Raw genomic sequence first — 72,089 nt, 5'->3', positions numbered from 1 at the left:
TCCCGACTCAGGCTCTGGGGCCTGAGAGAGTAGTACGGCTTGTGATAGCCTTCCATGTGACTCATTCGCAGAGAAGTCCTCCAATCTCAGAAACTGCTCCGCCGCATTCAACAATGTTGTCAATTTTTTAAAACTTTTTCTCCACTTATGCAGTGTCGTTGATCACCATAGCCATAAAGAGTACAAAGTCGACCTTTCTAACCTGTAGAATATGCCTATCCACCAACAAAGGCACTACAGCGATTACAATCTTGGGACAAATGCTTTTACACAGTAATTCATACACCCCAACTTCACCACTGTATGGAGGGACTCCACCTCAAAAAACAAAACAACAGAATTTCTCTCTATTAACTACTAATTTCATCTGAAGTGCATCAATCTTCCAACTCGACTTCCCACGAAACGCCAGATATTTTTTCTCTCTGATCCAATATGTAATTAATATACAGTGAATGGAGTGGGTGGAGTTAGGAGTCACCAACACTCTGTATAAAACCAGTTGGTCAGCACAATAGACCAAATTATGTTTTGCAGACTCTATTGCGTAATTCTAATTACATATATTTTTACTTGATTAAAAGTATACTTCGTTAAATATAGCCAATACAATAGCTTCGACATATCAGTATGTGTGTAAACTTTCTAAAGAAATGCTGGTATAAATAATACAATAATACAAATAAAAGTATGTCCACTTATCCATACATTTTTTTCAAAGGTGGTTGCAATGCTGTGAAAAACAGTTGTACTGCACTAGAGTGTAGCATCATCTAAAATAAGGAGGAACGACAACAAGGTTCTAGTTTCAGCATGTTTTACTAGCCTAATCTGTGCATGTTATACGTAGGTACGAATAGCCATAAGGGCCTTCCTACTACATCTTCCCCTCTCCAATGAAGAAGAATTCAACATTCAGAACCACTGAAGCATAACTGAAATATAATTTGGAACCAGTATTATTCTCTTAACATGCTACTTCACATTCTGAAACAGCAAGAAAGCATTCAATTACACAGTCTCTTTTTGCTGGGTATGGTCCTCGACAATATGTATTCTATTTATGTGACATAGTCTTTCAGCCACTCTGGTGGCTTCACATCCTTTTTTGGGCGAGCTTGTGGCTCTGTGAGAATGCTTTTTGGGCGAGCTTGTGGCTCTGTGAGAATGCTTTTTGGGCGAGCTTGTGGCTCTGTGAGAATGCTTTTTGGGCGAGCTTGTGGCTCTGTGAGAATGCTTTTTGGGCGAGCTTGTGACTTTCTGAGAATGCTTTTTGGGCGAGCTTGTGGCTCTGTGAGCATTCTCTTCTTCCCCCTCTTTTTGTGTGTTGTCTGTGGCCTCCTCAGCCTGTGTGGCTGGTAGATCTGGAAGAGCTCTGATGTGTGTTTTGTTCCTCCGTACCTCCTCTGAGCCTGTGTCCACCATATAGGAACATGGGGCATCCGCTTTTCTCAGCACTATTGCTGGTGTCTTTGAGTTTGTATTCCACACACATTGACCTTCTGTAAACTTTGGTCTCTCCGTAGCACGGTGTCTCTGATTAAAGTCTCCAGTTTGTGTTTGCTTCAGCCGTTTGTCCCTCTCAGCCAAGGCCTTCCTGTTAAGTCATTGAGATTTAAACTGAGCCGGCGAGACAGGCAATGGGGAGTGCAGCCTCCTGCCCATCAGGTGCTCGGCAAGTGACGGCCCATGATGCAGTGTAATTCTGTAAGCTAACAGAGCCCTGTATGGATCCTTGTTGTTTTTCAGTAGTCCCTTGACTGTTTTCACAGCTCTCTCTGCCTCACCGTTGCTCTGTGCATGGTAGGGGCTACTGGTCACATATGAAGTCATATTCTGCAAAAGCAGAAAAGGAGCTCACGGAGAACAGCGTTATCTGTAACCAAAAATGTACTGATAACACCATCTGATGTGGTTAAGGGTGTCTTTGCTATTTCAATGTATCTTGAATAGTAATCTACCACTAGCAGATAAGAGTAATTTTTCCAATAGAACATATATATCTGCCCCAACCTTTTGCCATGGCCATCATTGGTTCAGGATGACAATGACAAGGATGACAGTGTCGATATTCCCAAAGTTGAGCTTTTCTTTGCAGGGGGACTCTTATTATATATTTTTAAATGTTGCACCCTGCGATCGTGCTGCCACCATACTATCCTGCTGCTACGAGAACGGCAATGGGACGATGCTTGTCAGCTTTGATCAGCGGTCTTTTCGCTGGTTCCATACATTGTGGCTCCTACTGGCTGCCGCCAACTGCTTCGGGCGCTTGCTTTCCACAGTTCTTAGTGGAGATGTCGAAGAATTCCATGCATTCATTAACCATCACAGTGCGGCCTATGTAGGCCTGTTGTATATTTATGAAATCATTATTTATTAAAGTGATTGTCTCTATAACCTGTTAATTCATATGCCTTGTGACCGTGATACATATGTGTAAAGGCCGAGACAATAAGAAGACGCAGTGGCAGAATAAATTCAACCACACCTTGGTTTTATCACAAAACCGCATAGCAAACTCTGTCTGGTGAGGTCCAGAAAGCAAATTGCATGTGCAGTAACAGTTACATGACCTACACAGCATGGTCCCGAAACACAAATGTTTCTGCAATTTCTTGACCACTAAACAACTATTGATGTAGAACCATATAGAGTTACCACAAGTTGCAAAGAAAACAGGAGCTGCCTTCACTATTCCAGCACCATTTCAACATCATCAAATCATGTCTGCTTAGTCCAATACAGTGGCAACTAAAATACACCAAAAACCATTTAGTCCAGTCAACATATTTTACCTTTATTTAACTAGGCAAGTCAGTTAAGAACAAATTCTTATTTTCAATGATGGCGGGTTAACTGCCTGTTCAGGGGCAGAACGACAGCTTTGTACCTTGTCAGCTCGGGGATTTGAACTTGCAACCTTTCAGTTACTAGTCCAACGCTCTAACCACTAGGCTACACTGCCGCCCCAAATGCTAAATATAATGTGGCTGTCTATGGTTCTGATTTCTGTGTGTGCATGTGTGTGTGCATACATGTTTGCGCAAGTAGAAAAACATGTTGACTCACCCTCCTTGTAGAGAAACGCCAATGTCATCCTCCTTTCTTTCATGCTGACGAATCGTTCTATCACTCTGTCATACAGTACACAGTTTAATTTTTTGTTGTCCTTGCCTACCTGGCTAAAATGATTGCTCACTAGCCCAACTTCCATTCATGGGCAATGTTAGCTAGTTAACATTAGCCTTCTACATCTAGCTACATGTTGAACTTCCATCCTCTCAGGCCAAGGGGCAGATCAATGTATGCATAAACCTTTGGATCAGAATCGCCTTTATAATCATTGGCTAGTACAAAGAATTAAGTAAAATCCCAAATCCCTATCTCCATCCATGGCTAATGTAGGAAAGGGACAATTTTAGATAGCTGGATAGCTAGCCATTGGAGGAAAACAAGGAAAACATTTGATAGGAGTGATGCCAAATCCAAGCTGGCTTCCATTGATACTTTTTTTTGGTGCGCCAGGACCATTCACAGTTGAGCTCGCTCACTTTAGCTCAACACTGATTAGATCATTTTTAATACTTTTTTTAGTCAAGGGAGGCCAGATGCTTGCTGGCTTCTCTTACCTTCAAGGGAAGCCAGCTTGGATTTGGCGTCACTCCTATAAAATCCCATTGAGAGCATACTTCATTGACAGAAAAACTTGAATTGTTGCATCTTGTTGTGTTGTTGAAAAATGTCGCTGGAGAGGATGTCAGACTTTTTACGTGCCCACAGCCTATTGTGTTTTTTTGTTTGTTTATTTGCATTATCTGTAACCTATTTTTGTACTTTTTTTTAACATAATGTTGCCGCTACCGTCTCTTATGACCAAAAAGAAGTTCTAGACATCAGGAATGCGATTACTCACCACAGACTAGCAGAATCCTCTTTTTCCTTTCACGACTCTAACGAGTCCGACGCGAAGAATACACCGCTTCCTCGGAAACAGGACCTGATCCCCATGGTCTTTGTGAAGAGGAGGCGCAGAAAGAAGGGGCGAAGGTCGGACTGCCTTCTGAGAATTCGTAGGTGATCGAATAAACCCCCACTTCGCTCCATTCTGCTAGCAAACGTGCAATCTTTGGACAATAAAATCGAAGAGTTATGCGGAAGATTAAACTACCAACGGGACATTAAAAACTGTAACATCTTATGCTTCACAGAGTCGTGGCTGAATGATGACAACATCAACATACAGCTGGCTGGTTATATGATGTACTGGCAGGACAGCGGCGTCTGGTAAGACAAGGGTCGGCGGCCCATGTATTTTTGTAAACAACAGCTAGTGCATGATATCTAAGTAAGTCTCAAGATATTGCTCGCCTGAGGTAGAGTATCTCATGATAAGCTGTAGACCACACTACCTACCGAGAGAGTTTTCATCTATATTCTTTGTAGCTGTTTACATACCACCACAGTCAGAGGCTGGCACTAAGACAGCTGTATTCCACCATAAGCAAACAAGAAAACGCTCACCCAGAGTCGGCGCTCCTAGTAGCCGGGGACTTTAATGCAGGGAAACTTAAATCCGTTTTACCAAATTTCTATCAGCATGTTAAATGTGCAACCAGAGGGAAAAGAACTCTGGACCACCTATACTCCACACACAGACGCATACAAAGCTCTCCCTCGCCCTCCATTTGGCAAATCTGCCCATAATTCTATCCTCCTTTCTGCTTAGTTCTGGAAAACGGTTAAAGACCTGGAGAATAAACCCTCCTCCTCACAGCTGCCCATGTCCCTTAATGTTGATGATGTGGTTGTTACTGACGAGAAGCACATGACTGAGCTCTTTAATCATCACTTCATTAAGTAATGATTCCTATTCCTATTTCCTGCCTCTTTGCTCGTCCAACATTTCCTCATCTCCCACCCCTTCTAATGTGACTATCCCCAATGCTTCTCCCTCTTTTTCCCCTGCCCCGCTACAAAGTTTCTCCCAGCAGGCAGTCACTGAGTCCGAGGTGCTAAAGGAACCCCTTAAACTTGACCCCAAAGAAACATCTGGGTGGTTCTCAGGGTCTAAACCATCTGGATGGGGGGGGGGGGGGGGGTAAGATCAAGCTGATCCTAACTGTTATAGGCCTATTTCTATTTTGATTCTAAGCAATATTTTGCTGCTATTTCTATTGACTTGGCCAAAGCTTTTGATACGGTAGACCGTTCCATACTTGTGGGCAGGCTAAGGAGTATTGCTGTCTCTGATGGGTCTTTGGCCTGGTTTGCTAACTACCTCCCTCAAAGAGTGCAGTGTATAAAGTCAGAAAATCTGCTGTCTCAGCCACTTCCTGTCACCAAGGGTGTACCCCTAGGCTCAATCCTAGGCCCCACACTCTTCTCAATTTACATCAATAACATAGCTCAGGCAGAAGGAAGCCCTCTCATCCATTTATATGCAGATGATACAGTCTTATACTCAGCTGGCCCCTCCAAGGATTTTGTGTTAAATGCTCCACAACAAAGCTTTCTTAGTGTCCAACAAGCTTTCTCTACCCTTAACCTTGTTCTGAACACCTCCAAAACAAAGGTCATGTGGTTTGAGAAGAATGCCCCTCTTCCCACAGGTGTTATTACTACCTCTGAGGGTTTAGAGCTTGAGGTAGTCACCTCATACAAGTACTTGGGAGTATGGCTAGACAGTGCACTGTCCTTCTCTCAGCACATATCAAAGCTGCAGGCTAAAGTTAAATCTAGACATGGTTTCCTCTATCGTAATTGCTCCTCTTTCACCAAGCTGCCAAACTAACCCTGATTCAGATGACCATCCTACCCATGCTAGATTACGGAGACATAATTTATAGATCGGCAGGCAAGGATGCTCTCGAGCGGCTAGATGTTCTTTGCCATTCGGCCATCAGATTTGCCACCAATGCTCCTCATAGGACACATCACTGCACTCTATAATCTTCTGTAAACTGGTTATCTCTGTATACCCGTCGCAAGACCCAGTGGTTGATGCTTATTTATTAAACCCTCTTAGGCCTCACCCCCCCTATCTGAGATATCTACTGCAGCCCTCATTCTCCACATACAACACTCGTTCTGCCAGTCACATTCTGTTAAAGGTCCCCAAAGCACATATATCCCTGGGTCGCTCCTCTTTTCAGTTCGCTGCAGCTAGCGACTGGCACGAGCTGCAACAAACACTCAAACTGACAGTTTTATCTCAATCTCTTCATTCAAAGACTCATTCATGGACACTCTTACTGACTGTTGGGGCTGCTTCGTATGATGTAATGTTGTCTCTACCTTCTTGTCCTTTGTGCTGTTGACTATGCCCAATAATGTTTGTACCATGTTTTTGTGCTGCTACCATGTTGTGTTGCTACCATGTTGTTGTCATGTGGTGTTGCTTCCATGCTGTGTTGTCATGTTTTGTTGTTATGTTGTTGTCTTAGGTCTCTCTTTATGTAGTGTTGTGTCTCTCTTGTTGTGATGTGTGTTTTGTCCTATATTTATATTGTATTTTTGTTTTTATTTTATCCCAGGCCCCCGCCCACGCAGGAGGCCTTTTACTGTAGTAGTCCGTCATTGTAAATAAGAATTTGTTCATAACTGACTTGCCTAAAAACATACAATACGAACTGGAACAGAGAGACAGGAAATACAGGGATAAATACACTGGGGAAAATCAGCTACACCTGGAGGGGGTGGAGACAATCACAAGGACAGGTGAAACAGATCAGGGCGTGACAGTTACTTCATAGTTTTGATGTCTTCCCTATTATTCCACAATGTAGAAAATAGTACAAATAAAGAAAAACCCTTGAATGAGTTGGTTTGTCCATACTTTTGACTGTCAAAATGAAACAGACGGCTGAGGAATTTATTATGGACTTGACACTGAAATGTCAGTCATGTAATTTCGGTCAAATTGCAGACCCGCTGATGCGAGATAGAATTGTCATGGGGGTGAGAGACAATGTGCTGAGAGACAAGTTAATTGGTGAGAATGAATTGACACTATAAAGAGCAATACAGATGTGTTAAGCTAGACAGGTGACTCAGAGTTGCATACGGTCAATGGACAGTGGTGTTCGTAGTGACACCGTACAAAAAGTGGAGTATGTTAGCAAAGGAAGAGCTACAGCTAAATGGCTAACTGCAAAGGACAGCACCGACAGCAGTCAGCAGCACACTTCAGGGAACCAGCCCTCGTACGGCAGCTGTGGAGGAGAGTACAGACCTTGCCAGTGCCCAGTATATAGAAAAGAGTGTTACAACTGTGGCATGAGTGTTACAACTGTGGAACCACTTCGCACTCAAATGCAGGCAGCGGAGACAACAAAATACAGTACACTGTGTCAATGAGGACCAGGACAACAGCAGTGACAACGAGTACAGTGAGGGGTCTTTAGATGACCTCTTTGTGGGAACAGTCGCACTTGCAGGACCAGACAAGGACTGGACTGCTACCTACACGAGTAATGGACCGACATTGTGTTCAAACTTGACACTGGAGCACAGACTGAATTGTTACAGTTACAGGTAAAACCAGTGGTGAACACAAAACAAAGGAGAAGACTGAAATCTTACAGTGGTGAAGCAATTACCACTTCAGGCACATGCACATTGGTGCTGGAGGTAGATGATGAATCTCACAAGGTTCAGTTTGACATAGTAAAGGGAGAAAAAACATGTCATGTAACTTACTGGTTTTAGTGAAACGGGTTCATACAGTGAATGGTGAAAAGACTAATGTTGAGGATGCATATGCTGATGTTTTTCAGGGAATAGGAAAACTCAAGGTTAGAGCAGCCAAATACTGTAGACCAGTGATCCATGCACCTAGAAAGGTACCATTATCACTAAGAGACCAGCTAAATGCAGAGCTACTGAGGCTAGAGGCCTTAGATATCCTAGACAAAGTAGAAGAGCCTACTGAATGGATCCACTCACTAGTAATAGTTGACATGAAAGATGGCTTGCTCAGACTGTGTATGGGATCCAAAAGAGCTCAACAAGTATGTTTAAAGGAACCCTTTCAGCTGCCTACCAGAGGGGAGATATTTGAGGACATATTAAGAGCTAAATACTTCTCAAAGCGAGACGCCTCCTCAGGGTTTTGGCAGTCCAGTCTCGACAAGGAGAGTACAAGGCTTTGTACTTTCAATACTCCTTTTGGTAGATACTAATTTAAAAGGCTCCTGTTTAGTCTCACTTCAGCAACAGAAGTCTTTCATAGGACAGTCCAACAGATATTTGAGTGTGCCAGGCACAAAAGTGTACATTTTTATTTTATTTTATTTAACTAGGCAAGTCAGTTAAGAACAATTTCTTATTTTACAATTACGGCCTACCGCGGCCAAAACCTCCCCTAACCCGGATGACGCTGGGCAAATTGTGCTCTGGCCTATGGGACTCAGATCACGGCCAGTTGTGATACAGCCCGGGATCAAACCAGGGTCTGTAGTGATGCCTCTAGCACTGAGATGCAATGCCTTAGACCACTGTGCCACTCAGGAGCACTAAACTGATTTTATTTGATAAAATCTTCATTTGGGCTAATCTTCCAAGAGTCATACAGTTTAAACATACAGTTTATATTAATATGGTCACATTTTCACTTATAATACACTGACATATTGACCAGATAAATACTCTAACAGTCTAAAATAGTAGATTGATTCCTTCATCTACCACAGTCCTGTACAACCTTCTAATGTATTATATTTAAATGGTTCTAAAGTACTGTTTTAATTTATATATTGAAAGGTTTCTGGTTTGCTCAGTTAATTATTCAATGTCTTTATTGCTCTGTTCTTTTGTCTATTTCCCGGTAAATATTTAGCTATCCTTTTGATCATGCATGCAGTTAATTATATATATATATATACACACAGTGCCTTGCGAAAGTATTCGGCCCCCTTGAACTTTGCGACCTTTTGCCACATTTCAGGCTTCAAACATAAAGATATAAAACTGTATTTTTTTGTGAAGAATCAACAACAAGTGGGACACAATCATGAAGTGGAACGACATTTATTGGATATTTCAAACTTTTTTAACAAATCAAAAACTGAAAAATTGGGCGTGCAAAATTATTCAGCCCCCTTAAGTTAATACTTTGTCGCGCCACCTTTTGCTGCGATTACAGCTGTAAGTCGCTTGGGGTATGTCTCTATCAGTTTTGCACATCGAGAGACTGACATTTTTTCCCATTCCTCCTTGCAAAACAGCTCGAGCTCACTGAGGTTGGATGGAGAGCATTTGTGAACAGAAGTTTTCAGTTCATTCCACAGATTCTCGATTGGATTCAGGTCTGGACTTTGACTTGGCCATTCTAACACCTGGATATGTTTATTTTTGAACCATTCCATTGTAGATTTTGCTTTATGTTTTGGATCATTGTCTTGTTGGAAGACAAATCTCCATCCCAGTCTCAGATCTTTTGCAGACTCCATCAGGTTTTCTTCCAGAATGGTCCTGTATTTGGCTCCATCCATCTTCCCATCAATTTTAACCATCTTCCCTGTCCCTGCTGAAGAAAAGCAGGCCCAAACCATGATGCTGCCACCACCATGTTTGACAGTTGGGATGGTGTGTTCAGCTGTGTTGCTTTTACGCCAAACATAACGTTTTGCATTGTTGCCAAAAAGTTCAATTTTGGTTTCATCTGACCAGAGCACCTTCTTCCACATGTTTGGTGTGTCTCCCAGGTGGCTTGTGGCAAACTTTAAACAACACTTTTTATGGATATCTTTAGGAAATGGCTTTCTTCTTGCCACTCTTCCATAAAGGCCAGATTTGTGCAATATACGACTGATTGTTGTCCTATGGACAGAGTCTCCCACCTCAGCTGTAGATCTCTGCAGTTCATCCAGAGTGATCATGGGCCTCTTGGCTGCATCTCTGATCAGTCTTCTCCTTATATGAGCTGAAAGTTTAGAGGGACGGCCAGGTCTTGGTAGATTTGCAGTGGTCTGATACTCCTTCCATTTCAATATTATCGCTTGCACAGTGCTCTTTGGGATGTTTAAAGCTTGGGAAATCTTTTTGTATCCAAATCCGGCTTTAAACTTCTTCACAACAGTATCTCGGACCTGCCTGGTGTGTTCCTTGTTCTTCATGATGCTCTCTGCGCTTTTAACGGACCTCTGAGACTATCACAGTGCAGGTGCATTTATACGGAGAATTGATTACACACAGGTGGATTGTAATTTATCATCATTAGTCATTTAGGTCAACATTGGATCATTCAGAGATCCTCACTGAACTTCTGGAGAGAGTTTGCTGCACTGAAAGTAAAGGGGCTGAATAATTTTGCACGCCCAATTTTTCAGTTTTTTATTTGTTAAAAAAGTTTGAAATATCCAATAAATGTCGTTCCACTTCATGATTGTGTCCCACTTGTTGTTGATTCTTCACAAAAAAAATACAGTTTTATATCTTTATGTTTGAAGCCTGAAATGTGGCAAAAGGTCGCAAAGTTCAAGGGGGCCGAATACTTTCGCAAGGCACTGTATATATATATATATATATATATATATATATATATATATTACATAAATTAGTTATTTGAGATGACCATTATAAGCAGTTGCCTGGCTGCACTCCTAGTAGTTTGGTTTCTGCCAATTCCTCAATTTGTACTCCCCCATAATTGAATGCTGTGTTGGCCTTTTCCTGGTGGAACAGACCAACTTAACCTTGGTTTTCAAAACTAGTTTGCTTTTGGCAAACCCACTCCCTGATATTTCCCAGAGTTTGCTGTACCTTTTGAAACAATTGTCTTGCTGTATAACTTGTAGTATCCTCTGCAAATATAGTAGCTTGAGTTACATAAGAAAGGTCGTTAGTATATAGTAAAGAAATGGCCCAAGGTAGCTGCCCTGCGGTGTTCCACAGTTTAAAGCATGAGGGGAAGAAAACAACCCATTGATGATAGGTTTACTGTTTCCTGTCAGTTAGATATGACTGCACCCAATTCAATGCTGCCTCCTTAAACCCATAATACAATCATTTTGTCAATGATTTAATGATCCACTAAATCAAATGCTTCACTAAAATCTGGACAATGGCTTGTTTGGAAGAATGGGTGTTTACATTATCGCTCAGTAAATACATTTTCATTGTAAAAAAATCTGCTAAATGATTGTCAATATGAGCTGGTTTTGTTATTGTTCTCTCATCAACCTCCACACTAGATAGGCGTGATGAGATAGATGTAAGACAATAACTGTATTGCATACCTTTGTAGAGTAATTTTTGTAATCAATAAAAGCATTTTTTATTACGATTTAATTTAATGGCATAACTACGTAGTGTTCTATGATTCTGTTAATCTATTTCTAGTTTAGATTCTTAGGCATGGTTAACTATGTGGGCAAATATGTACCTAATTTGGCAACTCAAACGAGTCAGATGAGAAGTGTACTGTGTAAAGCTACAGAGTGGTGTTGGAACAGAAAGAGTTGGAGCAGCTGAAGGCATTAACCATGCATGCTCCAGTACTGAAGTTCTGTGATGAAAAGTGCAAAACCAAAGACACAGGATATGCCTCTAAAGCAGGTTTAGGTGAAATGTTGTTACAGAAATGTGGCACTAGATGGCACCCAGTCACATATGCCTCTAGAGCTCTGACCAATTCTGAGTGGGATATTGTTATCCACATCAGCACCAACGATGTTAGGATGAAACAGTCAGAGGTCTCCAAACGCAATATAGCTTCAGAGTGTAAATCAGGTAGAAAGATGTGTCGGCATCGAGGAATTGTCTCTGGCCCCCTCCCAGTTAGGGGGAGTGATGAGAGTCTCACAACTCAATCGCTGGTTGAAAACTGTTTTCTTCCCATCCCAAAAGATAGAATTTGTAGATAATTGTCCCTCTTTCTGGGACTCACCCACAAACAGGACCAGGCCTGGCTTGCTGAGTAGTGACGGACTCCATCCTAGCTGGAGGGGTGCTCTCATCTTATCTATGAACATAGACAGGGCTCTAACTCCTCTATCTCCACAATGAGATAGGGTGCAGGCCAGGCAGCAGGCTGTTATCCAGCCTGTCAGCTTAGTGGAGTCGGCCAATAGCACAGTCAATGTAGTCAGCTCAGCTATCCCCATTGAGACCGTGTCTGTGCCTCAATCTAGGTTGGGCAAAACTAAACATGGCGGTGTTCTCCTTAGCAATCTCACTGGAATAAAGACCTCCTCCATTTCTGTCATTATTGAAAGTGATTGTGATATCTCACATCTCAAAATAAGGCTACTTAATGTTAGATCCCTCACTTCCAAGGCAGTTATAGTCAATGAACTAATCACTGATCATAATCTTGATGTGATTGGCCTGACTGAAACATGGCTGAAGCCTGATGAATTTAATGTGTTAAATGAGGCCTCTCCTCCTGGTTACGCTATTGACCATATGCCCCGCACATCCCGCAAAAATTTTAAAAAATTACTGCGTTTTCGTCTTTTGAGCTTCTAGTCATGAAATCTATGCCTCCTGGGCCATATGCAGCATTCCTCACTGAGTTCCCTGACTTTGTAGTCATGGCAGAAAATATTCAAATTTTTGGTGACTAATATTCACATGGAAAAGTCCACAGACCCACTCCACAAGGCTTTCAGAGCCATTATCGACTCAGTGGATTTTGTCCAATATGTCTCCGGAACAACTCACTGGACCTAGTTTTGTCCCGTGGAATAAATATTGTGGATCTTAATGCTTTTCCTCATAATCCTGGACTATCAGACCACCATTTTATTATGTTTGCAATCACAACAAATAATCTACTTAGACCCAAACCAAGGATCATCAAAAGCCGTGCTATAAATTCTCGGACAACCCAAAGATTCCTAGATGCCCTTAAAAGACTCAATCCACCTACCCAAAGACGTCAGAGTACAAAAATCGGTTAACCACCTAACTGAGGAACTAAATGTCGCCTTGCGTAATACCCTAGATGCAGTCGCACCCCTAAAAACAAAAAACATTTGTCATAAGAAACTAGCTCCCTGGTATACATAAAATACCCGATCCCTGAAGCAAGCTCCCAGAAAATTGGGACGGAAATGGCACAACACCAAACTGGAAGTCTTCCGACTAGCTTGGAAAGACAGTGCCGTGCAGTATCGAAGAGCCCTCACTGGTGCTCGATCATCCTATTTACCCAACTTAATTGAGGAAAATAAGAAGAATCACAAATGTATTTTTGATACTGTCGCAAAGCTAACTAAAAAGTAGCATTCCCCGAGAGAGGATGGCTTTCACTTCAGCAGTGATAAATTCATGAACTTCTTTGATGAAAAGATCAAGATCATTAAATCAAATCAAATCAAATCAAATTTTATTTGTCACATACACATGGTTAGCAGATGTTAATGCGAGTGTAGCGAAATGCTTGTGCTTCTAGTTCCGACAATGCAGTAATAACCAACAAGTAATCTAGCTAACAATTCCAAAACTACTACCTTATACACACAAGTGTAAGGGGATAAAGAATATGTACATAAAGATATATGAATGAGTGATGGTACAGAGCGGCATAGGCAAGATACAGTAGATGGTATTGAGTGCAGTATATACATATGAGATGAGTATGTAAACAAAGTGGCATAGTTAAAGTGGCTAGTGATACATGTATTACATAAAGATGCAGTAGATGATATAGAGTACAGTATATACATATACATATGAGATGAATAATGTCGGGTATGTAAACATTATATTAGGTAGCATTGTTTAAAGTGGCTAGTGATATATTTTACATCATTTCCCATCAATTCCCATTATTAAAGTGGCTGTTGAGTTGAGTCAGTGTGTTGGCAGCAGCCACTCAATGTTTTTCAGTCTCTCGGTCCCTGCTTTGATGCACCTGTACTGACCTCGCCTTCTGGATGATAGCGGGGTGAACAGGCAGTGGCTCGGGTGGTTGTTGTCCTTGATGATCTTTATGGCCTTCCTGTGACATCGGGTGGTGTAGGTGTCCTGGAGGGCAGGTAGTTTGCCCCCGGTGATGCGTTGTGCAGACCTCACTACCCTCTGGAGAGCCTTACGGTTGTGGGCGGAGCAGTTGCCGTACCAGGCGGTGATGCATCCCGCCAGGATGCTCTCGATTGTGCATCTGTAGAAGTTTGTGAGTGCTTTTGGTGACAAGCCGAATTTCTTCAGCCTCCTGAGGTTGAAGAGGCGCTGCTGCGCCTTCTTCACGATGCTGTCTGTGTGGGTGGACCTATTCAGTTTGTCTGTGATGTGTACGCCGAGGAACTTAAAACTTACTACCCTCTCCACTTCTGTTCCATCGATGTGGATAGGGGGGTGTTCCCTCTGCTGTTTCCTGAAGTCCACAATCATCTCCTTAGTTTTGTTGACGTTGAGTGTGAGGTTATTTTCCTGACACCACACTCCGAGGGCCCTCACCTCCTCCCTGTAGGCCGTCTCGTCGTTGTTGGTAATCAAGCCTACCACTGTTGTGTCGTCCGCAAACTTGATGATTGAGTTGGAGGCGTGCGTGGCCACGCAGTTGTGGGTGAACAGGGAGTACAGGAGAGGGCTCAGAACGCACCCTTGTGGGGCCCCAGTGTTGAGGATCAGCGGGGTGGAAATGTTGTTGCCTACCCTCACCACCTGGGGGCAGCCCGTCAGGAAGTCCAGTACCCAGTTGCACAGGGCGGGGTCGAGACCCAGGGTCTCGAGCTTGATGACGAGCTTGGAGGGCACTATGGTGTTAAATGCCGAGCTGTAGTCGATGAACAGCATTCTCACATAGGTATTCCTCTTGTCCAGATGGGTTAGGGCAGTGTGCAGTGTGGTTGAGATTGCATCGTCTGTGGACCTATTTGGGCGGTAAGCAAATTGGAGTGGGTCTAGGGTGTCAGGTAGGGTGGAGGTGATATGGTCCTTGACTAGTCTCTCAAAGCACTTCATGATGACGGAAGTGAGTGCTACGGTGCGGTAGTCGTTTAGCTCAGTTACCTTAGCTTTCTTGGGAACAGGAACAATGGTGGCCCTCTTGAAGCATGTGGGAACAACAGACTGGGATAGGGATTGGTTGAATATGTCTGTAAACACACCAGCCAGCTGGTCTGCGCATGCTCTGAGGGCGCGGCTGGGGATGCCGTCTGTTCCTGCAGCCTTGCGAGGGTTGACACGTTTAAATGTTTTCCTCACGTCGGCTGCAGTGAAGGAGAGTCCACATGTTTTAGTTGCGGGCCGTGTCAGTGGCACTGTATTGTCCTCAAAGCGGGCAAAAAAGTTATTTAGTCTGCCTGGGAGCAAGACATCCTGGTCCGTGACGGGGCTGGTTTTCCTTTTGTAATCCGTGATTGACTGTAGACCCTGCCACATACCTCTTGTGTCTGAGCCGTTGAATTGAGATTCTACTTTGTCTCTATACTGACGCTTAGCTTGTTTGATTGCCTTGCGGAGGGAATAGTTACACTGTTTGTATTCGGTCATGTTTCCGGTCACCTTGCCCTGATTTAAAGCAGTGGTTCGGGCTTTCAGTTTCACACGAATGCTGCCATCAATCCACGGTTTCTGGTTTGGGAATGTTTTAATTGTTGCTATGGGAACGACATCTTCAACGCACGTTCTAATGAACTCGCTCACCGAATCAGCGTATTCGTCAATGTTGTTGTCTGACGCAATACGAAACATATCCCAGTCCACGTGATAGAAGCAGTCTTGGAGTGTGGAATCAGATTGGTCGGACCAGCGTTGAACAGACCTCAGCGCGGGAGCTTCTTGTTTTAGTTTCTGTCTGTAGGCAGGGATCAACAAAATGGAGTCGTGGTCAGCTTTTCCGAAAGGAGGGCGTGGCAGGGCCTTATATGCGTTGCGGAAGTTAGAATAGCAGTGATCCAAGGTTTTTCCAGCCCTGGTTGCGCAATCGATATGCTGATAAAATTTAGGGAGTCTTGTTTTCAGATTAGCCTTGTTAAAATCCCCAGCTACAATGAATGCAGCCTCCGGTTAAATCGATTCCGAAGCGAGGCGGCCATCTCTGTCGGCGCCGGAAGTATTCACACATTAGAAAGCAAATTACGGACTCCTCTTTGAATCTGTGTATTCTCCAAAGCTCAGTTGTCCTGAGTCTGCACAACACTGCCAGGACCTAGGATCAAGGGAGAGACTCAAGCCTCTCTTGAAAAAGCCAAACCTTGACCCAGAAACTATAAAAACTATCAGCCTATATCGAATCTCCCATTCCTCTCAATTTTTTTTGAAAAGCAGCAACTCGCTGTCTTTCTGAAGACAAACAGTGTATATGAAACACTTCAGTCTGGTTTTAGACCCCATCATAGCGCTGAGACTGCACTTGTTAAGGTGGTAAATTACCTTTTAATGGCATCAGACCAAGGCTCTGCATCTGTCCTCGTGCTCCTATACCTTAGTGCTGCTTTTGACACCATCAATCACCACATTGTTTTTGAGAGATTGGAAACCCAAATTGGTCTACACGGACAAGTTCTGGCCTGGTTTAGATCTTATCTGTCGGAAAGATATCAGTTTGTCTCTGTGGATGGTTTGTCCCCTGACAAATCAACTGTGCATTTCAGTGTTCCTCAAGGTTCCGTTTCAGGACCACTATTGTTTTCACTCTATATTTTACCTCTTGGTGATGTCATTCGGAAACATAATGTTAACTTTCACTGCTATGCGGACAATACACAGCTGTACATTTCGATGAAACATGGTGAAGCCCCAAAATTGCCCTCCCTGGAAGCCTGTGTTTCAGACATAAGGATGTGGATGGCGGCAAATGTTTAGCTTTTAAACTCGGACAAAACAGAGATGCTAGTTCTAGGTCCCAAGAAACAAAGGGATCTTCTGTTGGATCTGACACTTAATCTTGATGGTTGTACAGTCGTCTCAAATAAAACTGTGAAGGACCTCGGCGTTACTCTGGACCCTGATCTCTCTTTTCACGAACATATCAAGACTATTTCATGGACAGCTTTTTTCCATCTACGTAACATCTGAAACTTTCTGTCCAAAAATGATGCAGAAATCCATGCTTTTGCCACTTCGAGATTGGACTACTGCAATGCTCCGGCTACTTGGATAAAGCACTAAATAAACTGCGGTTAGTGCTAAACACAGCTGCTAGAATTTTGACTAGAACCAAATAATGTGCTAGCCTCTCTACACTGGGTTCCTGTTAAGGCTAGGCCTGATTTCAAGGTTTTACTGATAACCTACAAAGCATTACATGGGCTTGCTCATACCTATCCCTCCGATTTGGTCCTGCCGTGCATACCTACACGTAGGCTATGGTCACAAGACGCAGGTCTCCTTATTGTCCCTAGAATTTCTAAGCAAACAGCTGGAGGCAGGGCTTTCTTCTACAGAGCTCCATTTTTATGGAATGGTCTGCCTATCCATGTTAGAGACGCAGACTCAGTCTCGACCTTTAAGTCTTTATTGAAGACTCATCTCTTCAGTAGGTCCTATTATTGAGTATAGTCTGGCCCGGGGTGTGAAGGTGAACTGAAAGGCAATGTCTCTGCCTGTCCGGGTCCCCTCTCTCCACTGGGATTATCTGCCTTTAACCCTATTACAGGGGCCGAGTCACTGGCTTACTGATGCTCTTCCATGCCGTCCCTCGGAGGAGTGCATCACTTGAGTGGGTTGACGTGATCTACCTGTCCGGGTTGCCACCCCCCTCAGGTTCGTGCCGTGGGGAGTTCTTCGTGGGCTATACTCGACCTTGTGTCAGGGTAGTAAGTTGGTGGTTGAAGATATCCCTCTAGTGGTGTGGGGGCTGTGCTTTGGCAAAATGGATAGGGTTATATCCTGCCTGGTTGGCCCTGTCCGGGGGTATCGTCAGATGGGGCCACAGTGTCTCCTGATCCCTCCAGCCTCCAGTATTTATGCTGCAGTAGTTTATGTGTCGGGGGGCTAGGGTCAGTCTGTTATATCTGGAGTATTTCTCCTGTCTTATTTGATGTCCTGTGTGAACTTAAGTATGCTCCCTCTAATTCGCTCTCTCCCCTCTCCCTCCCCCTCCCCTCCCCTCCCTGAGGACCTGAGCCCTGGAGCCATGCCTCAGGACTACGTGAGAAATTCCATGTGTTAATCTATGGTACAACAGTGCGGGACAAAACTATTGCAAAGAAGGATCTAACATACACACCACCAAGGGTACAGAGACTGTTTTTAAAACTTCAGAAATATGACCTAACTTGCGTACAGGCCAGGGAAAGAATTGTTAGTGGCAGACACATTGTCCAGAGCTTTTGACAGCTCAGGACCAAACCAGATATATGAGCAGGACGAGACCATACATAAACCTTATCAGAAAGAGTTGCTCAGTCTCAGATGAAATGTGGACAGTTATTTCATGTGCTACTGCAGAAGAGGAGTGTTAGCAAATGGTGATTCAAGCCATAACATGCGGGTGGTCTGTACAAGCTATACCATACCCTTATGACCAATACAGGGATGAGCTATCTGTTAGGGATGCACAATATATCGGTGAGCATATCGGAATCAGCCGATATTAGACAAAAATGCCAACATCGACCCGATGTCTAGTTTAATGCCGATGTTGAAAACCAGTGTCAAAGCTGAAGTGCATACCCATATAACGTAGGTAGGAGATGTAATGACGCCACGAAAAATACAGAGCTACATGTACAACACAGCATTCCTCACCTAGCCCACAATGTCTGCGGTGAAGATCTATTTTGAACTTTCAAAGGAAGATAACAAAAAGGCATTATGCAATATTTGTGCTGCTATTATTTCCCGAGGAGGGGAGAAAGTAAAATCTTTCAATTCCACAAACCTAATTACTCATTTGAAAGCGCATCACCCCCAGATGTTCAGTGACTACTTCGAACAAAAGCATAAAAATACTAAGCGCACACTTCCAACAACTAAACAAGTTCAAGTCTAGCAGTCACTTGAAAGAGTAAGAACATTTCAGCGAGACAACTCAAAGGTGAAATCCATTAACGCCAAGATAATAGAATTAACTCCCCTTGACAATCAAGTGTTCTCTGTCATGGATGATGTTGGCTTACACCGACTGGTCGAGCACCTCGAGCCCCGGTACACACAACCAAGTAGGCACTACTTTTCAGATTTTGCCCTACCGAAGTTACAAAGTATTGTTGAATCGCACATCCACGAGCTACTTCAAATCAAATCAAATCAAGTTTATTTGTCATGTGCGCCGAATTCAACAGGTGTAGACCTTACAGTGAAATGCTTACTTACAGGCTCTAGTGGAAAAAATGTATTAGGTGAACAATAGGTAGGTGAAGAAATAAAAACAACAGTAAAAAAGACAGGCTATATACAGTAGCGAGGCTATAAAAGTAGCGAGACTACATACAGACACTGGTTAGTCAGGCTGATTGAGGTAATATGTACATGTAGATATGGTTAAAGTGACTATGCATATATGGTGAACAGAGAGTAGCAGTAGCGTAAAAGAGGGGTTTGCGAGTGGTGGGTGGGACACATTGCAGATAGCCCGGTTAGCAAATGTGCAGGAGCACTGGTTGGTCGGCCAAATTGAAGTAGTATGTACATGAATGTATAGTTAAACTATGCATATATGATTAACAGAGAGTAGCAGCAGCGTGAAAAGAGGGGTTGGGGGGCGGCACACAATGCAAATAGTCCGGGTAGCCATATGATTACCTGTTCAGGAGTCTTATGGCTTGGGGGTAAAAACTGTTGAGAAGCCTTTTTGTCCTAGACTTGGCACTCTGGTACCGCTTGCCCTGAGGTAGTAGAGAGAACAGTCTATGACTTGGGTGGCTGGGGTCATTGACAATTTTTAGGTCCTTCCTCTGACACCGCTTGGTGTAGAGGTCCTGGATGGAAGGCAGCTTAGCCCCAGTGATGTACTGGGCCGTACGCACTACCCTCTTTAGTGCCTTGCGGTCAGAAGCCGAGCAATTGCTGTACCAGGCAGTGATCCAACAAGTCAGGATGCTCTCGATGTTGCAGCTGTAGAACCTTTTGACGATCTCAGGACCCATGCCAAATCTTTTTAGTTTCCTGATGGGGAATAGGCTTGTCGTGCCCTCGTCACGACTGTCTTGGTGTGTTTGGACCATTCTAGTTTGTGGTTGATGTGGACACCAAGAAACTTGAAGCTCTCAACCTGCTCCACTACAGCCCCGTCGATGAGAATGGGGGCGTGCTCGGTCCTCCTTTTTGTGTAGTCCACAATCATCTCCTTTGTCTTGGTTACGTTGAGGGATAGGTTGTTATTCTGGCACCACTCGGCCAGGTCTCTAACTTCCTCCCTCTAGGCTGTCTCGTCGTTGTCGGTGATCAGGCTTACCACTGCTGTGTCGTCTGCAAACTTAATGTTGGTGTCGTATGGTGAACAGGGAGTACAGGAGGGGACTGAGCACGCACCCCTGGGGAGCTCCAGTGTTGAGGATCAGCGTGGCAGATGTGTTGCTACCTACCCTCACTACCTGGGTGCGGCCCGTCAGGAAGTCCAGAGGTGTTTAGTCCCAGGATCCTTAGCTTAGTGATGAGCTTTGAGGGTACTATGGTGTTGAACGCTGAGCTGTAGTCAATGAATAGCATTCTCACATAAGTATTCCCTTTGTCCAGGTGGGAAAGGGCCGTGCGGAGTGCAATAGAGATTGCATCATCTGTGGATCTGTTTGGGCGGAAAGCAAATTGGAGTGGGGCTAGGGTTTCTGGAATAACGGTGTTGATGTGAGCCATTACCAACCTTTCAAAGAACTTCATGGCTACGGACGTGAGTGCTACGGGTCTGTAGTCATTTAGGCAGGTTGCTTTTGTGTTCTTGGGCACAGGGACTATGGTGGTCTGCTTGAAACATGTTGGTATCACAGACTCAATCAGGGACATGTTGAAAATATCAGTGAAGACACCTGCCAGTTGGTCAGCACATGCCCGGAGCACACGTCCTGGTAATCCGTCTGGCCCCGCGGCCTTGTGAATGTTGACCTGTTTTAAGATCTTACTCACGTCGGCTACGGAGTGCGTGATCACACAGTCGTCCGGAACAGCTGATGCTCTCATGCATGCCTCAGTGTTGATTGGCTTGAAGCAAACATAGAAGTGATTTAGCTCGTCTGGTAGGCCCGTGTGTGTTGTCTGGTAGGCCCGTCTGGTAGGCCCGTGCAGCTCGCGGCTGTGCTTCCCTTTGTAGTCTGTAATAGTTTGTAAGCCCTGCCACATAAGACGAGCGTCGGAGCTGGTGAAGTATGATTCAATCTTAGCCCTGTATTGACACTTTGACTGTTTGATGATTCGTCGCAGGGTATATCAGGGTTTCTTGTAAGCTTCCGGGCTAGAGACCCGCACCTTGAAAGTGGCAGCTCTACCCTTTAGCTCAGTGCGAATGCTGCCTGTAATCCATGGCTTCTGGTTGGGGTATGTACGTACAGTCACTGTGGGGACAACGTCCTCGATGCACTTATTGATAAAGCCAGTGATTGATGTGGTGTACTCCTCAACGCCATCGGAAGAATCCCGGAACATGTTCCAGTCTGTGATAGCAAAACAGTCCTGTAGTTTAGCATATGCTTCATCTGACCACATTTTTATAGACCGAGTCACTGGTGCTTCCTGCTTTAATTTTTGCTTGTAAGCAGTAATCAGGAGGATAGAGTTGTGGTAGGATTTACCAAATGGAGGGCGAGGGAGAGCTTTGTACGCGTCTGTGGAGTACAGGTGATCTAGAATTTTTTTCCCTCTGGTTGCACATTTAACATGTTGATAGAGATTTGGTAGAACTGATTTAAGTTTCCTTATACAGCTGACTGAGTGCGGTCTTAGTGCCAGCATCTGTCTGTGGTGGTAAATCAACAGCCACGAAAAGTATAGCTGGAAACTCTCTAGGCAAGTAGTGTGGCCTGCAATTTATCACAATATACTCTACTTCAGGTGAGCAAAATCTAGAGACTTTCGTGCACAAGCTGTTGTTTACAAATATGTACAGACCAACCCCCCTCGTCTTACAGAAGTGTGCAGTTCTATCTTGCCGTTGCAGCAAATATCCCGCTAGATGAATATCCATGTTGTCATTCAGCCACGACTCCTTGAAACATAGGATATTACAGTTTTTGATGTCCCTTTGGTAGGATATTAGTGATTGTACCTCGTCTTGTGCAATGATTGCACGTTGGCGAGTAGAATTGACGGTAACGGCAACTTTCCCACTCGCCTTTTCCGGGTCCTGACCAGGCATCTGGCTCTTTGTCCTCTGTACCTGCGTTGCTTGCTCTTGCAAATAACAGGGATGTCAGCCCTGTCGGGTGTTTGGAGAATGTCTTCTGCATCTTGCTTGTTGAAGAAAAAATCTTAATCTATTCCGAGGTGAGTGATCGCTGTCCTAATATACAGAAGCTATTTTTTGCCGTAAGATACGGTTGCAGAAACATTATACACAAAATAAGTTACAAATAACGCGAAAAAACACATAATAGCACAATTGGTTGGGCGCCCATAAAACTGCTGCCATTTCTTCCGGCGCTATGGGCATTGCTGTTATCAGCTTCACGACTGACATTTGGAAAAGTCTGGCATGGATAAAATGTAAACTTCCGAAGATGCAGACATATTTGCAAGAGCAAAAATAAAGGAGGTTTTAAAATACTGTAGTGACACCTAGGAACCTCATCAGGAGGTTGGCTTTGGTTTGAAGTTAGCTGCTTTGACTATAGCAGACAAATTTGTTTGTGTCAAATTTTGAAATCTATCAAAATAATATTTGGAAAAGCAACTCCGGTCTGCCCCACAACTCCAGTCTGCCCCACAACTCCGGTCTGCCCTACAACTCCGGTCTGCCCCACAACTCCGGTCTGCCCCACAACTCCAGTCTGCCCCACAACTCCAGTCTGCCCCACAACTCCGGTCTGCCCCACAACTCCAGTCTGCCCCACAACTCCAGTTTGCCCCACAACTCCAGTCTGCCCCACAACTCCGGTCTGCCCCACAACTCCGGTCTGCCCCACAACTCCAGTCTGCCCCACAACTCCAGTCTGCCCCACAACTCCAGTCTGCCCCACCACTCCGGTCTGCCCCACAACTCCAGTCTGCCCCACAACTCCAGTTTGCCCCACAACTCCAGTCTTCCCCACAACTCCAGTCTGCCCCACATAATCAGTGTTTTATATGACCCGACAACATATCATCATAACCTCTGGCCATTGATGCTCGTATTCACTTGTCCGGCCTCTTTGTCACGTCTACTCCCGCTCCTCCCCTCCAGTGGTCCACGTCGCAGGATTTACTAACCACCGGTCCTAGCATTCATCATTATGCGCACCTGGCATTCATCATCACGTGCACCTGGCATTCATCATCACGCTCGCACCTGCGCTTCATCATTAGGCACAGCTGGACTCCATCACTTTACTGATTAACTCCCCTATATCTGTCTCCTCCTTAGTTACCTTCCCAAGGCAGTACTGACTGTGTTTCATGTCCATGTCGGTACCCTCATCGCTTCTCTCCCTCCTACAGTGACCACTCTGTATCAGAGCCTGAGCCCATGGAGGTAGGGGTCACAAGCCTCTCTGCGGCTGAATGATGTAGATGTAAACAGCTGGGACTCTATCCCTATTGGGGTCTAGGAGGGCTTCAGCAGTGTCCGGTACGTCCTAACTCTGGATCCACGAGATCAGAAGGACAGGCACGTGATCGTCCACCCCCTGGCGCAGGTGTAAGTATCCCATCCTCATTTTCTGCCAGACCCTTTTTAGTGTCGATCACACTAGCTGGCTGTCCCTCAGGTACTCTTTCTACAGTGCTGGTGGATTCTGAAGCCGCGTGGAACTTTAATGACCAGACTCTCGCCTCCTCTCTTAATATCACCTCATACCCACTCTAATCTCCGTTTCCGGTCCAAGCCCTTGATAATCGACCACTAGGATCCAGAACCATCACACACATCATCACCACTCACACTCACTGTGGAGTCCATTCATCAGGAGAATATTCACTTCCTCATCATGAATGCAGCAGATCAGAGGATCATCCTCGGCCTCCCATGGCTCCAACGCCACAACCCCACCATCTCATGGTCGAAGATGAAAATCACGGATTGGGCACCCGAATGCCGGAGGACCTGCATTCCCGTTCCATCTTGTACCGTATCCCCTGTGGTCTGGGATGTAGATGTGGAGACTTGTATTGGGCTCAGGTGTCTTATTATTTCATTATTGTGTACCTGTTAAAAAATGTGTTTTCTGTGGTCCTTTGCAGAAGCTTGAATTGTTTACCGTGTGCGGTCGTTTCCTGAGTGAGTAGTCGAGACTTAGTTTTTTTCCCAAGTGTACTGTGATCCTACGACTACCATTTCTCAGTAAAGTATTATGTACCACTGATTCCTCATCTGGTCTCTTCTCTGCACCTGGGTCCAACCTACCCACAATTCCTGTTCTGTGAGCTCAAACTAAGTCCTCCCGGCACGCTCCAGCAGAGTAGTTCCTGCCTCAGCATTCCTGGTCTCATCTGTTCATTGACTTTGTTACTGATCTCCCCTCTGATGGTTTCAAAACTATTTAGGTGGTTGTGGACTGATTTTCAAAATCATGCCGGTTTATTCCTCTCTCTAGACGAACACAAACCGGTTTAGCATGTCCGGAAGCACATCTTGACCAAAGCCCGGAAGACAGCAGGGGCGTTTGTGAGTCCAAATGGCATGACCTGGTACTCATAATGTCCACTGGCTGTGTTGAAGGCTGTCTTCCACTCATCCCCCTCATGTATCCAAACCAGGTGGTAGGCATTCCGAAGGTCCAACTTGGAAAACCTGGTAGCCCCCTGGAGAGGTTCAAATGCCGAGGAGAGGTAGAGGGTAACGATTTTTGACAGTGGTATGATGCAGAAGGACAGATGGCCCCAGTGGCCAGAGACTCCTCTATGTACTCCTTCATAACTTTGATCTCTGGTCCAGACTGAGAATACAACCAACCCCGAGGTGGTGTAGTACCTGGGAGAAGATCAATGGCACAATCATAAGGACGGTGCGGGGAAAGGGAAGTAGCACCTGCCTTACTGAACACTTCCAGGAGGTCATGGTATTCAGTAGGCATTCAGAGATATCCACAGTCTTGCTAACATTCTGAGGAGAACGACTTGGGAAGGCTGTGCTGCTTGAAGGCAGTGGGAATGGCAAAAAGGAGTCCAACCCAGGATGGAGCTTGTGGTCCAGTCAATCACAGGATTGTGTTTTTGTAGCCAGGAAAATCCCAACACAACTGGAACATGGGGAGATGCAATGAGGAGGAACCTTATGGTCTCACTGTGGTTACCAGAAACCCGCAACTGAACGGGCACAGTACTATGGGTGACTTCCCATATAGAGGGGCTGTCCAATGCCCTAGCATCCATGGGCACAGAGAGACGCTGAGTGGGAATACCAAGCTTTGAAGCTATCATGGAATCCATAAGACATTCATCAGCCCCAGAGTCAATGAGCACTCAGAGACTTAGATTGGTCTCCCCACAGTACAAGAGCAAAAAGGGGGATTTAGGGAACTCCCAGTCTGACTCACCATAGTACTGGTACCCACTAGAGACAATGGTTTCCTAATAGTGCAGGTAGCTATAATATGTCCTGCCCCGCCACAGTACAGACAACAGTTGTTATTCATCCTCCTTGAGCGCTCCCAAACTGATCGCCTAGTTCTTCCCAACTGCAGAGGCTCAGGAGTATCCAACTCACCCATCGTAGATTAACAAGAGAGCTCGGGTGGCTTCGAATCCTCTCAGAAGAACTGCCTTCAGAAACCTCCGGATTCCATAGGAGGTGAACGCGCCATATCGTGTGCACAAGTGTGCCCGAGACCAGACCTCCTCTCACTCCTATGTTCCCTTAGGCGTCCATCAATTTTAATGGTTAAGGCGATAAGAGAGCTGAGGTCCCCCTGGCAGTTCCCGAGCAGATAGCTCATCCTTTACCTCCTCAGAAAAGTATCGAAAATAGACTCCGTATTCCAGGCACTCTCAGCAGCCAATGTGCGAAAGTCCACAGTTTGCTAGCCGCCTTTCTTCCGGATACCGGAGACTTCTCACCTCTGCCATGAATTCCTCTTCTGCCATGAATTCCATGATCGCAAATGGCCGATTGTTGTTCCCAAACTGCCGTAGCCCAGGAGAGCGCCCTTGCCGACATTAGCGTAATTATATATGCTATCTTTGATCGGTCTGAAGAAAACGAAGATGACTGTAGCTCAAAAAGCTGGTCCAAGTCAAGCTGGGTCTGACATGGCCAGTTTGTACTATCAAGGCACAAGGCGAGGCCCAAATCCAGACACAGGAGGCAGATGGTTGGAGTCTTACTGTCACGTTCTGACCTTTTATTTCCTTTGTTTTGTATTTATTTAGTATGGTCAGGGCGTGAGTTGGGTGGGCAGTCTATGTTTGATTTTCTATGATTTGGGATTTCTATGTTTCGGCCTAGTATGGTTCTCAATCAGAGGCAGGTGTCATTAGTTGTCTCTGATTGAGAATCATACTTAGGTAGCCTGGGTTGCACTGTTTGTTTGTGGGTGATTGTCTATGTTAGTGGCTTGTGTCAGCACAGGTCTCATTTGTAGCTTCACGGTCGTCATTGGTTTATTGTTTTTGTATAGTGTTGCAGTGTTCAGTGTTTGCTTTATTAAAATTCACTATGAACCGTGACACTTACAATGTTTATTAATCCAAAGGGGTAGGCAAGAGAATGGTCATGGACAGGCAAAAAGGTCAAAACCAGATCAGAGTCCAGGAGATACAAAGTGGCAGACAGGCTCATGGTCAAGGCAGGCAGAATGGTCAGCCAGGTGGGTACAAAGTGCAGAACCGGGTGGACTAGAAAAAGGAGAATGCGAAAAGCAGGAGAACGGGAAAAACGCTGGTTGACTTGGAAACATACAAGACGAACTGGCACAGAGAGAAAGGAAACACAGGGATAAATACACTGGGGGAAATAAACGACACCTGGAGGGGGTGGAGACAATAACAGGAACAGGTGAAACCGGTCAGAGCGTGACAAACATAATGTCACAAAGCAAGTTAAGTTTCATCCTGAAATAACTTAATATTTCCGAGTTAGTCAAATATTAGATTAGAAAGTCTTGAAATTGGCTATGGCGCTAACTAGCTAGTAGGCTAGGTGCTTATTAAAGGTAGATAAACTAGTTAAAAATCAAACATTTTCAAAAACCTGACTGTGGCGTGCTATTTAATTTGATCATGCTTTGTAAATCATTCGGTTTTATGCTATTTTAGTCCACACAACATGTCACCCAGTCACATACAGTAGAGACAATAAAATTAGCCATGCTTTTTTGTGTTACCAGATCCGCGATGAGAAGGTTCTAGCTAGTGTATCCTTCTGTCCTTCAACTCTTGTTAGATGTAGTTGTGTGGTTTATCAGGTCCCAGGCTCCAATGATTGTTAAGATGATTTATTTCCAAGTTAATTATTGTATTTTTCTTTTTGCTTTAGCGTCATCTGTACCTGATATAGAGCAGATCTAGTCTCACGTGCGGAAGTAAGCCGTATGGGGAAAGAAACTCATTGGGAGGGAGAGTAGAGCAGACCCAGAAGTTCTGACAGAACAGAACTTTGTGCTGTTGAGTGTTATGCTATGAAATCCTGTGATTTCATTGGGGCAATTCCCTCTCATAGCAAATAGCTGGCAAAACAATCCAAGCAATGTTCTCATGGCCTATGCGCCCACGGAGGCGGAGCTGCTGCTGCTGGCAGTAACTGAGGGGCAGAGTAGTAAGTATGTACAGCTTGTTTTGAACAATATATTTTTTAAACAGGAAAATAAACACATTTAGAGGACTTCCATGAACATTTAAAACTTAGCCTATGAATTATAATATATGTACTTTAATTAAAATATGAGAACTTTTTGTTGTTGTAGACCAATTGCAAATGCCGCTGCTATAAGGCATCTTATTCCCTTTTCTTTTGACAAGCAGGGAATGTTATCTAGGGCAGGGATGGGCAACTGGCAGCCCCCGGTCCCGCTTTTGTAAGGTTGCAGATCAATTACCCCAAAAAATGAATACAAATTTGAATAAATACATTTGGAACTCAGTTGAAGTAGAATACACAGTGTGCAATCTCAAAATGTGGTTGTGCATCAGCAGGTTTTCTCTCCACCCCGTGGCAAAATGAGTAAAATCGTACAATAGTTATACAATTGCAAAATGTTCTCTTCCAACCCATGGCATAATGTGTAGAATTGCAGCAAACTTGCTTTAAAATGGCAAAATGTTCTATGCCCCTTGACAAAATGTGTAGAATTGCACAGAATTAACTCTAAAAATGCACAAGGTGTGGTGCTCCCCCCACAACACAATTTCGACTAGGGCCTCCAACACTCTGTTCGAGTGGAGGAAATGGAAGAGCTCAGCCTTTCAGAACCAGTTCAGCCCACAGCCTCTGCTTCTCAAGGTCTCACATTACCTGACACAGTTCACCCGGACTCACGTGGGTGGTTGTCATGTAACTGCCATGTTATAATGAAGGTATTATCTGCCCCACCTGCCCTGAATGACGGGTCGCCACGGGTATTCCTACTGTTTTAAAAGGCGTCAGAATGAGGTTTCAGAGACAGTTGTTAGTGTAATACTATCATTATAACATGGCAGTCACATGACAACTACGCAGGTTTACACCAATAGGGTGGTGCCCTTTAGATCTAATCCAAGGTTCTGTCTGCTTTGTGGAACAGACAATATTAGCAGAAATGCATCCAGTAGTTATCTTAGTATCTTAGTTACCAGGGAGTATCTTAGTTACCAGAGAGCCACCCACGTGAGTCCAGGTGAACTGTGTCAGGTAATGTGAGACCTTGAGAAGCAGAGGCTGTGCGCTGAACTGGTTCTGAAAGGCTGAGCTCCTCCATTTCCTCCACTCTAACAGACAAGTGAACACTGGACCAGGCTGACAGACACACAAACAGACACAGACATACAAAGACTACTGGGATGCCGCTGTGGAAAAAAAATCGCCCTTCTTCAGCTGCTGGGAAACTAGAGGCTCAGAATGTGTCCAGGTATTCTGCCTCTGCTTCTCCTCTGCTTTTTCTCCTGTCAGTTTGAGAGTCAGTCATGAGCCACTGCGTTGTTGTTGCTTTTAACAGCAGATCAGCCGTGATTCCATGCTGGTTTTCTAATTGATTATCACATTTTTTGCTCTGCTGTTTTTCAGTGTGGGCTTTCATCTCAGCATGGGGCTAACGAGGTTGAGCTGGGGTGACAGGGGGTTTGGGTTGAGGCTTTTGCGTTGTTGCACTGCAATGTTGTTGCTCTCCAAAGGAGCAGAGCGCCTATTTTTCAGAGCCTGTTGACTGTTGTCAAGGGGTTGTGGAAGTGGCCTCGGTGGCACAGCTCTACATTTACCATGTAACACTGGAAACCAAATTCATTTGAGCTCCGTTTAAATACATTTCCCCAGATTTGATAAGATTTTAATGCTGTTATTCCTAGCCCCCCTCCTATCTTCTGTTTTGGTAAACAAAATTGTAATTGCCAGATCATGCGGAATTTGTCATAAAAGTGGCTGTGTCAAGCAAAGTTTATAACCTCACAGAGAAGTTCTGCTATACACACAGACTCCCGCTGATGTACAGTAGTTATCTAATGCTCATTACATAAGGAACAACTTATTTTGCAACCTCCGTCTGCTGTGTGGTTGGTTTGTCTGGAAAGCTTTTGAGACTGACTATATTATCTGGTGGATGTAGCTGCAAACAGGGCTTTCCTCCCTCTCACAGCATTGACTTTAAGGCCGCGTTTCTACAGGCAGCCCAATTCGGTTAGTTTCCCCACTAATTAGTCTTTTGACCAATCACGTCAGATATTTTCACATCAGATCTTTTTCAGAGGTGATCTGGTTGGCCAAAAGACCAATTCATGAAAAAAGGATCCGAATTGGGCTGCCTGTGTGGACGCAGCAAGAAAATGTAAGGTTGGATCCCCTCTAGGTCAGAGCACCAATTACACAACTCTCTGAAGTCCGAGACTTGGGATTTATACTGTAATTATTACAGATTTGCATATTTAAAGCATATTTTTTAGAAGTTAAACCAAAACTTGCATACAGCACTTCCTTCTGCTTAGACATGCCACCCACAGACAAATTTTTCACTTTTATTTACTTTAATGTTTACCAGTCCAGAAACAACCCCTATCCCCTACTTGCTTGGCAATTGTGGACATCTGAAAGGATTTGATTGGTACAGTGTAATAAATATGGTGAAAGTCCTACCAAGCCTATCAGAGGGCAAGGTGGAGCTACTACCATTTTTTGTTTGTCCATCAATGCACCCTTCTATCCTCCCTTCCTTGACTAGGCCTACATTCCTGACCTGAAGCTGTGATATAACCATTGCTTATACCTATCAATTTGTGTTAGTTCAGTGATTACTTGAAGGGAGGAAGGAAGGATGCATTTTCAAAGTATTCAAATAGGGTCTTCTTTTCTGGACTTAACCTGCGACGTTTGGGTTCTTCTTCCACAGCGTCTTTGCTGAGCTGGGGAGTGCAGGAGAGCGAGGGACTAAGATGTCGGGGCCAGAGCAGCGGGGAGAGAGATCGGACCCTGGTGTCGTGAGGGTGTACCTGGGGGCCGTGTCAGAGGACAGGCCACCTCCTAAGTGGCTGGAGCGTGAGCTGCTGAGACAGGAGAACCGTCGCCACTCTGTTACCATGGGAGACCAGATCAAACTGAGGTCACGACTACTCTACAGTGACGATCCCACACACAGCCTCAGCAAGCTCAAGGTATACCACCCTAAAGGACAGTTTCCCAGACTGAGATTAAGCCTAGTTCTGGACTAAAAAGCAAAATACGTTGTTTTCCATTATACAACGGGTGGGTCTAATCCTGAATGCTGATTGGTTAAAAATACATTCAAGCCGGTGTCTATTCCACAAGTCACCACTGGCTAAATCTATGACGTTAAAATGCCTATTTACTCTGTTCCATCTGGCTGCGCAATCCACTGTCTCATCAGCCCAGCCAAGCAATTTATAATCTTGATCTCCACTATAAAAAGCATCTAGACATTATCTCACATTTCTTTTAGACTAACATTTTGTTTTCAACAGTGGGGATTTCTATAAACCTTGCTGTCTGGCTCTCCGACATTTGCAAAATTGTTTCAATATTCAAATTCGATCTCCAGCTGTCCCATAGTTTTTATGACAGAAGTCGGCTTTTTAATTATTCACTTGAATATTTATTCTCGATGTAGGTCTTGAAAACTCATTTTGGAAGATGAATGTGGTTTGATGCTGTGGGATTATTATATAGTCTGTGACTACCAACCCATTACCTTCCTCATACCCTGGGTGGTGTTACTAGGCATTGGTTATCAGCCAGCAGCAGAGGAAGGTTTGTTGGGCACCTGTTACTTAGAGACAGGTATAGACAGACATCAGGGTAGCTAACGAATCAGTGGCCTAATTGTTCACTATTCACGAACGTGTCTCCATGAGGATGTAAAAAGCTCTGGAATGGTGGAAGTGCAAATGTAATTTTCTTTTTTGCTGGATACAAGTGACATAGACAGACAGTCTTGATGAATTAAAAAATGAATTGGGTACCTAAAAAGGTAATGTTACACAAACATTTGAAGATTTGTTTTAGTTGTTTGACCCGTCTATGAATTTGAAAGTGGTTACATTTCACCAGCCCCATCCTCTATCTTTATACTAAACTGGGCTGAAACGCTGACTGACTGACTCATAGAATCTGTATCATGATGAGTTTAACCTTAAGGTGTCAGTAGAGTAGAATTGAAGCAGACACCCAAGGGAGAAATCAATTTGAGGTTATGCCAGAAATGACATTTTGAATGAAGTTGAGAATCGATTTTCTCATTACATGACAGGGCCTCTGGCAGGCAGAGAATTATCAGGACCAGTGAAGGCTGTGTACTAAAGCAAACACAATTACTGGGTCTTGCTAAAGAGATTTCCATTGAAACAAACAACAACCTTCAATCGGACAGGAGAATGGGGAGCAACCCTGAGATTGGTAATTGCAAACTGTCACTACAGTGTTAGGAATAAATTCAGTCCATTCCAGAAATCCAGGAAGTGAATTCATGAATTGACTTTATTGAAAACGGAATTGACCTGAACCTTGGCCCCTACAGTTGTCTGTCTATCACTGTCTCTTCTTAATAGTCTGTCACTGGAATTAAACATTGAACTCTAACTCTATTCGATAAAGTCAGACAATAGTGAAACAGAGGAATATTGTGTGGATTCCATGCTAGCCTCTTCTGTCTTTGGTCATCTAATGAGAATACTGCTCTGCTGAAATAGTTTGGCTAGATAGCAGATTCTCTTTATAGTTTAGCTGTTCATTAAAGGGCCACTCTAAAATAGATGGAGCTACGGATGCAAGAACTGACCATTCATGAGATCAAAATGATAGTTTGAACCACGTTTTGAAGCTCAACAATGCTTGTTTATAAATTCATTACAAACAATAAAGTAAAACCACCTTACATTTTGGGTTCTGATGGTGTCAAACAGTTGAACTAAGCTCAAAAGGTTAAGTTACATTAATCAACAATCAATGGCCATATATCATTAAGTAAAAATAAAAACAAATGGATGTACCAATCCCAGATTGCCCGTTTAAGGACTTCCATGTGATAGCAGGTACATTCTGCCTCAGGTAGAAATATTAATGGAGTCAGTAGTCAAAGTCAGTCAATAGAAGGATTTGGAGAGCAATGGGGTTATGAGAGTGATGCTCCCTCCCAGTCTCATATAAATAATGATTGTCCTGCACTGCTAAACAATAAGAATGCTTTGTGGGTCTTTATAAAACATTTAGATGGTTACATGAAATGAACCCTTATATTTTTGGTTCTACACTGCTCAAAAAAATAAAGGGAACACTAAAATAACACATCCTAGATCTGAATGAATGATGGATTATTATTAACTACTTTTTTCTTTACATAGCTGACAACAAAATCACTCAAAAATTATCAATGGAAATCAAATTTATCAACCCATGGAGGTCTGGATTTGGAGTCACACTCTAAATTAAAGTGGAAAACCACAATCCAACTTTGATGTAATGTCCTTAAAACAAGTCAAAATGAGGCTCAGTAGTGTGTTTGGCCTCCACGTGCCTGTATGACATCCCTACAATGCCTGGGCATGCTCCTGATGAGGTGGCGGATGGTCTCCTGAGGGATCTCCACCCAGACCTGGACTACAGCACCCGCCAACTCCTGGACAGTCTGTGGTGCAACGTGGAATTGGTGGATGGAGCGAGACATGATGTCCCAGATGTGCTCAATTGGATTCAGGTCTGGGGAACGGGCGGGCCAGTTCATAGCATCAATGCCTTCTTCTTGCAGGAACTGGTGACACACTCCAGCCACATGAGGTCTAGCATTGTCTTGCATTAGGAGGAACCCAGGGCCAACCGCACCAGCATATGGTCTCACAAGGGGTCTGAGGATCTCATCTCGGTACCTAATGGCAGTCAGGCTACCTCTGGCGAGCACATGGAGGGCTGTGCTCGCCAAAGAAATACCACCCCACACCATGACTGACCCACCGCCAAACCGGTCATGCTGGAGGATGTTGCAGGCGTCAGAACGTTCTCCACGGCGTCTCCAGACTGTCACGTCTGTCACATGTGCTCAGTGTGAACCTGCTTTCATCTGTGAAGAGCACAGGGCGCCAGTGGCGAATTTGCCAATCTTGGTGTTCTCTGGCAAATGCCAAACGTCCTGCACGGTGTTGGGCTGTAAGCACAACCCCCACCTGTGGACGTCGGGCCCTCATACAGCCCTCATGGAGTCTGTTTCTGACCGTTTGAGCAGACACATGCACGGCCTGCTGGAGGTCATTTTGCAGGGCTCTGGCAGTGCTCCTCCTGCTCCTCCTTGCACAAAGGTGGAGGTAGAGGTCCTGCTGCTGGGTTGTTGCCCTCCTACGGCCTCCTCTACGTCTCCTGATGTACTGGCCTGTCTCCTGGTAGCGCCTCCATGCTCTGGACACTACGCTGACAGACACAGCAAACCTTCTTGCCACAGCTCGCATTGATGTGCCATCCTGGATGAGCTGCACTACCTGAGCCACTTGTGTGGGTTGTAGACTACCACTAGAGTGAAAGCACCGCCAGCATTCAAAAGTGACCAAAACATCAGCCAGGAAGCATAGGAACTGAGAAGTGGTCTGTGGTCACCACCTGCAGAACCACTCCTTTATTGGGGGTGTCTTGCTAATTGCCTATAATTTCCACCTGTTGTCTATTCCATTTGCAAAACAGCGTGTGAAATGTATTGTCAATCAGTGTTGCTTCCTAAGTGGACAGTTTGATTTCACAGAAGTGTGATTGACTTGGAGTTACATTGTGTTGTTTAAGTGTTCCCTTTATTTTTTTGAGCAGTGTATATAGCACCATTTCTTCTAGCAGTGTGATGGCTCCTGTTAGAACTCTGACATAGTCCCGGTGTTTGATGCTGAATCGTGTGGTTACACATGTTTCAAATGCACCCAAAATGCAATGTTTGATTCAATTCTCTATCTCCACTAGTAAGTTAACTGTTGAGACAGTGTGGCAAAAAAGTATTTAGTCAGCCACCAATTCTGCAAGTTCTCCCACTTAAAAAGATGAGAGAGGCCTGTAATTTTCATCATAGGTACACTTCAACTATGACAGACAAAACGAGAAAATCACATTGTAGGATTTTTAATGAATTTATTTGCAAATTATGGTGGAAAATAAGTATTTGGTCAATAACAAAAGTTTATCTCAATACTTTGTTATATACCCAGAGGTCAAACGTTTTCTGTAAGTCTTCACAAGGTTTTCACACACTGTTGCTGGTATTTTGGCCCATTCCTCGATGCAGATCTCCTCCAGAGCAGTGATGTTTTGGGGCTGTTGCTGGGCAACACTGACTTTCAACTCCCTCCAAAGATTTTCTATGGGGTTGAGATCTGGAGACTGGCTAGGCCACTCCAGGACCTTGAAATGCTTCTTACGAAGCCACTCCTTCGTTGCCTGGGTGGTGTGTTTGGGATCATTGTCATGCTGAAAGACCCAGCCACGTTTCATCTTCAATGCCCTTGCTGATGGAAGGAGGTTTTCACTCAAAATCTCATGATACATGGCCCCATTCATTCTTTCCTTTACACGGATGAGTTGTCCTGGTCCCTTTGCAGAAAAACAGCCCCAAAGCATGATGTTTCCACCCCCATGCTTCACAGTAGGTATGGTGTTCTTTGGATGCAACTCAGCATTATTTGTCCTCCAAACACGACGAGCTGAGTTTTTACCAAAAAGTTATATTTTGGTTTCATCTGACCATATGACATTCTCCCAATCTTCTTCTGGATCATTCAAATGCTCTCTAACAAACTTCAGACGGGCCTGGACATGTACTGGCTTAAGCAGGGGGACACGTCTGGCACTGCAGGATTTGAGTCCCTGGCGGCGTAGTGTGTTACTGATCGTAGGCTTTGTTACTTTGGTCCCAGCTCTCTGCAGGTCATTCACTAGGTCCCCCCGTGTGGTTCTGGGATTTTTGCTCACCGTTCCTGTGATCATTTTGACCCCATGGGGTGAGATCTTGCGTGGAGCCCCAGATCGAGGGAGATTATCAGTGGTCTTGTATGTCTTCCATTTCCTAATAATTGCTCCCACAGTTGATTTATTCAAACCAAGCTGCTTACCTATTGCAGATTCAGTCTTCCCAGCCTGGTGCATGTCTACAATTTTGTTTCTGGTGTCCTTTGACAGCTCTTTGGTCTTGGCCATAGTGGAGTTTGGAGTGTGGCTGTTTGAGGTTGTGGACAGGTGTCTTTTATACTGATAACAAGTTCAAACAGGTGCCATTAATACAGGTAACGAGTGGAGGACAGAGAAGCTTCTTAAAGAAGAAGTTACAGGTCTGTTAGAGCCAGAAATCTTGCTTGTTTGTAGGTGACCAAATACTTATTTTCCACCATAATTTGCAAATAAATTCATTAAAAATTCTACAATGTGATTTTCTGGATTTATTTTCCCTCATCTTGTCTGTCATAGTTGCGGTGTACCTATAATGAAAATTACAGGCCTCTCTCATCTTTTTAAGTGGGAGAACTTGCACAATTGGTGGCTGACTAAATACTTGTTTGCCCCACTGTATATAGTACCTCCCCACATTTCCCATCTGCTAACTAGCTAGTCATTTCACATCTGCCACACACACACACACACACACACACACACACACACACACACACACACACACACACACACACACACACACACACACACACACACACACACACACACACACACACACACACACACACATAGGCAGTCCAGGAGTTTGTTAGTGTGTTTATCCCTGATATTTATTAATGACAGATCAGAGGCTCCTTGGATGAAAGGCATGAAAGGCCTGTTGCTAGGAGACCCTGGTTGTCACATCTGAGAGAGGCCATTATTACAGAGAACATGGCATGTCACCATGTCAAGGTGTCACACCGCCCTCCCCCTAGGAACATACAGATGTAGCTCTCCCCCACCCTCCACTTTGTGTGTGCAGTGTAAGATTGAATAGGTAACGATGCTTCTTGGGTGGCAGTTGTTGATGTGTTCAGGTGGTCCCTGGTTCAAGCCCAGGTTGGGACAAGGAGAGGGACAGAAGCAATATTGTTACGTGTATGTGTTAGTGTGTATGAGTGTTTGTGAGTGTATGTTTGAGTGATGCCTGCATCTCAGGGCCACTAAAACGGGGGTCTAACCCCCACTCAACGTTGCCACCTAGTGTGTTGTTAATTAAATGGAAATTGTGTGCCATGTTAGCCAGAGTCCTCTCTCAACCTCGTCCCCTCCGCTCCCCTCCCTTGTATCTCTAGCGCTCTGAGTTCATTAACTGGCTGGTAAGTGGAGTCTTGCATGGGCTGTGAGAATTGAAGGAGCAGTTTGATTTGTCACCTCTCCCACTGTTCTTCAAATTCCAGAAGTAATGGAACAATTATGAAACAATTTTCCAATTCCATTATTATCTTATTGTGCATTAAAACACTGCTTTGATCTGAAGTTTCTGTTCATTCCTGTGTGGAATTACTTTAAAAAAATATCATTTGTGACACTATAATGACAAAAATGCATCTTTTTTTCCCAAATAGATTGAGCAGAGAGTATCCCTTGAAAGCCTGACAAAGCTCAAACTGGCATTTGAGGTACATTTCTACTATGGTTTGAGAATGTGTTGCTGGGATGACCTAGTATGGTCTTTCCTTATGGATATACGTGTTTAATTCCAATCGAACCCTAGCCAATCAGAAGGCAAGATGAAGCTATTACTATAATGCATATCCAATCCTCAAATCTACAGAAGTAGGGGCTTGGGGTCGATTTGGAATTCAGTGATCCAATGCGTTTAATGACACCTTCTCCTCTGCAGGAATTTGAAATGGGTGGCCAAAGATCACTGGATGTGTTGAACTTTGGACTGATAGTGAAGAAGTGTTTGGGCTTACACAACATAGTAAGTGTCAATGGAACTGGAAAAGCACCAAGATGACGCAACTTTTAATTATAAGACAGACAGATTAATAAATGGCTGGATCTTTGTCTCTTTCATTCTCTCAATTAAATTAAATTCAATGGGCTTTATTGGCATGGGAAACATATGTTTACGTTGCCAAAGCAAGTGAAATAGAACTCTCTTCCCCTCTCTCATGCAGTCTCTCTGTCTCTGTATATGTCTCTCTCTCTCTCTCTCTCTCTCTCTCTCTCTCTCTCTCTCTCTCTCTCTCTCTCTCTAAATAAAATAGTTTTCTATTTGTCACACTGTAAATGTTCCATTGTATTTTTAACAACCCTGATAACGATGTCTGGACTCAGCTATGTTGTTGTTGTCTGTCCCATCATTCCTTTGTTCTGTGAACGTCAGAACAATGCCCAGATCCAAGAACTATTCATGAAGATCGATTATTCTGGCCAGGGGAGGATTGAATGGGTGAGATGATAAGATCAATGTCCTTTACCCAGGTCACAAAATATTTATTCCCCTTAGAGTGGAATGGTGACTGCCCAAGGAAAGCAACTGGCAAAATATTAAGTACAATTTCCATGAAACTGTCCTTCAAAATGTTTGGGTTTGATTCCATGTCAAACAAAGATTTTATTTTAGCCTGATCCCAGGAATTTAGTTTGATATCCCATTTCTAGAGTATACTGTACATATACATCACAACTGCTGATGATCACTCTTGAGTTGCACTTCTATCATACACCACAAACGTTTTTAAGAACTATTATCTCGATGTTCCATTTGATATGTCTCATGTTATTTGTCATATGTATTCGCACTGCTTGCCTGCATTATTGCCTATTGCAGCTTGTGGAATAAGTAAAGTACTATATTGATGTGACATTGCCCTATCTCCTGCAGGATGAGTTCTGTACGTACATGCAGTTGGAGTACACAGAGAAGGAGGAGTCAGTGTTGCGCGGCAAACAGGTGGCATTCTCCCTGCCAGCCACGGTCAGGGCCCTAAGCCACGGAGAGCCCGTTCTGCGCGTCCACTCCACCCCCGATGGCACCATCATCACCGTCCGCGAGGATGGGGCTGTCTACTACTGGAGCCCCGAGCTCAACCTGAAGAGGAGCAAGAGCGTGTTTGTGTGTGTGTGTGTGTGTGTGTGTGTGTGTGTGTGTGTGTGTGTGTGTGTGTGTGTGTGTGTGTGTGTGTGTGTGTGTGTGTGTGTATGTGTGTCAGTGAGTAGTTTTGAAGTGTGAGGAAGTAGACTTGGCCTTTTTTTATGTAGGACCACACCCTTCTCAGAGGGTGTGGTCCTAGTTTGGTCCTAATTTGGAAATGTCATAGTTTGGAAATGTGTTTTGAATTTTGCATCAATTAAATTCAATGATTTGCTTTGAATGCAGCATGAAAGACCTGTGAGCAGAAAACCAAAATGGGCAACTGATTTTATCACCATGCCACAGTACAACAAACTTATCATGGGAACAGGGTAAGAGCTGTACTGTCTGTTTCAGAATGTAGTCTTAGCTGAAAAGTAACTACAGCATTACTTTTGCACAAATTCCTTTATTTTACTGTCTTGTGTTAGTGCAGTCTATTGCTACGCACTCTCTTGACAACATCTGTGTTCCCCCGCAAATCATGGTCAATTCCCAGATCGCTGAGTCTCAGTTGAACAGTGTGACCTGTTATACCCATGGTAGCAGTTAGAGGCCACGTCCCAAATGGCATCCTATTCCCTATATGGTGTACTACTTTTGACCATGGGCACTGCTATAAAGAAGTACACTAGGACTAGGGATTAGGGTGCCATTTGGAACGCACTCAGGGACAACGTTCCTGTTGGTGTGTCCTGTGTTACAGAGACAGAGAGATCCAGTTGTATGAGCTGTCCTCTCTAGAGCCGTACTGTCAGATCAGTTCCCTGGAGACAGTCCCTCTGAGACTGGACTACTGGTGAGCCTCTAGTCTCGCACGCACTGGCAGCCTAAACATGTCTCATTAATATCAGATCACACACTGGGAGTCTAACCATGTCTCATTAATATCAGATCAAACACTGGCAGTCTAACCATGTCTCATTAATATCAGATCAAACACTGGCAGTCTAACCATGTCTCATTAATATCAGATCAAACACTGGCAGTCTAACCATGTCTCATTAATATCAGATCAAACACTGGCAGTCTAACCATGTCTCATTAATATCAGATCACACACTGGCAGTCTAACCATGTCTCATTAATACCAGATCACATACTGGCAGTCTAACCATGTCTCATTAATATCAGATCACCCACTGGCAGTCTAACCATGTCTCATTAATATCAGATCACACACTGGTAGTCTAACCATGTCTCATTAATATCAGATCACACACTGGTAGTCTAACCATGTCTCATTAATACCAGATCACATACTGGCAGTCTAACCATATCTCATTAATATCAGATCACCCACTGGCAGTCTAACCATATCTCATTAATATCAGATCACACACTGGTAGTCTAACCATGTCTCATTAATACCAGATCACACACTGGCAGTCTAACCATGTCTCATTAATATCAGATCACCCACTGGCAGTCTAACCATGTCTCATTAACATCAGATCAAACACTGGCAGTCTAACTATGTCTCATTAATATCAGATCAAACACTGGCAGTCTAAACCATGTAATACCAGATCACGCACTGGAAGCCTAAACCATGTCTCATTAATATCAGATCACACACTGGCAGTCTAACCATGTCTCATTAATATCAGATCACACACTGGCAGTCTAACCATGTCTCATTAATATCAGATCACGCACTGGCAGCCTAAACCATTTCTCATGAATATCAGAGCAGACACTGGCAGTCTAAACCATGTAATACCAGATCACGCACTGGCAGCCTAAACCATGTAATACCAGATCAACCAGATCACACACTGGCAGTCTAAACCATGTCATACCAGATCACACACTGTCAGTCTAAACCATGTAATACCAGATCACACACTGGCAGTCTAAACCATGTAATACCAGATCAACCAGATCACACACTGGCAGTCTAAACCATGTCATACCAGATCACACACTGGCAGTCTAAACCATGTAATACCAGATCACACACTGGCAGTCTAAACCATGTAATACCAGATCAACCAGATCACACACTGGCAGTCTAAACCATGTCATACCAGATCACACACTGGCAGTCTAAACCATGTAATACCAGATCACACACTGGCAGTCTAAACCATGTCTCACTAATACCAGATCACACACTGGCAGTCTAAACCATGTCTCACTAATACCAGATCACACACTGGCGGTCTAAACCATGTAATACCAGATCAACCAGATCACACACTGGCAGTCTAAACCATGTCATATCAGATCACACACTGGCGGTCTAAACCATGTCTCACTAATACCAGATCACACACTGGCAGTCTAAACCATGTAATACCAGATCACACACTGGCAGCCTAAACCATGTCTCACTAATACCAGATCAAACACTGGCAGTCTAACCATGTCTCACTAATACCAGATCACACACTGGCAGTCAAAACCATGTAATACCAGATCACACACTGGCAGTCTAAACATGTCTCATTGATATCAGATCACACACTGGTAGTCTAACCATGTCTCACTAATACCAGATCACACACTGGCAGTCTAAACCATGTAATACCAGATCACCCACTGGCAGTCTAAACCATGTAATACCAGATCAAACACTGGCAGTCTAAACCATGTAATACCAGATCACCCACTGGCAGTCTAACCATGTCTCATTAATATCAGATCAAACACTGGCAGTCTAACCATGTCTCATTAATACCAGATCACCCACTGGCAGTCTAACCATGTCTCACTAATACCAGATCACCCACTGGCAGTCTAACCATGTCTCATTAATATCAGATCAAACACTGGCAGTCTAAACCATGTTATACCAGATCACCCACTGGCAGTCTAAACCATGTTATACCAAATCACCCACTGGCAGTCGAAACCATGTAATACCAGATCACCCACTGGCAGTCTAAACCATGTTATACCAAATCACCCACTGGCAGTCTAAACCATGTAATACCAGATCACCCACTGGCAGTCTAAACCATGTCTCACTAATACCAGATCACCCACTGGCAGTCTAAACCATGTTATACCAGATCACCCACTGGCAGTCTAAACCATGTAATACCAGATCACCCACTGGCAGTCTAAACCATGTTATACCAGATCACCCACTGGCAGTCTAAACCATTTTATACCAGATCACCCACTGGCAGTCTAACCATGTCTCACTAATACCAGATCTCCCACTGGTAGTCTAAACCATGTCCCACTAATACCAGATCACTCACTGGCAGTCTAAACCATGTCTCACTAATACCAGATCACCCACTGGTAGTCTCAACCATGTTATACCAGATCACACACTGGCAGCCTAAACCATGTCTCACTAAAGTCTAATCTGATCTGAGACCTGCTTTAGTGTTTTTCCTGTCTTTCTCTCCCCGCAGCTACACCGGACCTGATGAGTGTTCTATTTTGTATGGAGACTCCCAGGTAATGTAAATCCTCTCTCTGCTTGACAACAGATTAAATTACCAGAGAGGAGAAGTTAAATGCCATTCGGCTCATTAATTATAAAGGGTTATTTTTCTCTTTCTGCTTTCTAGGGCTGCGTGAATATCATATTAATTACCTCCGTGGGGGAGACTCTGAGGTAAACATGTTTTTTTGAAATGTTAACTTTATGCATCTATTGAACAATCACAGGAATGCATCATCATCTTAAAGGTAAATTGTTAAGTCAACAAAAAGGTATTAGGAAAAAAGGCCAATGTAACTTAAAATGGCTGTCTACTGTTTCCATGGCAATGTATAGCTTAATAGCCTAATTTGAGGTTTTGGGTGATAACAAATCTAGTATATCAGTTTATTTTTTATTTTTTATGTGATACGAAGAGGGTGGTTTGCACACAAATAGAGACATTTCAAAGTATTCCTTTTTAATTTGTAATTTCTTTGCTGGTAAATAATTATGGGAATGTGATGTTATTGAACAGATTGGTCGCACTCGCACAGAATATGTGACAGCCAAACATCTCTGTGCCAACACTGTAACTGTAACTATAATTTAGTGCTGTTTCATACAGTTCTACATCTTTATTTGCAGAATGTGGAAGAAATTACCAAAAATTGAGAATGTGCCTAACATCGGGATAGACAACGCAATGCTTTCTCAGAATGTGACATACATTCGATGGAAGGTCCACCAGGACTGGGTGACAAAGGTGACGTTTAGTTTTTCTCGATGCACACTGGGATACCTTTTTTGTCTATCTATGGAATAACCGTTTCTGCCTGTTAGATGATTGTGTATGATACAAAAAGAGTGACCCACTCTCCCCATAGACTCAACATGAATACTGGCCCTGATGCACAAATATGCCCACTATAGTACTTTTGCTTGATCATTTTTACACACTTCGAAAAATGTGCTTAACAAGTCACATAATATGTTGCATGGACTCACTCTGTGTGCAATAATATTGTTTAACATGATCTTTGAATGACTACCTCATCTCTGTATGCCACATATCTATATGTATGCCACATATGTTTTTTTCACATATCTGTAAGGTCCCCCAGTCGAGCAGTGAATTTCAAACACAGATCCAACCACAAAGACCAGGGAGGTTTTCCAATGCCTCGCAATGAAGGGCACCTATTGGTAGATGGTTATAAAAAACAGACTTTGAATATCCCTTTGAGCATGGTGAAGTTATTAATTACACATTGGATAGTGTATCAATACACCCAGTCACTACAAAGATACAATCATCCTTCCTAACTCAGTTGCCGGAGAGGAAAGAAACCCTCCAGGGATTTTACCATGAGGCCAGTGATGACTTTAAAACAGTTACAGAATGTCCTGGTTGTGATATGAGAACTGAGCATGGACATTTTAGTTACTTCACAATACTAAACCTAATTGACAGTGTGAAAAGAAACCTGTACAGAATAAAACATATTCAAAAACATGCATCCTGTTTGCAACAAGGCACTAAAGTAATACTGCCAAAAATGTGGCAAAGCAATTCACTTTTTGTCCTGAATACAAAGTGTTGTGTTTGGGGCAAATCCAATACAACACATTACTGAGTACCACACTCCATATTTTCAAGCATGGTGGTGGCTGCATCATGTTATATTTATGCTTGTCATCATTCAACATTTTTTATTAAAAGAAGGAGAATAGAGCTAAGGACAGGCAAAATCCTTGAGGAAAACCTGGTTCAGTCTGCTTTCCAACAGACACTGGGAGATAAATTCCCCTTTCACCAGGACAATAACCTAAAACAAAAGGCAAAATATACACAGGAGTTGCTTACCAAGATGACATTGAATGTTCCTGAGTGGTCTAGTTACAGTTTTGACTTAAATTGGCTTGAAAATCTATTGCAAAACTTGAAAATGACTGTCTGGCAATGATCAACAACCAACTTGACAGAGCTTGAAGAATTTGTAAAAGAATAATGTGCAAATATTGTACAATCCAGGTGTGTAAAACTTTTATTAGAGACTTATCCAGAAAGACCCACAGCTGTAATCACTACCAAAGGTGATTCTAACATGTATTGACTCAGGGGTGTGAATAATTACACTTTACATTTCTGTATTTCATTTTCAATAAATTTGCAAGCATTTCTGAAAACATGTTTTCACTTTGTTATTATGGGGTATTGTGTGTAGATGGAGGAGACAATAATCAATTTAATTAATTTTGAATTCAGGCTGTAACACAACAAATGTAGAATAGATCAAGGGGTATGAAAACTTTCTGAAGGCACTGATGTATATTTTCATAATTTTTACACACAACAATACCTTGAGATTTCTTTTACATTTTAGGTGAAATATTTTCCAGACATTTGTGCGATTGTTTCCACCTCCAATCATGAAGCCTCTTCCCTCGTCATAGGTAATTACTCATTGTCACATCCATATTCTCATCTCAGCTGGATGTATTCAAGTTCAAACTCACTTCTGGTGTGCAGGCCCTTTGGTCTGGTGGTCTAAGTACATTTATGGTTCAATACTTGTCTTCAACATTCCCAATTATTATTATTATTATTAACAATTGCCGATTAAAATAACAGAAATACAGTGTAGACATTGTTGATGTTGTAAATTACTATTTTAGCTGGAAACGGCAGATTTTTTAAAAATGGAATATCTACATAGGCGTACAGAGGGCCATAATTAGCAACCATCACTCTCCTGTGTTCCAATGGCACGTTGTGTTAGCTAATCCAAGTTTATAATTTTAAAAGGCTAATTTATGATGTTTCTGGCCATTTTGAGCCTGGAAATACTGATGCTCCAGATTCTCAACTAGTCTAAAGAAGGCCCGTTTATTGCTTCTTTAATCAGAACAACAGTTTTCAGCTGTGCTAACATCATTTCAAAAGGGTTTTCTAATGATCAATTAGCCTTTTAAAATGATAAACTTGGATTAGCTAACACAACGGGCCATTGGAACACAGGAGTGATGGTTGCTGATAATGGTCCTCTGTACGCCTATGTAGATATTCAATTTTAAAATGCTACAATAGTCATTTACAACATTAACAAGGTCTACACTGTATTTCTGATCAATTTGATGTTATTTTAATGGACAAATAAATGTGATTTTCTTTCAAAAACTAGGATGTTTATAAGTGACCCCAAACTTTTGAATGGTAGTGTCTGTCTGTCTGTCTGTCTGTCTGTCTGTCTGTCTGTCTGTCTGTCTTTCTGTAAGAGTGTAGGTATGCTCATATATTAAACAGCATATTAGTGCTTTTATGTTTAATTGATATAGTTGAATGTATCACTTATGACTTTGAAACAACACAATCCGATCTCATGCCCAGGCTGCGTTCTCCCGTCCACCAACATCGAGCAGCAGATGAGGGAAATCAGGGAGGTGTGTCGGGATGGGAAGGCCAAGAGAGCCCTTTCTAATAACAATGGGTCTCCTCAGCCCCGGGCACCATGTGACCAGACCGTCTTCAATGTCTACAAGGGCGTCATGACCTTTGACCTCAGCAAACAGCACAACCTGCTGGTGACCGGAGGGATGGACAGGGTGCTACGTCTGTGGAACCCCTACGTCCCTGGGTGAGGAAACCCACAGGAAACTCTTATGTCTCTGAATGCTACTGGGTGTACAGGCTTTTCATCCAGCCCTACAGTAAGGCACTGGCATGATTAAAGGGACACTCTGTTGTTGTTCTATAACAGGAAGCCCACAGGTGTGTTAAAGGGACACTGTTGTTGTTCTATAACAGGAATCCCACAGGGGTGTTAAAGGGACACTGTTGTTGTTCTATAACAGGAAGCCCACAGGGGTGTTAAAGGGACACTCTGTTGTTGTTCTATAACAGGAAGCCCACAGGGGTGTTAAAGGGACACTGTTGTTGTTCTATAACAGGAAGCCCACAGAGGTGTTAAAGGGACACTCTGTTGTTGTTCTATAACAGGAAGCCCACAGGGGTGTTAAAGGGACACTGTTGTTGTTGTTCTATAACAGGAAGCCCACAGGGGTGTTAAAGGGACACTCTGTTGTTGTTCTATAACAGGAAGCCCACAGGTGCCGACAGAGATGGCCGCCTCGCTTCGCGTTCCTAGGAAACTATGCAGTTTTTTGTTTTTTTACGTGTTATTTCTTACATTGGTACCCCAGGTCATCTTAGGTTTCATTACATACAGTCGAGAAGAACTACTGAACATAAGAGCAGCGTCAACTCACCATCAGTACGACCAAGAATATGACTTTCGCGAAGCGGATCCTGTGTTCTGCCTTTCACCCAGGACAACGGAATGGATCCCAGCCGGCGACCCAAAAAAACGACTTCGTAAAAGGGGGAAACGGAGCGGTCTTCTGGTCAGACTCCGGAGACGGGCACATCGTGCACCACTCCCTAGCATTCTTCTCGCCAATGTCCAGTGTCTTGACAACAAGGTTGATGAAATCCGAGCAAGGGTAGCATTCCAGAGGGACATCAGAGACTGTAACGTTCTTTGCTTCACGGAAACATGGCTCACTGGAGAGATGCTATCGGAGTCGGTGCAGCCAGCTGGTTTCTCCACGCATCGCGCAGACAGAAACAAACATCTTTCTGGTAAGAAGAGGGGTGGGGGCGTATGCTTCATGGTTAACGTGACGTGGTGTGATCATAACAACATACAGGTACTCAAGTCCTTCTGTTCACCTGATTTAGAATTCCTCACAATCAAATGTCGACCGCATTATCTACCAAGGGAATCCTCTTCGATTATAATCACAGTCGTATATATTCCCCCCCAAGCAGACACATCGATGGCTCTGAACGAACTTTATTTGACTCTTTGCAAACTGGAATCCATTTATCCGGAGGCTACATTCATTGTAGCTGGGGATTTTAACAAGGCTAATCTGAAAACAAGACTCCCTCAATTTTATCAGCATATCGATTGCGCAACCAGGGCTGGAAAAACCTTGGATCATTGCTATTCTAACTTCCGCGACGCATATAAGGCCCTGCCCCGCCCTCCTTTCGGAAAAGCTGACCACGACTCCATTTTGTTGATCCCTGCCTACAGACAGAAACTAAAACAAGAAGCTCCCGCGCTGAGGTCTGTTCAACGCTGGTCCGACCAATCTGATTTCACACTCCAAGACTGCTTCCATCACGTGGACTGGGATATGTTTCGTATTGCGTCAGACAAAAACATTGACGAATACGCTGATTCGGTGAGCGAGTTCATTAGAACGTGCGTTGAAGATGTCGTTCCCATAGCAACGATTAAAACATTCCCAAACCAGAAACCGTGGATTGATGGCAGCATTCGCGTGAAACTGAAAGCCCGAACCACTGCTTTTAATCAGGGCAAGGTGACCGGAAACATGACCGAATACAAACAGTGTAACTATTCCCTCCGCAAGGCAATCAAACAAGCTAAGCGTCAGTATAGAGACAAAGTAGAATCTCAATTCAACGGCTCAGACACAAGAGGTATGTGGCAGGGTCTACAGTCAATCACGGATTACAAAAAGAAAACCAGCCCCGTCACGGACCAGGATGTCTTGCTCCCAGGCAGACTAAATAACTTTTTTGCCCGCTTTGAGGACAATACAGTGCCACTGACACGGCCCGCAACTAAAACATGCGGACTCTCCTTCACTGCAGCCGACGTGAGGAAAACATTTAAACGTGTCAACCCTCGCAAGGCTGCAGGCCCAGACGGCATTCCCAGCCGCGCCCTCAGAGCATGCGCAGACCAGTGTTTACGGACATATTCAATCAATCCCTATCCCAGTCTGTTGTTCCCACATGCTTCAAGAGGGCCACCATTGTTCCTGTTCCCAAGAAAGCTAAGGTAACTGAGCTAAACGACTTCCGTCACTAAGTGACTTCCGTCACTTCCGTCATCATGAAGTGCTTTGAGAGACTAGTCAAGGACCATATCACCTCCACCCTAGCTGACCCACTCCAATTTGCTTACCGCCCAAATAGGTCCACAGACGATGCAATCTCAACCACACTGCACACTACCCTAACCCATCTGGACAAGAGGAATACCTATGTGAGAATGCTGTTCATCGACTACAGCTCGGCATTTAACACCATAGTGCCCTCCAAGCTCGTCATCAAGCTCGAGACCCTGGGTCTCGACCCCGCCCTGTGCAACTGGGTACTGGACTACCTGACGGGCCGCCCCCAGGTGGTGAGGGTAGGCGACAACATTTCCACCCCGCTGCTCCTCAACACTGGGGCCCCACAAGGGTGTGTTCTGAGCCCTCTCCTGTACTCCCTGTTCACCCACGACTGCGTGGCCACGCACGCCTCCAACTCAATCATCAAGTTTGCGGACGACACAACAGTGGTAGGCTTGATTACCAACAACGACGAGACGGCCTACAGGGAGGAGGTGAGGGCCCTCGGAGTGTGGTGTCAGGAAAATAACCTCACACTCAACGTCAACAAAACTAAGGAGATGATTGTGGACTTCAGGAAACCCCCCTAGAGGGATAACCCCCCTATCCACATCGATGGAACAGTAGTGGAGAGGGTAATAAGTTTTAAGTTCCTCTGCGTACACATCACAGAAAAACTGAATTGGTCCACTCACACAGACAGCATCGTGAAGAAGGCGCAGCAGCGCCTCTTCAACCTCAGGAGGCTGAAGAAATTTGGCTTGTCACCAAAAGCACTCACAAACTTCTACAGATGCACAATCGAGAGCATCCTGTCGGGCTGTATCACCGCCTGGTACGGCAACTGCTCCGCCCACAACCGTAAGGCTCTCCAGAGGGTAGTGAGGTCAGTACAACGCATCACCGGGGGCAAACTACCTGCCCTCCAGGACACCTACACCACCCGATGTCACAGGAAGGCCATAAAGATCATCAAGGACAACAACCACCTGAGCCACTGCCTGTTCACCCCGCTATCATCCAGAAGGCGAGGTCAGTACAGGTGCATCAAAACTGGGACCGAGAGACTGAAAAACAGCTTCTATCTCAAGGCCATCAGACTGTTAAACAGCCACCACTAACATTGAGTGGCTGCTGCCAACACACTGACTCAACTCCTGCCACTTTAATAATGAGAATTGATGGGAAATGATGTAAAATATATCACTAGCCACTTTAAACAATGCTACCTAATATAATGTTTACATACCCTACATTATTCATCTCATATGTATATGTATATACTGTACTCTATATCATCTACTGCATCTTTATGTAATACATGTATCACTAGCCACTTTAACTATGCCACTTTGTTTACATACTCATCTCATATGTATATACTGCACTCAATACCATCTACTGTATCTTGCCTATGCCGCTCTGTACCATCACTCATTAATATATCTTTATGTACATATTCTTTATCCCCTTACACTTGTGTCTATAAGGTAGTAGTTTTGGAATTGTTAGCTAGATTACTTGTTGGTTATTACTGCATTGTCGGAACTAGAAGCACAAGCATTTCGCTACACTCGCATTAACAGCTGCTAACCATGTGTATGTGACAAATAACATTTGATTTGATTTGTGTTAAAAGGACACTGCTTTTGTTCTATAACAGGAATCCCACAGGGGTGTTAAAGGGACACTCTGTTGTTGTTCTATAACAGGAAGCCCACAGGTGTGTTAAAGGGACACTCTGCTCCCATCTTCTACCTCTTCATCTCCTCAGAGGAAAACCGTATATTTTCTGTCTCTATGGACAACACTGCCAAGGTGGGACACCATTTACTTCTCCTTCGAACTACAACTTATTGCCTGACTTTCCTCAAAATTGGTCTTCTGTTGAGATAAATCCACACCCTAGGCCATCAGTTTGGTAGATGCAGCTGTAGGCCAGAATCCATGAATGGAAAAGATGAGCACCATGTAATGTAATCTAGACTCGTAGTGCTCATCTTTTCCATTCGTTTGGGGTTGAAAAGTAGAGGCATATAGCTGTATCTACACAACCGATAGCGTGGGATGTGAACTCATCTTAACCTTAGACTACTTTTGAGGTCTGAGAACATCTGAAAAATGTTGGCTTTGGAGTGTAATGGCCTTTTAAAACGTTGATGACTGTCTGTCTTTCAGATATGGGATATCCATGACCAAATCTGCCTCTTCACAGCCCACCCCAAAGCCAGCCTCATCCGTGGAGACATGTCTGCATGCCTGTATTCTCCTTCCATCAAGGCACTGTACATCGCAGCTGACTCACTAGCGCTGCTCTCTCTCAGGACCAGGTCAATTACTTTGCTACTGGGCTGTATCTTAAATGACCCCCTATTCCATGTATGACGCACTACTTCTCTCTGGTCAAAATAAGTGCACTTTATAGGGAATAGGGAGGCATTTGTTACCGTTAGGGTGCCCCTAAATAGGGAATATACTGTCAACTTTGATGGGACTGGGAGCCACAAAAAAACTGAAATCATCACGAGGGGCTGCAGTGGCTCGTGAATCTGCGTACCCACATCCAAAACGTCCACGGGGGGCAAATGTTTGCCGTTTTTAATATGATAACTGAGGATCAATGAGCCCCACTCCGGTTGGTAATTTGACCATGCTTACTCCAAGTTTAGATAGCTGGCCGCTGGACTAAATGACCAATCTAAATAGTTTTTGCTGACCGTAGCGAATTGAGTGACTGCTGATGCACAACCAAATTTCAAAATTGCACCTTGTGTATTATATTATTCTTTCTCTCAACAGTTGACACCCTGACTGAATTCCAAAATATACACTACTGTTCAAAAGTTTGGGGATGTCCTTGTTTTTGAAAGAAAAGCAAAAATGTTTGCCCATTAAAATAACATCAAATTGATTAGAAATACAGTGTAGACATTGTTAATGTTGTAAATGACTATTGTTGCTGGAAACGGTGGATTTTTAATGGAATATCTACATAGTCGTACAGAGGCCATTGTCAGCCACCATCACTCCTGTGTTCCAACGGCACGTTGTGTTAGCTAATCCAAGTTTATCATTTTAAAAGGCTAATTGATCATTAGTAAACCCTTTTGAAATTATGCTAGCACAGCTGAAAACTGTTGTTCTGATTAAAGAAGCAATAAACGGGCCTTCTTTAGACTAGTTGAGAATCTGGAGCATCAGTATTTACAGGCTCAAAATGGCCAGAAACAAAGACCTTTCTTCTGAAATTCATCAGTCTATTCTTGTTGTGAGAAGTGAAGGCTATTCCATGCGAGAAATTGCCAAGAAACTGAAGATCTCGTGCAACGCTATGTACTACTCCCTTCACAGAACAGTGCAAACCGTCTCTAACCAGAATAAAAAGAGGAGTGGGAGGCTCCGGTGCACAAGTGAGCAAGAGGACAAGTACATTAGTGTCTAGTTTGAGAAACAGATGCCTCACAAGTCCTTAACTGGCAGCTTCATTGAATAGTACCCACAAAACACCAGTCTCAATGTCAACAGTGAAGTGGCGACTCCGGGATGCTGGCCTTCTAGGCAAAGTTCCTCTGTCCAGTGTCAACAACCAATCCATGAGGTCGAAGGAATTGTCCGTAGAGCTTTGAGATAGGATTGTGTCGAGGCACAGATCTGGGGAAGGGTACAAAAAATGCCTGCAGCATTGAAGGTCCTCAAGAACACAGTAGCCTCCATCATTCTTTTTTATTATTATTATTTTTTCTTCACCTTTGTTTAACCAGGTAGGCCAGTTGAGAACAAGTTCTAATTTACAACTGAGACCTGGCCAAGATAAAGCAAAGCAGTGCGACAAAAACAAAGACACAGAGTTACACATGGAATATACAAACGTACAGTCAATAACACAATAGAAAAGCTGTATACAGTGTGTGCAAATGAAGTAAGGAGGTAAGGCAATAAATAGACCATAGTGGTGAAGTAATTACAATTTAGTAATTAACACTGGAGTGGAATGGGAATTTTTAAATAAAAGAAGATTGGATCCACCAATCAGGGGAGAAGGGCCTTGGTCAGGGAGGTGACCAAGAAACCAATGATCACTCTGACAGAGCTCTAGAGTAACTCTAGAGATGGGAAAACCTTCCAGAAGGACAACCATCTCTGCAGCACTCCACCAATCAGGCCTTTATGGTAGAGTGGCCAGACGGAAGCCACTCCTCAGTAAAAGGCACATCACAGCCCACTTGGAGTTTGCCAAAATGCACTGAAAGACTCTCAGACCATGAGAAACAAGATTCTCGGGTCTGATGAAACCAAGATTGAGCTCTTTGGCCTGAATGCCAAGCGTCTCGTCTGGAGTAAACCTGGCACCATCCCTATGTTAAAGCATGGTGGTAGCAGCATCATGCTGTGTGGATGTTTTTCACCAGCAGGGACAGGATTGAGGGAAAGAGGAACAGAGCAAAGTACAGAGAGATCCTTGATGAAAACTTGTTCCAGAGCGCTCAGGACCTCAGACTGGGGCGAAGGTTTTACCTTCCAACAGGACAACGACCCTAAGCATACAGCCAAGACAATGCATGAGTGGCTTCGGGACAAGTCTCTGAATGTCCCTGAACCTGGACTTGAACATCTCTGGAGAGACCAGAAAATAGGTGGTCAGCAATGCGCCCCATCCAAACTGACAGAATTTGAGCGGATCTGCAGAGAAAAATAGGAGAAACTTCCCAAATACAGGTGTGCCAAGCTTGTAGCGTCATAGCCAAGAAGACTTGAGGCTATAATCGCTGACAAAGGTGCTTCAACAAAGGGTCTGAATACTTATGAATACTTATGTAAATTTGATATTTCAGTTTTTTATTTCGATTAAATTAGCAAACATTTCTATAGACCTGTTTTTGCTTTGTCATTATGGGGTATTATGTGTCTCCTAACAATCTTCCTCTCCTCTCTCCTCCTCACCATCTCTCTCCTCTTTTCTCCTTCAGCCCCCAGCCCCAGGGACATCTGATCGTGTCTCACATGGAGCCTGTGTTGTGCTGCGGCTATAGCCACGAGTTCAGACAGGTCGTCAGCTGCACAGAAGGATCCGTAAGTTTTAAGTAATTCTCACCTCGGAACGCTTTATTTATGACCCTCTTTTAAAAAAAAGGGGGGGGGGGACTTTAGTTTCTCAGACTTTATTTCAATAGTTGGGAAGGAGACGGACAGAATCCCCGTCACAGGGGCATTGTGCTGTCCGGAGTCGGCTACATTGACCAGTACACCAAACTCCGGCACTGAGACCCTTTCACCCAGGACATAATTCCAGCAAATGCTGCAGTAGATACTGGTCCCACAGACATAATTATGTACACATAGAACTAGTAATAGTAATTTAATATGATCTCTGTGGTCCCACCCATACACTATATAAAGACTTACTGAACACTACACATATATTGTATAGGATATGTCATTGGTCACACCACATGTTGTCTAACTGATCCTAGGTGGTGAAGGTGTGGGATTTCGACACAGGGAGCCATGTGTTTGAATTTGGTGGTGCCCACGGACAGTCTGCCATTACCTGTATGACTTTTGACCCCAAGGGAAGGAGGTATGGAAGCTCTTTTTAATGACTGATTATTGCAATGTGATATTTTCCCATAAGTGCAATGTGACCATACTGTTGCCTACCTAACGGCAGCTCAGAGTAATGGCGAAAATGAAGAGTGATGAAGAGTGTGCACTGCAGATGGTGTTTTGTTTGGATTGTGGTGTTTGCCTTACTTTAATCAAAATAGAACTTCAAAAACAAATGTGTTTGAATGAATGTTTGAAGGAAAGAAATGAGATGAAACTTCCTCATTACAGACTGGTCACTGGGGGGAGAGATGGCATTCTAAAGATCTGGAACTTTAACAATGGTCAGTGTCTGAAGATACTAAAAAAAGGTGAGTACATTCTAATTCATTTCTCACAGTATAAAGGTGGTGTTAGCAGCATTACAGTGTTCAGGATTTTGGCCTTCTCTCTGTTATATGCTATGTGAGGTGATTTGGTAACACTTTACTGTAGCCCCCTTATGTATGCATTCATAAAGCCATTATTACAGCTTTATAATACATTATAACATCTGTCATAGGAAGTTGTAAACATTATGAACAACAGCATAAGTCATTATAAAGGTAACTATAATTGGCATTGTAGATGACAGGCTAATTTGTTGTTGTCCCTTATGTCAACTGCCTCCATAACACAGGCTATATAACCACTAATGTGCTATAATAGTTTCACATTAACATGTCACACAGATGGGGAGTCCAACGAGGTGTGTGACTGCACCTACCTGACAGTCCACAGAAACACGTGAGTAGAACCAATGATGGATGTGACAACTGTTGATTTGAGAGGAATAATGATTCATCTTAACCTTGTGTAATACATTTTTCCAGGTATGTGATGTCTGTTGGATGGGACCGCAGGATTAATGTCTACTCTGTGAGTATAGACGTGAAGAAGAACTATCTTTATAGTTATAGATAGGCCACATATTTTCTATGTGAATGATATCACTATTGGATTCTATACATTTATTGACTCCAATGACCACTCTTCCCCTTAGGACCTATTCAACTTTATTGCCTTGAGATCTCATTTCCATTTTCATTACCTTCTGCATTTGCCTCGCCAGAGCAGAGACTACCTGAGTGTCTGCACCGGTAGCCATGACAAATTTTAAGATTAGGACTTCACAAAAACACATACAAGACAATCTTTGAAAACCCTTCAAGAGTATATTCTGAATATATTATCAGCGAGGAATATAAACGCCCTAATAAGCTCGCCTGCCTCTTTACTCTGCCATACATAAGTAATACATTTTGAAGTCGTTGAGTGTTTCCTTGGTTACCAACTTACCATGTAGCCTATCTAACCTCACAATCACATTTGTCTCTTCTTCTACACTATTCTTCAGTATAAGAGACTTCTAAGCATTAAAGGAAGAGGTGATATGTTCTGAAGAATTGACTTTCTATAGAATTCCATATTCCATAGCACTTCAGTGATACTCACACTCTTCTAGGCCTGTAGTACCAAAGGTATACGCAGACCTGTCCACAGAGCTGTAATTCCATCCACCGTTGAATCTGAGAGCATCGTTAACATCATAAGAGCTGGTTTTCAAAGACAGTCCTTCTCCATAAGTAACCTCTATAACAGCTTTTTAAATAAAATAACAAACACCACATAACTAGGAGGCATAGTAATCTCGTTCCCAGTCACTTCCGTCCAAATTGTCTGGGGATGAGGTCAGAGGCACAGAGACCAGAGCTGTAGAGATTGGCAGCCCACTTTACCAAGTCACAAAAAGGGCATCAGAGGGATTCAGCTAGAAATACACACATGCCTCATCTCATTTCTAGACTTCAACAATAGATGGCTGGTTGAAGATCCTCATTTCAAAATGTTGACTGCATGCCCTGTATGTTTCCATGCTAGGATTCACCAGACGAGCCTCACCACATCCAGAAGCCTCAGCCCTCATGGCAAGACGATCTGGTGAATAAGGAATGAATGAGGAACATGAATGGGAAACTAGACATGCAATGCCATTCAGAATATATAGGGTTAATCTAGAGTCAGCCCCTCCCTGTCCATATAGTCTTATTCATTGTGATCTAAAAGGGATCTGCACCGGTAGCCATGACAAATGGATCAACTGATCCTAAATCAGTAATCCTACGTTACGGCCCAAGTTGTCAGCCCCAGTTATCTTTGATATACTACTGCAGGTCATGGATGGGGAGCTCCAGTCCTTGGGGGTCTGGTTTTCTCCTTTGCCTGGTACCTAATTCATCCATCATGCCACTGATTCATCCATCATGTCACTGAGTAGTATACACTTGTGTTCTAAGGTTAATGATTTAAATTAGACACTGATTTGGAAGAACGCACCAAAAACCTGCAAACACTCAGGCTTAGAGGACTGCCCATTCCTGCTGTCGACCATTCAAGCTCTTGTTGGCCAGTGATGTAGAGCTGGCGGGGACGAATAAAGATAAAGATACATTTAATAGAATAGAATACAATTAAATTCAATACAATAGAATTATAGAAATGGAAATATAGAATGGACTAGAATTGAATACAATTATAGAATATCATTTAATGGTCTTACTGTGTTGTCTCCAGAGGAGGGGCCACATAGAGGACATCCTGTGTGTGGCCCAGTGTCCCCCCTCCCTTCTAGCCACCAGCAGCTATGACGGGGAGGTCATTGTGTGGAACCTGGTCTCCGGACACATCCAGTGTCGCTTTGCCAGCCCTCTGCAACCTGACTGCTGCCATGCCCAAGGTCAGATCACACTATCAAACCGGAGTGGTTCGCCTGCATGCCATAGAGTGTAGCTAAAGCCTACACTCTCAGAAGAAAAGGTACTGATTTGTACTTAAAAGGGTACAAACGCTTTAGGGTACATCCATTGTACCATTAGTTATGGGTAACGAATTGTACCCTTGCAGTTTGTACCTTAAAAATGACAATAGTGTACCTTTAGAAAAGGTGCAAATTTGCCTTTTTAGGATACCACCACAGTGACAAAGCCATTTGTGCCTTTAAGTGTACACACCACTCCAATTGTCTGAATGTAGCGAAATAAGCAGGTATCTTCGAGCTGGACTCAAACCCAGGTCCAGCACCTGGCAAGACAACAACTTAACCATTACGCCATGAGGCCCGGACTGCTTGATGAGGTAGCAAGGTGTTGGGTGAAGGGCGCTACCATATTAATAAAAGCTCTTGTCAACTGCTCTTATGTTAGCCATTATAAAGACTTTAGACAACCTGAATTAACATAACTATAGAACACTTCAACTGGTACAACACTTCCACTCATGGATGGGTGGCCAAAAAGAGCTAACTGAAAGCCCCGCCCCCACCAAGCCACACCTCTAAAGAGATGGCACAGGTGGATTCATTATTGTTCCGTTGTGTTGGTACAAATATATATACCTTTCTTCAATGCATTGTTAATTTGTACCTTTTCTACTAAGCAAAGGTACAGATCACCACCAATCATTAGTGTGCCCTACATTTGTACCCTGGGAAACAGAAATGCACCTTGACCGTACCCTTTTTTATTTCGAGTATAGAACAATCCTCAAGGTAAATAATTGTTTTTCAAAGCTAAATGAGGAATATGCTGCATAAAGGGACTAAGTTAAAAGGGAATAGGAAAAAAATGCAAACTGTGGGATGTTTATGCCCTATAAGGGATGGATACCTGTGTTCCCAGCATCATCTTCCTGAGGAGCCGAGCATTACATGCTAAGTTCTCCTCTGCTGCATGCCTCCTGTCCTCAGGACCCACAGGTGAGTTTGATACCCGCTGGTACTACCCATAGGAAAATGTATGCACACATTACTTTAAGTCGATTTGGATTAAAGCGTCTGCTTAATATGTTCTAATATGTTCTAATGATGTATTATTATATGTCTTCAAACAAAGGTTGCATTCATTTCTGGAACGTGCTCAACGGTGGGAAATTATTGGCCAACTTCGAGGCAGTATGTGTTACCATGGCAACTTTCCATCTTCTCCTTTTTATGTTAAAACCTATGGATTTTTCTAGAAACCAGCAATAACACCATTTTATTACAGTACCTTTCCTGAACAAGCAATTATAAATTATTACTCAATGTGTATAAATGCTTTGGAATATATTAGTAATGGTAGTAAATGCTTAAAATGCATATTGTAATGCTAACATGTTATAAATGATAGGCTACTATTAATAAATAAGCACCATGCACAATATACAGTGGGGCAAAAAAGTATTTAGTCAGCCACCAATTGTGCAAGTTCTCCCACTTAAAAAAAGATGAGAGAGGCCTGTAATTTTCATCATAGGTACACTTCAACTATGACAGACAAAATGAGAAAAAAAAATCCAGAAAATCACATCTCATCTTCCACCATAATTTGCAAATAAATTCATTAAAAATCCTACAATGTGATTTTCTGGATTTTTTTTCTCATTTTGTCTGTCATAGTTGAAGTGTACCTATGATGAACATTACAGGCCTCTCTCATCTTTTTTAAGTGGGAGAACTTGCACAATTGGTGGCTGACTAAATACTTTTTTGCCCCACTGTATATATAAAATGTTTGAGGCTTTTTTGTGAACGTTTTGAACCAAGTGTAACTAAAGGAGTATGTTCTTCAGTCTAGGTTCCAGCAGCTGATCACTAAACTGGCAGTGACAAAGGAAGACACCTCACTGTATGCGGCTGATCAACTTGGCTATGTCTATGTTTATGACATAAAGACATACGCTCTTGGCTCAGAGAGAACCCCACCGAGAGGTAAGATTGTTTTTTCAACTCGTTAGAACAGGTCTCATAAGAAGAGATCAAAAGACAGCATGATTTATTTCGATCTATGAATTCAAAAAGTAAAAAGCAACTTTATTTATTCAGCTGAAAACTACTGGCGTGCCCATACTGGCAGCATCACTGGGTACGTGCAGCCCCTAATCGGGAACACCCTCTCAAACATAAACAAAATTGTGCTTCACATTTTGCTCATTTTGCTCACTCCCTCCCATCTTTTTACTATCTTGTCCAGGTTGCAGATTGTTGACGATGACCAAGTACTGCTCACCTCGTCTATAGACTGCACTGTGCGCCTGTGGAGTGCTGACGGAGAGTTCATAGGTAGGGTTAAAAATCACACAGGTCTTTTGTCCTGTTGTCTACTCCTACTCTGTATACAAGTTTTATGATTTATGTTTTAGGATTAATGTTCAGTAGATAGAGATATGTTTCGGGGATAGATGCTTCCCTTGTATAGATTATAATTACAAGGGCACAAGACGAGACCCAGATGCAGATTCAGGAGGCAGAAGGTTGGAGCCTTAGATGTTAATTAATCCAAAAAGGGGTAGGCAAGAGAATGGTCGTGTACAGACAGAAAGTCAAAACCAGTTCAGAGTCCAGTAGGTACCGAAGGGCAGGCATAATAGTCAGGCAGGCGGGAATGGAGTCCAGAAAACAGGCAAGGGTCAAAACCGGGAGGACTAGCAAAAGAGAATCGAAAAAGGAGTACGGGGAAAAAAACGCTGGTTGACTTGACAAATATACAAGACGAACTGGAACAGATAGACAGGAAACACAGGGATAAATACACTAGTACAGAGAGACAGGAAACACAGGGATAAATACACTGGGGGGAATAAGCGACACCTGGAGGGGGTGGAGACAATCACAGGAACAGATTAACCAGATCAGGTTGTGACAATAATTGCCAGTGTTATAATTATGGTATTTAGATCAGTTAAACACTACCTTCCTACTACAACTCCTCCTTTGTACTAACATCATCATGCACCTTTTTTCTAACTCTCAACACTGACCAATTTAAAGCAAAAATGATTGAAAGTAACTGAGTTAAAGTACAAATGGTTTCTCTCTTTCTATCTCTTTCTCCTTAGGGACGTTTGGGCAGCGGGACAATTGGAGCATCCACACCCCTTCCTCCTGGAAGCATCCTGCCGTTCCCTATGAGATCCTGATCGACCCTCTGAGTATGCCAGCTCACCGCATCCTGGAGGGAGAGACCAGAGTGTCCGATGTCAATAACGCTGACAACTCTGAGGCCACTAGCACCGAGCAAAAGGTGCGTAAAAAAAAAGGTTGTTTCCGAGCGTCTTCATCAACGCTGCCAGAGTGGAATGTTCAGGGCAAATGTGCATGTACAGGGCAGATTTGGAATCTCTCCCTCTCCTTTTGTTTCTATCCCAATTTCCTCTCTCTATATCATATTATTTTTCTCTCTGTCACTCGCTCTCCTCTCCTTCTCACCTACTCTCTGTCTGTCCCTCTCTCTCCCTCTCTATCTATCTCTCTCCCTCTAGCTCTCCCTACGTCAAAGTCTTCATCTCTCTTCCTTTCCCTCTCAACTTCTCTCTCTTGCTCCCCCTCTGTCAATATCCCCCTCCCTCTCTTCCTTTACCGCTCATCCTCCCTCACCCTCTCTCTCCCTCTAGCTCTCCCTACTTCAATCTCTTCATCAACTTCTCTCTCTTGCTCCCCCTCTGTCAATCTCCCCCTCCCTCTCTTCCTTTACCTCTCATCCTCCCTTCTCTCTCTTGCTCCCTCCCTCTCTCCCTCTATGTCTCTCTCTTGTCTCTCTCTATATGTTACTGATCTGCCTCTTTCGAAATGTAATTGCAGTCCAACTCGCCCAGCAAGCTTAGACACCCTCCACTGTCCTTCAGCGACACAGACATCATGGAGGAGATGAAAACCTCTTGTTACACAGAAGAACATGGGAAACGGTGAGTCAGCCACATTACACACATCATACAGTAAATAGTAGGCAAGCAGATACAGGTCTAGGCTCAGAACACGCCATGGGAATGAATACATTTCTGCCGGCAGTAAATTGTCTGCTATCTCTCACATTTCAGACTCCGACATGAAATATTCAAGCATACTAACAAGCCACCCAATCATGGCGGACCCAAGGCCTACCACACTCTCAAGTACTTTGATATCGTCGACACCCCAGCCACCTGCGAGAGGCCTGATCTTTCCCTGGCTGGCATAGATCCTTTCATGTCCAGCTTTGTGGAGCAGGAGTTGACTGAATTCCAATAAGATCCCAATTGTAACAGGAACTCAAACTGTGACCATAGGTCCTGTGCACCATGAACTCAACATGCTTCAAGGACAGAGGAGTTACAACACCATCACAAGTAATCAGAAGAGCTGAAATGTGAGCTGTTGCACAACTTTAAAGAGTTGCACAGTACTGGATTGATTAGGGGAGACCGGGGTTTGTTGTAACACTTTTTTACTAATTAGTGTATTTCTCAGCACCAGTATATCTTACAAGACTATTTTCAATAAGATTAAGACCAAGGTCTTGGGTTGAATTGGGGACCATTTATATCCTCTTATATTATTCCAACATGGAGTTATAAGCCATTAAACATTCTCTGTCCACTTGTGACAACCTGGGCCCAGATTTACAAAACACTTCTTACGCAAGAATGTAAGAAGCTTCTTAAGAAAAAAAAAGTAAATAAGATAGTTCGTAAGTGCAATTCCTCAACAATATCTTAAGATGTAATGATTTTCTTACGAACTTCTCAAATATCTATTTACAAATCTTCTTAACCTGTCTGGGAACGGAGTTCACAGCCAGTGAAATTGCAGGGCGCCAAATACAAATCAACAGACATCTCATGAATCAAATTTCCCAAACATACAAGTATTAGGCACCATTTTAAAGATAAAATTATCGTTAATCCAGCCACAGTGTCGGACTTCAAAAATGCTTTACAGCGAAAGCTCCACGAACGATTATGTTAGGTCACCACCAAGTCACAGAAAAACCCAGCCATTTTTCTAGCCAAAGAGAGGAGTCACAAAAAGCACAAATAGAGATAAAATTAATCACTAACCTGATGATCTTCATCAGATGACACTCATAGAACTTCATGTCACACAATAAATGTATGTTTTGTTCGATAAAGTGCATATTTATATCCAAAAATCTCATTTTACATTGGCGTGTTACGTTCAGTAGTTCCAAAATATGCAGTGATTTTGCAGAGAGCCACATCAATTCACAGAAATACTCATTATAAATGTTGATGAAAATTCAAGTGTTATGCATGGAACTTTAGATAAACTTCTCCTTAATGCAACCGCTGTGTCAGATTTTTTTTAACTTTACGTAAAAAGCATAATCTGAGTACAGCGCTCATAGCCCAAAACAGCCAAAATAAATATCCGCCATGTTGCGCAGTCAACATTAGTCTTAAATAGCGTTATAAATATTCACTTACCTTTGATCTTCATCAGAATGCACTCCCAGGAATCCCAGTTCCACAATAAATGTTTGATTTGTTCAAAAAAGTTCATAATTTATGTCCATATACCTCCTTTTGTTAGGGCGTTTGGTAAACAAATCCAAACGCGCGTGAAAGTCCAGCGGAAAGGTCGGACGAAAATTCCAAAATGTTATATTACTGGTCGTAGAAACATATCAAACTATGTATAGAATCAATCTTTCGGATGTTTTTATCATAAATGTTCAATAATGTTCCAACCGGAGAATTCCATTGTCTGTAGAAAAGCAATGGAACGAGAGCTACCTCTCATGTGAAATGCGTGTGACCATCACGTGACTGCTGGCAGACCTCTGACTCATTCCCCTCTCATTCAGCCCCCCTTCATAGTAGAAGCCTCAAACAATGTTCTAAAGACGGTTGACATCTAGTGGAAGCCTTAGGAAGTGCAACATAACCAATATCCCACCGTGTATTCGATAGGGGCTGAGTTCAAAAACTACAAACCTCAGATTTGGTTGTTTGGATTTTCTTCTCAGGTTTTTGCCTGCCATATGAGTTCTGTTATACTCACAGACATCATTCAAACAGTTTTAGAAACTTCAGAGTGTTTTCTATCCAATACTAATAATAATATGCATATATTAGCATCTGGGACTGAGTAGGAGGCAGTTTACTCTGGGCACGCTATTCATCCGGATGTGAAAATACTGCCCCCTATCCCTAAGAGGTTTTAAGATGTTTGTTGCTAGGCTACCGTTTTAGCTAGCTATCAATGACAATCATGTTAGCATATTTGTTACTGAGATTACTGTTCTAAAACATGTTCTTGGGTTTAAAATAATCAATACTGAATCTTTCAGATAAAGTTTGAGTAAATTAAACATGTTCAATTCCTTTCATAAGCTTTTCTCTCACTGCACTGAATTTAATACAAGGGTTTAGCTATCTTAGAATTTAGAACATTTCCAAGAACCTTATTTTCTAGAATCAAATTTCTTCTTAACTTTTTGCTTAAGGGGTTCCGCTAGCTGGACAACTTCCGGTGAAACTGGAGGGCGCGTAATTCAAATAAATTCAAATAAATATTATGGATTATAAACATTTAGGTAGATATAAGTGTCTTATATCGGCTGAAAGCTTAAATTCTTGTTAATCTAACTGCACTGTCCGATTTACAGTAGCTATTACAGCGAAAACATGCCATGCGATTTTGTGGATGGCGCCCCAAGTCAAAATATTTTTCCACCGGCACAGGTTTCATGCATTCATATATAAAGATGAAATATTCACTTACTTTTTGCTATAACATGTAGTGTCATTTTGTTAGATAAAATCCTTCTTTATATCCCAAAAAGTCTGTTTAGTTGGTGCCATCGATTTGAGTAACCCACTTGTTCAACTTGCAGAGAAAGGAATCTGAAAATCTACCCCTAAACTTTGTTTCAACAAGTCAAAATACATTTCTATTTACTCCTCAGATACCCTAAAATGTAATCAAACTATAATATTTATTTCGGAAAGAAGTATGTTCAATAGGAAACTGATTTTAACAGGTGCGTAATTCCTTCGTGGTGAGCGCAAACACGGATTTCCAAGACTGTGTCCTTCTACTAAAACTGTTATTTCTTCCCCCATGGTTTTGTGCGTGTTTGTTCATTGTAAGTTGGTCTGTATTTGTGAGCTTGATTATTTTCCTTCTTGGAATATTTGTTGTTTTGAGTAAAGTTACGTGAATGACTCATCTCTGTGTCCTGCGCCTGATAAAAGTTCTAAAAATAAAATAAAAAAACAATCTGTACAAATTGCCAGACAATAACAAACTTTCTCCACTTTGAGAAATAGGCTTCAGTCCATCAGGCCGTTCTTTTCCTTACCTGCCACATCTAGACGCCTTACAGGGCCTGAGCTACAGGCAGTTTACTTTGGGCACGTCATTGAGGCGGAAATTGAGAAAAAAGGGGTCTAGCCCTGAGAAACATAAGAAATCGCCCAAGAAAATTTCCCAAAACCTTTTCGAAGAATAGCAACTTTGCTTAACTTTCTTCTTAAATCTATAGTTAAGGAAAAAGTGTAATTTAAGAAGAAATGTCTTTTTACAAAGGTTTTGTGAATCATCCTGGGGTTGGTTGTCACACAGTATGGGGTTGGTTGTAACAGTGTTTACTATTTGTTTTTCAGCAACAATCTAACCAATTGACAAAGTTTTGAAAAAAGTAAAGCCTTTATTTATTGAACGTTATTTATGTCTAGCATAATACAAATAAATAAGTAAAAATAAATTCAACATAGTTATATTTGCTTTGACATTGTAGTTCTTACTCAACCCAAATCGTCATATCAATGCTTAATTTAACAAACAACAATAAACATATGATATTTGGATGAAAATGTCATATTTTGATGAAGTGAAAAAAGTAAAGCTGTGAACAGTTGTGTTCAGTCAATTTTATGTTGAAAATAAGGAGTGTGTATGAATGTTGCTGACTCTCAGTCGGAGTCGCATGACTCACAGTTTTGACAAGCAGGTCCGGACCGGACCAAATCTGAACCAATCATAGACATATGTTTGGACAGCACTGTATACAGTAGAGTACAGTAAAGAAAAGTAGTCTAGTCAGTACAGTAGAGTACAGTAGCGTACAGTAGAGTATACAGTGCCTTGCAAAAGTATTCATCCCCTTCATCCCCCGTTTTTCCTATTTTTTTGCATTACAACCTGTAAGTTAATTGGATTTTTATTTGGATTTCATGTAATGGACATACACAAAATTGTCCAAATTGGTGAAGTGAAATGAAAAAAATTACTTGTTAAAAAAAAAGAAAGTAAAATGGAAAAGTGATGCGTGCATATATGTATTCACCCCCTGTGGAAAAGTACAGATCAGGGTTGGGTTATAAAAAAATATCAGAAACTTTGAACATCCCACGGAGCACTATTAAATTCATTATTCAAAAATGGAAAGAATATGGCACCACAACAAACCTGCCAAAACTCATGGACCAGGTAAGGAGGGCATTAATCAGAGAAGCAACAAAGAGACCAAAGATAACCCTGAAGGAGCTGCAAAGCTCCACAGCGGAGATTGGAGTATCTGCCCATAGGACCACTATAAACCATACACTCCACTGAGCTGGGCTTTACGGAAGAGTGTCCAGAAAAAATCCATTACTTAAAGAAAAAAATAAGCAAATATGTTTGGTGTTCGCCAAAAGGCATGTGGGAGACTCCACAAACATATGGTAGAAGGTACTCTGGTCAGATGAGACTAAATGAGACTAAAATGTAGCTTTTTTGGCCATCAAGGAAAACAATATGTCTGGCACAAACACCTCTCATCACCCCGAGAACCCTATCCCATGAAGCATGGTGGTGGCAGCCTCACGCTGTGGGGATGTTTTTAATCGGCAAGGACTGAGAAACTGGTCAGAATTGAAGGAACGACAGATGGCGCTAAATACAGGGAAATTATTGAGGGAAACCAGTTTCAGTCTTCCAGAGATTTGAGACTGGGACTACATTTTAATACTTTCTTCGTACTGGTCTCCCGTGGGAATCAAATCCACAAATATGGCGCTGCAAGTGCTGTGCACTACCAACTGAGCTCTACCGGACATTAAATATTAGTTCATATTTTATTTCATTGCACTAATGCTAGTGACCAATTGCACTCATGCTAATTAGTAACTTCCTTCAAACTGTAGATATAAATAACTAATTAAAATCCAAAATTGAAGTGTTTCAGATACAGTATACAACTGCTACAATAAAGCAGCATTAAGCAGTCTCACAAAGTAGGGCACAAAGTAATTTTGAACAGTATGTAATCTTGTTTACAGAAAAAGCTACTAAACTGGTTCATATTTGAAGTATAAATGTATTTTATAACATATCCAACAAACACTATATATACCAAGGTATGTGGACACCTCTTCAAATTAGTGGATTCGGCAATTTCAGCCACACACGTTGCTGACAGGTGTATAAAATTGAGCACACGGCCATGCAATCTCCATAGACAAACAGTGTCAGTAGAATGGCCTTACTGAAGAGCTCAGTTACTTTCAATGTGGCACCGTCAAAGGATGCCACATTTCCAACAAGTCAGTTCATCAAATTTCTGCCCTGCTAGAACTGCCCCGGTCAACTGTAAGTGCTGTTACTGTGAAGTGGAAACATCTAGGCTCAGCAATGGCTCAGCCGCGAAGTGGTAGGCCACACAAGATCACAGAAAGGGACCAGCGAGTGCTGAAGAAGCAAGCGTAAAAATCGTCAGTCCTCGGTTGCAACACCCATTACCTAATTCCAAACTGTAAAGTTTGATGGAGGAGGAATAAGGGTCTGGGGCTGTTTTTCATGGTTCGGGCTAGACCCCTTCCAGTGAAGGGAAATCTTAACGCTACAGCATACAATGACATTCCTGATAATTCTGTGCTTCTAACTTTGTTGCAACAGTTTGAGGAATGCCCTTTCCTGTTTCTTCTTCAGTGTGGAAGAACTTGACTGGTCTGCACAGAGCCCTGACCTTAACCCCACCGAACACCTTTGGGATGAATTGTAACGCCGACTGCGAGCCAGGTCTAATCACCCAACATCAGTGCCCGACTTTATTAATGCTCTTGTGGCTAATGTTCCATATCAGCAATGTTCCAACATCTAGTGGAAAGCCTTCCCAGGAGAGTGGAGGCTGTTGAAGAGCGTGGAGGCTGTTCTTGCTGAGAGCTCCTGCAACATCCTGGGTCTCCTCTCAGCTTTCGGGTATGTGTCTTCCACAGGCACACCCACTTTCTGCAAAAAGAGAGAGAGAGAGAGCGAGAGAGAGAGAGAGAGAGCGAGAGCGAGAGCGAGAGCGAGAGCGAGAGCGAGAGCGAGAGCGAGAGAGAGAGAGAGAGAGAGAGAATTTGATTAAATGTTTTACATCGCTGCTTTTGGAGTCATTCAGTGATCCATCGTATGACTCGGTACAGAAGCAGCCAATTAGTGATTGCTCTCTGCATTAAGTCCATCAAGGGATTTGGAGAGAATGGTTCTAATAAGTCAAATTACTTATCATCCACTGATGCCCTGTGATGGCCATGCCTAATACCGCCAGATGCCAGCTTAATGCAGGTCAATTAAAACACACTGTATTTACATTGACTGCTAATGAGCGAGAGGAATGTAGTCAGCTAGACAATAACGCTTGCATAAATGTTTTTCGGTTCAGGTAAATTTGATCAAATTAATTGACAATCAAAACATGCCAAGGCAATTAGTAGAAGGAATCTGGGGCACATCGTTAATTGGTTCCAAACAGATGTGCTTATGTGTTGGTAAATGTCGACTAATGATGTCCTACTTGTAGTTGAGCCAGCTTGTCCATATAGGTCCGTTTGTCCTCGTCCTCTCCTTCGTACAGGCAGTTAGTTATCTGTCACAGTCAGCAGCTCTGAGAGTCCCTTTAGCTCCTGAAAAATTTAAACAAACGTGCGATCGCTTCTCTTGGCAAAGAATCTACTACAACCTCTACTAATGTCTATGTTACAGCAAGTTTAATCTGAAATAAGGTTTTGTACAGATAGATTCAGTCTTGTGGATATTGAATGTTTGTAAGGCCAAGTACCATTCTGGTGCATTTCTTAATTTTTTTGAAGAGTGGATTGGGACTTCCTACTAGTGTTAATACTGATAATGTTGGTACTGATAGTGTTACAATACTTCAGTGCTCAAGAACATCAGATGGGCCCTGTCGTGCCAAATAATGTCCTCTAGTCAAAAAGTGTCCCCTCCCTGCGTCACATTGGGATTCGATAAACTATTAGCATCTGTTGCTATATCAACGGTGTTGTGACCTAATGATTTGAATTTCGGAGATCATTACAGCCTACATGACGTTCATCCCCGCTATGCAAACAAGGCTGGTTTTCCACAACAATTCAAACAAGCTGTTTGTAGCTAATAAGATGAAAACGTTACTTCAAACTTAATTGCACTTCATACAATAACAGCTAGCTAGCTAGCTAACACTAGCTATATAAAACTGACTGGTTAGCTGGCTAGCTAGCTGGCTAGCTGACTAGGCAGGCTGAGATAAATACAGTGCTTTCAGAAAGTATTCAGACCCCTTGACTTTTTTCAAATGCTGTTACATTACAGCCTTTTTCTAAAATAAAATATATACACACAATACCCCATAATGACAAAGGAAAAACAGTTTACATTTTTTGGGGCAAATGTATTAAAAGGAAAAAGACCCTTTGCTACGAGTCTCAAAATTGAGCTCAGGTTCACCCGGTTTCCATTGATCATCCTTGAGAGTCCACCTGTGGTATATTCAATTGATTGGACATAATTTGGAAAGGCACACACCTGTCAATATATGGTCCCACAGTTGACAGTGCATGTCAGAGCCAAAACCAAGCCGTGAGGTCGAAGGAATTGTCCGTAGAGCTCCATGACAGGATTGTGTCGAGGCACAGATCTGGGGAAGGGAACACAGTGGCCTCCATCCTTCTTAAATGTAAGAAGTGTGAACCATTAAGACTCTTCCTAGAGCAGGCCGCCCAGGGGAGAAATCAGGGGAGATGAGCCTTGGTCAGGGAGGTGACCAATAACCTGATGGCCACTCTGACAGAGCTCTAGAGTTTTCTCTGTGGAGATGGGAGAACCTTCCAGAAGGACAACCATCTCTGCAGCACTCCACCAATCAGGCCTTTATGGTAGAGTGGCCAGACAGAAGCCACTCCTCAGTAAAAAGGCACATGACAGCGTGCTTGAAGTTTGCCACAAGGCACCAAGATTCTCTGGTCTGATGAAACCAAGATTGAACTCTTTGGCCTAAATGCCAAGCGTCACATCTGGAAGAAACCTGGCACCATCCCAATGGTGAAGCATGGTAGTGGCAGCATCATGCTGTGGGGTTGTTTTTCAGTGGAAGGGACTGGGAGACTAGTCAGGACTGAGGCAAAGTTGAACAGAGCAAAGTACAAAGAGATCCTTGATAAAAACCTGCTCCAGATCACTCAGGACCTCAGACTGGGGCGAAGGTTCACCTTCCAACAGGACAACGACCCTAAGCACACAGCCAAGACAACGCAGGAGTGGCTTCGGGACAAGTCTCTGAATGTCCTTGAGTGGCCCATCAAGAGGCTGAACCTGATTGAACATCTCTGGAGAGACCTGAATATAGCTGGGGGGCAACACTCCCCATCCAACCTGACAGAGCTTGAGAGGATCTGCAGAGAAGACTGGGAGAAACTCCCCAAATACAGGTGTGCCAAGCTTGTAGCGTCATACCCAAGAAGACTCAAGGTTGTAATTGCTGCCAAAGGTGCTTCAACAATGTACTGAGTTATGGGTCTGAATACTTATGTAAATGTGATATTTAAAAAAAATCATCCTTCATGACTGCTACCAGGTAAAACAGAGCCAAGCAACCAGCAGACAGTAGCAACGGATGCTTTGGTTCATTACGTAGGCCAGTCACAACTTAGCAATTTCGACAGCCCTAGCAACGGAAGCTAGAACTCATTGAATCCCATTGTGACACTGGGGGGACACTTTTTGGCCAGGAGTCACTATTTGGCATGACAGGCCCCTCCAGTTTATGTCTGAGGTAGTACACATATTCCTCCACAGTAGTACTCCATATTCCTTGCACCTTTCTCTCTGCAGCTGGTCTTGTATGATCATTTTCCCCCGGCAGCATTCAAAACCAGGTGTTACTCATCCCAGCAATGTCCAAAGTCAATGTTTGCTGTACATGTGAAACACTAACAGACACAACAGAAGAACAAATTAATCAAAATGATTATATAGATGTGATTGGTTAAATTTTACCCTACAGAACACTTCTGTATATCAGTGGACAGTTTTTGTTTTCCACCATTTCCTTTTTTTCTGTCAACTGTTTTTGTTATGGGAGATAGATGGAAACACACATAGGAGTAGGGGGATTTGTAAGAAAACTAAACTAAACTCTCTCCTCAGAAGGCACACAGTCGGGTTGGCTGGACCTCTTTGTCTACCACATGCTGGATATGCCTGCTGTTCGTTGTGTGTATTTAGTCCTAGAAGCACAGTCCCCTGGGAACTAGCTATGACATTTCAGCACATTACCAGCAGGCAAAACTGGTTGAAATTACATAAATTGTCTGAAATTACATACATTGTTTGAAATGACATGATGGTTACATCATTTCAACCAGTTTGGACCAATTCTGCCCAGGGGGTTTTTATATTTTGTCCACAATTAAAAGTCATGGCTCTCTAAAGATCAAGTATAGCATTATGCCTACAGGGTCCGATTGACCTTCATTAAACTGTAGCTTATTTCTGCTGTTATTGCCAAGGCTTTAGCTCAACTGGCTAACACACTCAAGGGACCTGGATTCGAAGCCAGTCAGTCACACTGACGGTGCATTTCCACTGGCAAGCTTTGTACCAGTGTCACCAGTGTTTTGTGTTTCCACCTCTGAGTCCTGGCCCCAAAGAAGTCCAAATGTCTTGGGCCATGGACCTACCCTGACATGGGGCCCAGAGAGGATGTAGTACCGGTCATCCAGGTCTTCTGATAGGTACTGGGGGCTGCTCCACTGCTCTAGGACATTCTTCTTAGGTTCAGACTCCAGGATCTTGCTTGCAAGGTTAGGGGTCCATTTGTTTTTCAATTCAGTAAATTTCAGGAACTTAATTAAAATTCAATGAATGAACTGGGGGTTAAACATTGTTTAATTCATGAAGGGAATTTCCTGAATTGAAAAGTGAATTGACCACACCAACCGTGATCACCGGATACAGCTGCCGAGGACACATACCCACTATAACATTTGTCATCACTTGGACTCTCTCACCTTCACTTTATAATAGATTTCAAAATTGCACTTTGAAGTAAAAAACTACACTACTGTACAATGAAATCACATGATCATGTTATGTTTACCAATCTTTGCCTCTGGTTAGGGCAGAGAAGCTGGGTCTACATAAAAAGCTTCTATTACTGAAGGATTCTTCCTTTATATAACGTGATCACTTGGAGAAAGGAAGGGGAGGGTTTTTTCCAAACACCTCATGATATCTGGAGATTAATATAACACATACCAGCATCTGTTAGGAACAGATTTCCAACCATTTCTGAATCTGTACCATACGGAGCATGTAAAACAAAAACATTTCAATATTGAGACCAATCATTTTCTGAGACACGGATATGTATTTCTGAGTAACTTGCTTACAATGTTCACTCATCACACTCAGTGCTCAAGGAGAGCAATATCGGGAAAGGGATGACATCACTGATGGAGAACTCACGCACACTAATTGCAGGTGAGTGCATAGCACACCCAAAATATAAGCTTGTTTTAAGTCATTCAGCAGACACTCTTATCCAGATCGACTTACAGGAGAAATTATGGTTAAGTTCCTTTCTCAAGGGCACGTCACCTAGTCGTAACCTTACAGTTACATGGTGCAATGTAGCTAGCTACCTAGCCATCCCAGAGAGAGCATTTCTGGTCACAACTTGCAGACTTGTTTAAGTGCTTCTGTGTTTTTTGTTGCTAACCTTACTTTGCTACCTGACAACTTTACGTTTTTTACTAAGCGTCCGGGTTAGAGTCCTGCTCCTTGAAAGCGGCAGCTCTACCCTTTAGCTCAGTGTGGATGTTGCCTGTAATCCATGGCTTCTGGTTGGGGTATGTACATATGGTCACTGTGGGGACGACGTCATCAATGCACTTATTGATGAATCTTATTGATGTCAGTGTCAATGTCAAAATGTCAGTGTCAAATTCCACTGACTGATGCCATAGGAAGAATCCTGGAACATATTCCAGTCTGTGCTAGCAAAACAGTCCTGTAGCTTAGCATCTGCGTCATCTGACCCGTTCTGTATTGAGCGAGTCTCTGATTCTTCCTGCTTTCGTTTTTGCTTGTAAGCAGGTATCAGGAGGATAGAGTTATGGTCAGATTTTGGTATTTGGTATTTTATTCGGATCCCCAATATCTGTTGGAAAAGCAGCAGCTACTCTTCCTGGGTTCCACACAAATAAGTTATCTATATAATACTGTACTTTTTCTTGAATTTGTTCTGGATTTGGGGACTATGAAAAGACCCGTGGTGGCATGTCTGGTGGGATAAGTGTGTTTGTCAGAGCTGTGTGCAAATTGACTATGCAAACAATTTGGGATTTTAACACATTGTTTCACATAAAAGAAGAAGTGATGCAGTCAGTCTCTCCTCAACTCTTAGCCAAGAGAGACTGGCATGCATAGTATTTATATTCTGGGCCAGCTGCAGCTTAACTAGGGCTTTCCTTGCACCATTGGACCACACGAC

At 43.1% G+C, this 72,089-nt stretch overlaps 1 protein-coding gene across 1 annotated transcript; it reads left to right on the top strand.

Annotated features, from left to right (window-relative positions):
* The first annotated feature begins 28,798 nt into the window (after window positions 1-28,798).
* wdr95 (WD40 repeat domain 95) lies at window positions 28,799-64,055 on the top strand. Its single transcript, XM_090224187.1, has 30 exons — window positions 28,799-29,000; window positions 30,468-30,729; window positions 37,111-37,164; window positions 37,389-37,472; window positions 37,881-37,946; window positions 38,382-38,612; window positions 38,877-38,962; window positions 39,337-39,429; window positions 42,002-42,047; window positions 42,161-42,207; window positions 42,661-42,778; window positions 44,400-44,469; window positions 45,404-45,650; window positions 49,662-49,767; window positions 50,128-50,279; window positions 52,917-53,019; window positions 53,421-53,527; window positions 53,785-53,864; window positions 54,225-54,279; window positions 54,366-54,411; window positions 55,414-55,473; window positions 56,107-56,269; window positions 57,188-57,286; window positions 57,423-57,481; window positions 58,141-58,279; window positions 58,394-58,433; window positions 58,542-58,630; window positions 59,407-59,591; window positions 60,149-60,252; window positions 60,385-64,055. The coding sequence occupies exons 1-30, from the start codon at window positions 28,933-28,935 to the stop codon at window positions 60,572-60,574; spliced, it is 3,249 nt and encodes a 1,082-aa protein (XP_090080313.1). The 5' UTR covers window positions 28,799-28,932; the 3' UTR covers window positions 60,575-64,055.
* Window positions 64,056-72,089: the final 8,034 nt, after the last annotated feature.

Source organism: Oncorhynchus mykiss, chromosome 27 (genome assembly GCF_057628025.1).
Source record: "Oncorhynchus mykiss isolate SJ-2025 chromosome 27, ASM5762802v1, whole genome shotgun sequence".
NCBI lineage: Eukaryota > Metazoa > Chordata > Actinopteri > Salmoniformes > Salmonidae > Oncorhynchus > Oncorhynchus mykiss.
The sequence above is the reverse complement of the archived record's forward strand: the minus strand, read 5'-3'. Positions and strand labels throughout refer to the sequence as shown.

Coding starts and splice junctions, on each gene's coding strand:
- wdr95 (XM_090224187.1), top strand. CDS start 28,933: ATGCCGCTGTGGAAAAAAAATCGCCCTTCTTCAGCTGCTGGGAAACTA. Junction 53,020..53,420: donor TCAGCTGCACAGAAGGATCC/GTAAGTTTTAAG, acceptor AACTGATCCTAG/GTGGTGAAGGTGTGGGATTT. Junction 59,592..60,148: donor CCACTAGCACCGAGCAAAAG/GTGCGTAAAAAA, acceptor ATGTAATTGCAG/TCCAACTCGCCCAGCAAGCT.